The sequence below is a fragment of the Apodemus sylvaticus genome, chromosome 19 (genome assembly GCF_947179515.1).
Source record: "Apodemus sylvaticus chromosome 19, mApoSyl1.1, whole genome shotgun sequence".
Lineage (NCBI taxonomy): Eukaryota > Metazoa > Chordata > Mammalia > Rodentia > Muridae > Apodemus > Apodemus sylvaticus.
The window spans coordinates 59362734-59434822 of NC_067490.1; the positions used below are offsets into that span (position 1 = coordinate 59362734).

The 72089-nt window shown below is 38.3% G+C and overlaps 3 protein-coding genes across 5 annotated transcripts; 1 reads left to right on the forward strand and 2 right to left on the reverse strand.

Moving 5' to 3' along the window:
- The first annotated feature begins 989 nt into the window (after positions 1-989).
- On the forward strand, positions 990-1943 carry LOC127669364 (olfactory receptor 2G3-like). The gene has a single exon (XM_052163173.1). The coding sequence runs from the start codon at positions 990-992 to the stop codon at positions 1941-1943; it is 954 nt and encodes a 317-aa protein (XP_052019133.1).
- A 12420-nt stretch (positions 1944-14363) lies between these two features.
- On the reverse strand, positions 14364-15356 carry LOC127669356 (olfactory receptor 10C1-like). 2 transcript variants are annotated; one of them, XM_052163165.1, is made up of 2 exons: positions 14990-15329; positions 14364-14569 (listed from the first exon to the last, which is right to left on the reverse strand). In XM_052163165.1, the coding sequence occupies exons 1-2, from the start codon at positions 15327-15329 to the stop codon at positions 14364-14366; spliced, it is 546 nt and encodes a 181-aa protein (XP_052019125.1). The 2 variants fall into 2 exon arrangements, with proteins under 2 accessions (XP_052019125.1, XP_052019124.1); XM_052163164.1 differs by having other exon boundaries at positions 14364-15356.
- An 11238-nt stretch (positions 15357-26594) lies between these two features.
- LOC127669360 (olfactory receptor 10C1-like) lies at positions 26595-27560 on the reverse strand. 2 transcript variants are annotated; one of them, XM_052163170.1, is made up of 2 exons: positions 27229-27560; positions 26595-26796 (listed from the first exon to the last, which is right to left on the reverse strand). In XM_052163170.1, exons 1-2 carry the CDS (start codon positions 27558-27560, stop codon positions 26595-26597), a joined length of 534 nt encoding a protein of 177 aa, XP_052019130.1. The 2 variants fall into 2 exon arrangements, with proteins under 2 accessions (XP_052019130.1, XP_052019129.1); XM_052163169.1 differs by having other exon boundaries at positions 26595-27560.
- Between the last annotated feature and the right edge of the window lie 44529 nt (positions 27561-72089).

Here is a 72089-nt window from a genome sequence, read left to right on the forward strand (position 1 = left end):
CATGGTGTTTTTAAATATACATTAAAAGTAAAGAAATCGAATAGCTTACAAATACTCATTTAAGGTAGAGAAGGATAGTGTCATGTCTTTTATTTATTTATTTTCTCCCAAATGCATCTTTGTTACTTTTCCTAGGGACACAATTGAATACCTACCAAGACCTTGTTTATATCTTTGCAATCTCTCTTTTTACCTTTTGCTGATAGTCTTAGAAGTTAAGGAAGAAAAAGGCAAGTTTCCTGAAAGAACAATTGAGACAATTTAGAAGAACTGGGCAATCATTGATTGTTGAGTGTTTTCTAAATGATCTGTTTTATAGCTCTGAGCCTTTCTGGAACATTTTTTTTCTTTATTTTTTTAGATTGTAATATAATTACATCATTTCCCCATTCCCTTTCCTTCCTCCATATCCTACAATATACTTCTCTTGCTCTCTTTCCAAACCATGGCCTTTCTTCATTATTTGTTACATATATACATACATTTAAGAATGTGTGTGTGTGTGTGTGTGTGTGTGTGTGTGTGTGTGTGTGTGTGTGGTGTATCCTGTTAAGTCTGTATAATGTTACTCCTATGTGTTTTTAGGACTGACCATTTGGAATTGCTTAACCAATTGGTGTTCACTTCCCTGGGTAAGACAATTTCTCTCACTCTCATTCTTTTGTCGTTTGTAGTTCTATGTGTAGCTCTGTACCTTTAATAGTTCTCAGTGTACTCTGTATTCTTTGACTTTCCTCCTGGAAATCTCTCTCTCTCTCTCTCTCTCTCTCTCTCTCTCTCTCTCTCTCTCTCCCTCTCCCTCTCCTTCTCCTTCTCCCTCTCCCTCTCCCTCTTTTCTGCCCCACTCCTGCTTCTCTCCTCTATAGAATATATCCCATCTTGCACTTTTAGAGGCCATGTCTCTCATGAGGTTTTCTGATCCCATTTACATTCCTCTTTATCTAACAGATATTTCTGCACCTTTCACGCTCCTTTTTGTGAGTAGAGTGATGACAATTAACAAGAGCTCAGGTGGTGATTTCATCCTGGTGGGCTTCTCTGATCAGCCACAACTTGAGAAGATTCTCTTCGTGGTGGTGCTGATCTCCTACCTCCTGACACTGGTAGGCAACACTGTGATCATCCTCGTTTCCTGTTTGGATTCTGCGCTCCAAACGCCCATGTACTATTTCCTTACCAACCTCTCTTTCGTTGATATCTGCTTTTCAACCAGCATTGTTCCTCAGCTGCTGTGGAACCTCCATGGCCCAGCCAAGACAATTACTGCCACAGGCTGCGCTATTCAGCTTTATGTGTCTCTGGCTCTGGGGTCCACTGAATGTGTCCTCCTCGCAGTTATGGCATTTGATCGCTATGCTGCTGTTTGCCGACCACTTCACTATGCTACAGTTATGCACCCACGGCTCTGCCAGTCTCTTGCAGGTGTGGCATGGCTGAGTGGAGTGGGCAACACGCTGATTCAGGGCACCATCACCCTCCGCCTGCCTCGCTGTGGGAACCACAGGATTTATCACTTCATCTGTGAAGTTCCTGCCATGATCAAGTTGGCCTGTGTAGACATTCATGCCAATGAAGTGCAGCTATTCATGGCTTCCTTGGTGTTACTCCTCCTTCCCCTGACACTCATCTTGGTGTCATATGGATACATTGCCCAAGCATTGATGAGGTTAAGGGCAGCTCTAACCTGGGGTAAAGCTCTTGGAACCTGTGGATCCCATCTGCTGGTAGTAGTACTATTTTATGGCACAAGCACTGCTGTCTATATTCATCCTAATAGTTCCTATGCACAGAATCAGGGGAAGTTTATCACCCTTTTGTATACTGTGGTTATTCCTACTCTAAACCCCCTCATTTACACTTTGAGAAACAAAGATGTAAAGGGAGCATTGAAGAGGCTTGTAAGCAAAGATTTCAGCACTGGAAAGAAAATTCTTTCAAGGTAGACATATAGTTCTCTCTGTCCTCACAATGATGAAGGTACTCATCCAGATCAATTATCCAGGGTCTCCATGAGACACATGCTCCAGATCTAAACTCACAGGCCTCTCTGGAATGCTACAGCAAGAAAACCACTCCCCTAATTATCACAGTCAGAGATGTCCCATATAGACTTGATAATCAGATTATTTAATAAACTGAACACATTTGCTGTTGTCAAAGACTCCTGCAATTCTTTCCTTTTAAGTGGTCACTCTTTTATTAGGAATCCTGGTTCTTATTAGATGAAGTATGTCTACTGGTTTATTTCTTTTGTATAAAGATAAGTGTGTTCACAGCTAGCTAGAAGTCTTTGTTATTCTTTACTGGTATGTTTCTGTGAAACCAGCGAAATATGGCATCCTATATCCTTGGACCAATATCCTCTGGAAATGCTCTAGTCAAAAATACATGCCTGGGTTCTCCCTCACTGGTCTACTCCAGTGGGTCTCATAATGGAGTTTTATTGATTTTTACACCTGGTGCTTTTGCTAAGTATGCTTTTCACTAAAATTTCAAGTTTCTTTAAGTATTTTATTGGATAATAATTTCTGAGCTTTGATTTCTGTATTCAGAATATTTGGTAATTTTTATCATATGATCTTAGAAATCCAATTAATTCCAGGCAAAATCAGACATGATATTTGAGCCTAATCCATTTGTAGTGTTTATATGTGTGTGTGTGTGTGTGTGTGTGTGTGTGTGTGTGTGTGTGTACAGTCATGTATAACCTAACCATCTTTATACAGACTGGCTGGATTGCTTTTCATTTTGGGAGGTTGGCAATTCCTTTTTATGTTCTAAGAAGAGTAAAAGGACGTTTGTTTAAAAGCTGAAGAAATCCAGACCTGGCTTCTCTTTATAATGAACATAATATTTTTTTAAACACATAACACAGTGCTTTGTTATTAGTTGTATAAAATTGATTACTTTCTTTGTTTAGCAGATCTTTGTCTATTGTTAAAGTTTAACAAAAAAACGTTAAAATCTGTAGAATTTAGAACTTTTGCTAGGCAAAATAACTTGCATATTGAGAACTCTGAATTGGACCTTTCTGGAGAGAAATATTTATGAAACAAACCTGTGACTCACAGAAAAAAAAAACATTCAAATACCCTCAATGTTATTATTCCATGTACCTTCCATAATTAATTATACAATAAAAACAATATGAAGAGTCATATATACCTGTTCCTATTTACAGTTATGAGTCATATCTGTAAATATCTGTATCCTATACTTGGTTCTAAATTCATTTTGTTAGATCTGCCTCAAAATCTTTCTATTTTGTATATATTTTGTTGTATGTTTATATCATATGTATTTCACATAATCTATGTCTGTACTCATCAATTTTTCAGGTCATGTGATCACACAAATGATGTATATTTGACATTATTTGTCATAGACAGCTTGACACATGTTTTATATATGTTTTTGATACATAATTTTATTCATTCTTTCATACATTATATTTTGATCACATTCAGCTTCCTTCAGTGCTTACCATATCTACTTCCAAGTCCATACTTGCGTAAGTTTGCATCGTCATGTTTTTTAAACCCACCCAGTCTAATTTGTGCTGCTGTAGACTCTGGGGTATGATATAATCCACTGAAGTATGTTTGAATTACAAGGGGCCACATTCTTTTTTTTCTTTCTTTTTCTTTTTTTATTAGATATATTCTTTACTTACATTTCAAATGTTGTCCCCTTTCCTGGTCCCCCCCACACACCCATGAAAATCCCAGAAGCCATTTCCCCTACCCCTGCTCCCCAATCAACCCTCTTCTGCTTCCCTGACATGGTATTCCTCTACAATGTGGCATCCAACCTTTCCAGGACCAAGGGCCTCTCCTCCCTTTGGTGTCTAACAAGGCCATCCTCTGCTGCCTATACGTATGGACCTACGGGTAACTCCATGTGTACTCTTTCGTTGATGGTTTTGTCCCTGGGAACTCTGGGAGTACTGGGTGGCTCATATAGCTTTTCTTCCTATGGTGCTGCAAACCCATTCAGCAACTTGGGTACTTTCTCTAGTTCCTCCATTGGGGATCCAGTGCTCAGTTCAATGGCTCACTGAGAGTGTCCCCCTCTGTATTTGTCATACTCTAGCAGAGCCTTGCAAGTGACAGCTATATCAGGCCCTGGTCAGCAAGTACTTGTGGGCTTTTTCAGCATCTAATGAAATGACCATGTGATTTTCTTCTTTGAGTTTGTTTATGTAGTGGATTACATTGGTGGATTTTCATATATTGAACCATCCCTGCATCCCTGGTATGAAGTTTACTTAATTGTGTTGAATTATCATTTCGATGTGTTCTTGGATTTGGTTTGCAAGAATTTTATTGAGTATTTTTGCATAAATATTCATAAGGGAAATTGGTCTGAAGTTTTCTTTCTTTGTTGGATATTTGTGTGGTTTTGGTATCAGCATAATTGTGGTTTCACAGAACAAGTTGGGTACTGTTCCTTTTCTTTATATTTAGTGAAATAGTTTGAAGAGTATTGGTGTTAGGTCTTCTTTGAAGGTCTGATAGAATTCTGAACTAAAAGCGTCTGGTACTGTGCTTTTTTTGGTTGGTGTTGGATTCCATAGCTGCATGCAGCTATTATGAAGTGGGTAGCTGGAACAGAAGCTGAGGGATGGATAGGGAAGGGGCAAAAAGAAAAATGGCCAAGACAATATTCACTGATCAAAGCCGGAAACTTTAATGGCATCAGACCTTTTAATAGTTTGGGCAAACCCTTCCTCCCAGACTCCAGGCTGAGTTCCGGTGGAAGTTGTCTAACTTCTCTTGGAGGTCCTCCTCTTGACTGCTCCGGCAGCTGGGTGGGTCACCTGCTTAATTCAGGAATTCCTAGACTTGGAGGAACAATGAACTTAACCTTTACTTCGAGAACTCCACCCTAGGTGGAGCAGGATCCTGGCTATCTGGGAGAAGTTAACCTTGACCATAGTCTAGTACACTCTTAGCACTCCACCCAAGGATAAAAATTCCTGCTTTAACCTACTTCCCTATTATGTCCTAATGGCAGATTCCTGCCTGAAGCCAGGGATTATCCTTGACCAAAGTCAAACTCCAACCAAGTGCATGACTGCTCCAATATGGCTCTGTACAGGTTGGGGGACTTTCAATGACCACTTCTATTTCTTTAGGGGTTATGGGACTGTTTAGATGGTCTATCTGATCCTGATTTAACTTTGGTAGTTGGTATCTTTCTAGGAAATTGTCCATTTCATCCAGATTTCCCAGTTGTGTTGAGTATAGACTTTTGTAGTACGATCTGATGATTTTTTTTTTTTTTTACATTTTCTCAGTTTCTGTTGTTATATCTCCCTTTTCATTTCTGATTTTGTTAATTTGGAAACTGTCTCTGTGCTCTCTGCTTAGTCTGGCTAAGGACTTATCTATCATTGATTTTCTCAAAGAACCTGCTCCTGGTTTTGTTGATTCTTTGTATGATACTTTTTGTTTCTTCTTGGTTGATTTCAGCCCTGAATTTTATGCCTTCTGCTCCTCTTGGGTATATTAGCGACTTTCTGTTCTAGAGCTTTCAAGTGTACTGTTAAGTTGCTAGTGTATGCTCTCTCCAGCTTCTGTTTGGAGGCACTTAAAGCTATGAGTTTTCCTCTTAGCACTGTTTTCATTGTGTCCCATAAATTTGTGTATATTGCCTTTATTTTCATTAAATTCTAAAAAGGTTTTGATTTCTTTCCTTATTTCTTCCTTGACCAAGTTATCATTGAGTAGAGCATTGCTTAGCTTCCATGTGTATGTGGGCTTTCTGTTGTTTTTGTTGCTATTCAAGACCACTCTTTCTCCATAGTGATCTGATATGAGGCATGGGATGAGTTATATCTTCTTATATCTTTTGAGGTCTGTTTCGTGACCAACTATATGGTCAATTTTTGAGAAGGTACCATGAGGTGCTGAGAAGAAGGTATGTTCTTTTGATTTAGGATGTAATGTTCTATTTATATATCTGTTAGATCCATTTGGTCCAAAACTTGAATTAGTATCCCTGTGTCTCTGTTTAGTTTATGTTTCCCTGATTGGTCCATTGAGGAGAGTGGGGTATTGATGTCACCCACAATTATTGTGTGAGGTGCAATGTGTGCTTTGAGATTTAGTAAAGTTTCTTTTACAAATGAGAGTACCCTTGTATTTAGAGCATAGATCTTCACAATTGAGAGTTCTTGGTAGATTTTTCCTGTGATGAGTATAAAGTGTCCTTCCTTGTCTTTTTTGATGACTTTTGGTTGAAAGTCAATTTTATCTGATATTAGAATGGCTACTCCAACTTGGTTCCTGGGACCATTTGCTTGGAAAATTGTTTTCCAGCCTTTTACTCTGAGGTAGTATTTGTCTTTGACACGGAGGTCCTGCATGCAGCAAATTGCTGGGAACTGTTTATGTATCCAGTCTGTTAGTCTATGCCTTTTTATTGGGGAATTGAGTCCATTATGTTAAGAGATATTAAGGAATAGTGATTGTTGCTTCCCAGTTTTTTTGATGTTATTTTTATATTTGTGTGGTTATCTTCTTTTGTGTTTGTTGAAAGAAGATTACTATCATGTTTTTTCTAGGATGTAGTTGCCCTCCTTATATTGGCATTTTCTGTCTATTGTCCTTTGTAGTGCTTTATTTGTGGAAAGATATTGTGCAAATTTGGTTTTATCGTGGAATATCTTGATTTCTCCATCTATGGTGATTGAGAGTTTTGTTGAGTATAGCAGTCTGGGCTGAAATTTGTGTTCTCTTAGGGTCTGTAGGAGATCTGCCCAGGATCTTTGTGCTTTCATTGTCTCTGGTGATAAATCTGGTGTAATTCTCATAGGTCCTCCTTTATATGTTACTTGGCCTTTTTCTCTTACTGTTTTTAATATTCTTTCTTTGTTTAGTACATTTGGTATTTTGAACATTATATGATGGCAGGAATTTCTGTTCTGGTCCAGTCTGTTTGGAGTTTTATAGGTTTCTTGTTTGTTCATGGGCATCTCTGTCTTTAGTTAGGGAAGTTTTCTTCTATAATTTTGTTGAAGATATTTACTGCCCCTTTAAGTTGTAAATCTTCGCTCTCTTCTATACCTATACTTCTTAGGTTTGGTTTTCTCATTGTGTCCTGGATTTCCTGTATGTCTTGGGTCAGGAGCTTTTTGCATTTTGCATTTTTTTTTGACTCTTGAGTCAATGGTGTCTATGGTATCTTCAGCATCTGAGATTCTTTCTTCCATCTCTTGTATTCTGTTGTTGATGTTTGCATCAATGACTCCTGATTTCTTTCCAAGGTTTTCTATCTCCAGAGTTGTCTACCTTTGTGATTTCTTAGTTGTTTCTCTATCCGTTTTTAGATTCTGAATGGTTTTGTTCAGTTCCTTCACTTGTTTGTTTGCATTTCCTTGTAATTCTTTAAGGGATGCTTGTGTTTTCTCTTTATGGGATTCTGCCTGTTGACTCATGTTCTCCTGTATTTCTTTAAGTGATTTTTGTGTTTCTTTATGGGCTTCTACTTGTCGACCCTCATTCTCCTGTATTTCTGTAAGTGATTTTTGTGTTTCCTTTTTAAGGGCATCTACCTGTTGACTAATGTTCTCCTGTACTTCTTTAAGGGAGTTATTTATGTATTTCTTGAAATCCTCTATCAGCATCATGAGATGTGATTTTAAATCCAGATCTTGCTTTTCTGGTGTGTCAGAATATCTAGGACTTGCTTTTGGGGGAGAACTTGGTTCAGATGGTGCTATGTTACTTTGATTTTTGTTGGTAATGTTCTTGCATTTGCCTTCTGCCATTTGGTTATCTCTGGTGTTAGCTGGTATTGCTGTCTGTGACTGAGGCTTATCTGTCATGCAAGCCTCTGTACCTATGCTCCTGGGAGACCCATTCTCTCTGTGTATATAGGTATGTAGGTACTCCTGCAAGACCTGCTCTCTTGTGGTTGTATTTGGGTATGTAGCTCTGTGGCTCGATCAACTCAGAAGATTCCTGTCCCAGGCTACTCCTAGACTCTTGTGTCCTCAGGGTTTCTGGATGTTTCCTTTGAGCAGCAGGGGTGGTCCTACCTGTGCTGTCTGGCTTCTCTGCACTCCTGAGTGGTTAGCTACCTTTTTGTGTCACTTGCATATGGTGCATGGTGGCAGAGAGTGGTCCCAAGCCAGAGACAGAAACTGGAGGGCTTCCACCAGAGGGTTCTGGGAGTTTTCCTCTGAGCTGATGGGGTAGTTCTACCTGTGCAGAAAGGCCTCTTCACACTCCTGGGTGGTTAAGCTGCCTCTCTTCACCATTTGGGTATGGTGCGCTGTGCCAGAGGAGGGACCCAAGCCAGAGTCAGAAACCAGAGGGCTTCTGCCAGAGGATTCTTGGAGTGAGCCTCTGAGTTGTGGAAGTGGTTCTACCTATGCAGGCAGGCCTCTCTGCACTCCTGGGTGTTTAAACTTGCCCCCGGCGCCACTTGGGTTTAAGGAGCCACATTCCTAAAGGCAACTACATTTCCCATTCCAAGAAACTATCAATTACCAATAGTCTTTCATATTCGACATAATGCTAAACAGAAGAAAACCTCAAATCCTTTCTTCTCAAATCAGGAATAAGTATATCCACTCTCTCAATTTCTGTTCAAAATAGGGCTTGAAATCTGATCAAGATCAACAGAACAAATGAAGGTCATCAAGGCTATATATCTGTAAGACAGGAAGAGTTCAAAATATTTTTATTTATAGATGTTATTATTTGAGATATAGAACATTCTAAAAACTCCACCCGAAAATTTCTACAGCTGATAAATATTCATCCAAGGAGCATGATGCAAAATTAACACACAAAAATTATTATCATTCCTCTATACAGATAGCAAATATACTGAGGAAGAAATAAAGAAAAATACCATTCACAATAGCCTTAAAAAATGTCCTGGAATAAATCTAAGAAAGGGAAATATTTCTACAATGAAAATTTAAGACACTGAAGAAAGAGATTGGTAAAAGACTAATTGGTGAAAGACCATAAGATGAAAAGATGCTCATGGATTGGTGGGATTAGTATTCTGAAAAAGCCATTCTATCAAAAACAATCTCCAGATTTAATGCAATTTATATCAATTGTGTCTTTATATGACTCTATCATATACATTTTGTGTTCTCTGTTTTACAATGTACATATACCTTAATTCATGTTATTATTTTACATCTGTATTTTGCTTTTCTCTTCTGCAGAAATAGTTTATTCAGTTAGTTCTTTTGATTTGTTATATTACCTAAATTTCTTCTTATTGGAATAAAGTCAGAATTACCAAGAAAGATAACTCAAAGAAACAATGATAGAGTAAAATTTTAGCAGCTCAACATATTTCAGCTTACCAGGCTTCTCTGGTCAGCTTCAGCTGCACTCAGCTCTTCTGGACACCTCGATCATTGACATTGTGACACTGACAGAAAGCACAATGATCATACTTGTATCATTTTTTAAACTCCAAACTGCATACACCTATGTACTTCTTCCTCTCCATTTTCTCCTTCCTAGACATATGTTTCATGACACGTGTTGTTCCTCAGATAGTCTAGAATTTCAAAAGCCCATAGCAGACCATCAACTATTCTGTACAATCCATGTCTACATTTTTTTGTGACTGGACTTCAAAGTGTGTACTTCTGTCACTGTTATCTGCTGATCCCTGTAGTAGAGAGTTGTCACACACCCAAACTTTCTCTGGAAACTCATTGTCTTGGCCTGGATCTGTAGTTTTATGGTGTTGTCAATTCAGACCACTCTAGTTTTTCAATTATTTACATGCAGCCACCACAGGGGATGGCCTCCACCCCAGTTATTCAGGACCCACATGAAGACAAAGTTTTACATCTGCTACATAGGTGCTAGGAGGCCCAGGTACAACCTCTGTATATTCTTTGATTTGTGGTTCAGTCTCTGAGAGCCCCAAGGATCCAGGTTAGTTTATTCAGTGGTCTTCCTGTGGAGCTCTTATCCCTTTAGAGACCTCAATTCTTTTTCCTTCTGTTCTTCCATAAGAGGCCACAAGCTCCATTCATGCTTTGGCTATGGGTGTCTGCATCTGTCTGAATCAGCTGCTGAGTAGAGCCTCTCAGAGGGAAGCCATGTTACACTCCTGTCTGCAAGCTTAACAGAGTGTCATTAATAGTGTCAGGGATTGGTGGTTGTCCATGGGTTGGGTCTCAAGTTGGGCTGATTACAAGTTGGCCATTCCTTCAGTCTCAACACCATCCCCTGTCCCTGCATTTCTTGTGGACAGTTTAAATTTTGGGTTGAAAAGTAGTGTTCCTATAGTTCTATTAGGGTTTCTGTCTGGCTACAGGAGGTGGCTCTTCAGGATCCATATCACCAACGCTGTGAGTCACAGCTAAGGAATACCCCATTGATTCTTGTGTATCTCCCTTATCCCAGGTCTCTGTCTCTTCCTGGATAAGTCCTTACCTCCCCACCCCAGTCTGTCTAGGCTGCTTTGTTTGGCCTCAGTAGCAGAGGATGTAATTAGCATCACAGAGACTTGATATTGCCAGGTGAGGGAACTGACTGGAGGGGGGCAGTGTGCAGGATGTAAAGTGAATAAATAAATAAATAAATAAATAAATAAATAAATAAATAAATAAATATCAAAATAGCTAAATCTTCATATAGGAAAGAAGCAGTTGTGCGTGTATTTAAAATTAAATTATCACAATAGAGAAAACAGTGGTCTATGCAGAAGACAGATCAGTCTAAGCACTGTATTTATAAAAATGGCACTTCCTGGAGAAGAAGAAATGGCTCAGTGATTAAGAGAACTGTCTGTTCTTCCAGAGAACCTGGGACCAATTCCCAACTCCCATGTGATAGCTTACAACTGTTTGTAATTTCAGTCTCAAGGTATCGGACACACTCATTCTTCAGCCTCCTGGACACTAAGTATACATTTGGTACACAGATATACATACAGGTAAAACATTCTCACATCTAAAACCAAAAAGTATAAAAACAGAATAGCAGTTTTTGGGTGATATAATTTTATTTGCTTTAATATTCAGAGATAATCAAGTTCAAATAAACATTTTATTAATCAATAATGCAATCAAATACATGAAAAGTGATTTGGTCACCTGATTCACTTAAAATCTATTTATTTCAAAAAGCAATAAATATACAAATTAATAAACATTTGAATACTCACAACTCAAATATAGCTGAAAAATAATACTTTCCACGTATTTGTTAAGCTTTTATAAATATTGTCGCTTGTGGTTAGCTTGTTGTTGATTTTTGCAGGCGTCCATTTCCAGGTAGTAACCCATAAAGTCGATAAACTCATACAGAAAACACTATAAAAGCTCAGGCTCTGTCTCATTGGCTCTCCTCAGTTGAATCCAGGCAGCTTCCTGTTTGGTTTGTTTTTGTCTGATCATTTTTCTCTATGTATGTTACAAGGGCAGTTTTGCTCTTACAGTGCTTTATATTTTTCATATGCACCTGAGTTCTCTTGGGAAGAATTTTACCCTAACTTTCTTGTTTATAACATGCAATGAATGGTATGTTGGGTAAGAAGGGATTCTTTAGTTTTGACAAGCTGGTAGCTAGAGGATATTTCATTTTTGAAGATCATTTTTGAAGCTATTTCCTGATGTCTGTACCATCAGTGTTGTAGATTTTCAAATACATGGCTAAATGAACATCTATAGGGGGTATTAGGCATCTATTCAGGGACTAATCATGCCTTATAATTACCTGAGGATGCCATTTCACTAAATTGTTTTTGTCTTTTTGAACAGAAGAAATCAGGAGAAGGGATGGGGATATGTGGGAGAATTCTCTATATTGGGGAATAGGGATGGGGAACAACATTTGGGATATAAATAAATTAAGAACAAAAATAAATGAATAAAACTAATAAAAAAGCAGAAATCAAACTGAACAGGAAAGCCAGATTTAACTTATATGAAGCAGTACTAATCTTTTACATCTCACCCCAATTCCTGAATTTTATATTCTATAATCTAATGACTAATTATCAAAATCAGAAAATTGGAAAAAGGACAATATTACAAGTCCCATGATATGTTGGCCTAATCTTTACAGAAATGTTTTTAGTATTGTACATCTTATATGTCAGTATCCAATCCAGAAATCCAGTTGACATTTAGTTATTATATATCTTCATTTATTTTAGTTTATGATTGTTCATTAGTATTTTTATCTTCTGTGACTATACCTTTGAAGATAAATAATTATTTGTTTTGATGGAATGTCTCTGAATTTGCAATTGTCTAGTGATTTCTCTCTTTTAGGTTGAGATTGTATGTACTTGGCACAAATACCAAAAAGTGTTTCCTGCTTTGCTTATCTCAGTTCAGAATTAGGGGAATGCATGGCATCTTAACCACATGGTTAAGGAGCAATGAAATTATTTTAAACTATTTTAGTTTTGTAATTAAAAATATTTTTTAAAGCTAAAAAGATATTTATAATGTTTCTCATCTTTAAGTATCAAAGGTTATATCAATGAATTACCTATTCTGGAGCCCTTTGTACCTTTGTCTCCTGAGTCTTTTTTTTAATTAGACACTTTCTTTATTCACATTTCAAATGTTATCCTCTTTTCCCCCATCCTATATCCCCTGCCCCTGCTCACTAACCCACCCACTCCCACTTTCCTGTCTCTGCATTCTTCTACACTGGGACAACAAGCCTTCACAGTTTCAAGGGCCTCTCCTCTCATTGATGTCTGACAAGGCTGTCCTCTGCTACACATGTACCTGGAGCCATGGGTCCCTCCATGTGTATACTTTAGTTGGTGATTAAGTCCCTGGGAGCTCTGGGGCTAATTAAAAATATTTTAATGTATTTTCCTTTTGTATTTCCTTTTAAAGTAGTAGAAGTCATAGAAGAAATACTTATAGACTATGAAAATATTCTGTGTCTCTTCAAAACATTAGGCACTGTTTTCACCATGTCAGTGAATTTTCCCTAACACTTTAGCTGTAATGGTCCTTACTGCATGTAAGTAGGCACAGAACAATGAGTCTAAGGAGTATATAAATATTGTCCTTCTGTTTGGATAAATCAGTACTGCAGTTTTACTGTAATGGTATTTTTTTTTATTTCTTTCAAGCGTTCTGCACATTTAATTGGAATTTTATTTTTGTTTCATTATATGCATAGAGACTCAAGATAATTATTTTATTTTGTGTATTATTATAACTTCTACCATTAATTGTTTTAGTGTCCTAATTGCTTCAACTTTGGCCATTGAAAGCTCTTCCATGTTGGCTCCTGTGTCTTTTCAGCATTTTGCATGTGCTTCATGATTTAGATGGTTTGTTGTTTCATCTTTGAAATGACTCTTCTCCTAGGAACTCTGGTTTCTTTTCTTATAGAATGACATCCAGAATCCAATTGTCTGACACTAGCTGAACTTTTATATTAGTCTTTCATCACTTGTAATCCCACTTAAATTCCTAGAGGGGAGGAGAAACTACTTCTGTTTCAAAAACCTGGTACCCAACCCCTGGAGTGTGGACTGGCCTAAGGATACACAGAGCAGAGGCTAACAATTCACTGCCCTGAGAACTACTTAGCTGTTCTAGTCCAATGCAATGGGTTTATATGCGCTGAGGAATATGGAATTGTAGCATAACAAGCTGAGATCACTTAGAAGAAATTTGTCAGACTATCTCCAAATGTATGTCAATTCATCTGCACATGCATACATTTTAGAAAATCTTGAAAATATACCAATTAAATTTTGTATACTTTATTTCTTCTCCTGTAATACAACTATTAATTGCTTTAAATTAATTTACATCTTAAAATGCTGACAATTATTTCTCATAGTTTTTCTTTAATGGTTTGTAGCATATAGGTTCAAAGTTGACAGTTTGCATTGTTGGAATGTTTCCATGTTCTGTAAACAGAACACACAAAAGAACTATTTAATTCTATATTACATATTTATATAATTAGGTCTGAAGTATCTAAAGACTTTTATGAGAGGAAATACCCTGCTTCACAAAGCTATTATTGCATTAAGTACCATGTTTTGAGAACTTTTGTAGAGTTCAGGGGTAACAGGTATATTAGGGACATATGGACAATGACTGAGAGCGTGTACAGAGGATTTTCAAGGTTCTTGAGATAGTAGCACATACTTTAAACACTTCCCAGACAAATATATTTAAGTAACGGACTAACTTACTAAAGTTATTTAGTAGCAAGTATACTTTTCCATTATTTACAATTAAAAATAGTGTTAAGTAAAGAGAATACTCTAAAATCAAAGTGATGGTTATTAAAGATTCTTATAATACAGCCAGGAAGAGCACTTGTTTGCTTACTTTGACAGACTGTGCACCATTTCCAATGAGGTTTCAGGATCCTCAGTTACTTACTTATTGTCAGAACTTTCTTCAGTCCCAGAGTTCTTCTCAGTGCTCCCTTAACTTCCTTGTTCCTTAAGCTATAGATGATGGGGTTCACCATGGATGTCACTGCTGTGTAGAAGAGGGCCAAGAGTTTATCAATTTCTGGTGAGTGGCTAGATTTGGGCCTCAAATAGGTAGCAGATGTTGAGCCATAGAAGAGTGTGACTACAAGTAGGTGGGAGGAACAAGTGGAGAGAGCTTTATGGCGCCCCTCAGGTGAAGGCATCAGCAGCACTGCAACCAGAATTCTGACATAGGAAGATATGATCAGCAAAAATGGACTAAATATGCAGAGGACTGCTGCCACAAAGATTGCAGCTTCATTTTGGGATGTATCTCCACAAGCAAGTGCCAGGAGAGGTGGAAGGTCACAGAAGAAGTGGTCTATCTCGCAGGGTCCACAGAAGTTCAAGGAGAAAATAAAATTGGTCTGTCCCAACCCTACAATACATCCCATTCCCCAGGAAACTATAGCCAAATGGGCACATACACCACGATTCATTCGAGTTGCATAGTGTAGTGGGGCACATATGGCCATGTAACGGTCAAAGGCCATAGCTGCCAATAGGCTGCACTCAGTTATACCAAAGAATATGAAGAAAAACATCTGTGTGGCACATCCCTCCCGAGAGATCTCTCGGGCCTCACTCACAAGGCTCTGCAGCATCTTGGGTATGACAGAGCAAGTGTAGCCAATTTCCAGGAGAGACAAGTTGGCCAGAAAGAAGTACATGGGGGTGTGCAGGGCTGAACTGGTACAGATGGCAAGGGCTATGAGTGTATTTCCTGTCAGTGATACTAAGAACATGAGGAGGATGAGGGTGAACAGAAGGAAGCATTCTCCAGGGACCTCAGAGAACTTGGCAAATGCAAAGCGTTTGACAGACAAACTGTTCTCTTGCCACAGAGAGCAGTTGATACTCATCTCCTGAAAGAAAGGACAGCATACCATTACAAGCATTCTTGTAGTTGAGAGAATTTATTCAGCCTCTATCTCTCTCTCCCCCAGTCTCCCTCCCTCTTGTGTGTGTGTGTGTGTGTGTAATAGATATATGGGCGTACATGTCATGTGTCTGTAATGTTCAGATACCAAAGATACCAATTTCAAGTATTTTTCTTTGTTAGTCTCCACCTTAATTTTTGAAACAGGGTCCACAGAAGTTCACAGAGCTATGAAGAAGTTCTGTGGGTTCACAGAACCCACAGAAGTATGAAAGTTTTGCCTTTCATACTCTTAGTGTTGGAATTATATCTAAATGTTAGATTGCCCAGTCTTTCACGGGTATTGTGGGTCCAAACTTTACTCCTTGCACCTGAACAAGTACACTAATCACTGAACCATTTATATAGCATATAATTTTATTAATTCTAGAGCCTCTTGCAAATTAGAAATTTGTTAGCTGAAAAATTAATTTTTTAAAATTCAGAAATCAACACTTACCCTCAAAGTTTTTTTAAAATCAAATCTTTTCCCTATTCATACTATTAGTTGATTTTTTTTTTTTTTTACAATTTATACTTAGTTGTCAGCTATTACATGACAAAATATTAGCAGGGAAAGGTGGTATATCCTTTACTCTCAAGAGTTGTTTGGCTGAGGGAGAAAGTCATTGTGAGTTAAATGATAGCCTAGATTGCAGAGTGATATTGTGCTAACAAAAAAAAAAAAAAAGGTAAATGGGTGCTCAGTTGTCCATTTAGTTTCCCTTTAGTCAATTGTCAATGCTAATATGAAAAGGTCCTTTCAAATTTATTTTTGTTTCTTTATTTCTGTTATCACTTGCTCTCTTTAACCATGTTCTCTCTTCTCTTCTCTTCTCTTCTCTTCTCTTCTCTTCTCTTCTCTTCTCTTCTCTTCTCTTCTCTTCTCTTCTCTTCTCTTCTCTTCTCTTCTCTTCCCTTCCCTTCCCTTCCCTTCCCTTCCCTTCCCTTCCCTTCCCTTCCCTTCCCTTCCCTTCCCTTCCCTTCCCTCCTCTCCCCTTCCCTCCTCTCCCCTTCCCTTCCCTTTCCTACCCTCCCCTTCTCTCCCCTCCCCTTCTCTTTCCTACCCTCCCCTTCTCTCTTCTCCTCTCCTCTTCTCTCCTCTCCTCTCCTCTCTTCTCTTCTCCTCTCCTCCTCTCCTCTCTCCTCCTCTGTTCTCCCTTCCTCTCGCTAATCCCCTCCCCTCCCATCCCCTGCCCTCCTTCCTCCTCTTTCTCTTTCTTTCTTGAGACAGGGTCTTACTTTGTACTTACCATTTTTTTAACTCAATATTTTAACTCAATAATATTACTTAGGAGTCAGGACCCAATAAGGTCCTGACTCCTAAGTAATATATTTTTTTTTGGAGTTTATAGACTCTCATTTGTCACTTAAATTTTCAGGTATATTTATACCTGTTGTATATTTTCACATCTTCAAGGAACCACAGTTTCCTCAGTGACATAGATTTAGAAGCCAAGAGAGAAATGTACCCACAGGTATGTCTGACTGGGCTTAACTGGTAACTTAGACTGCAGCAGCCCAATGCAAACATGTGCATAGGGATGAGGTCCCATGAGTCTGAGGAAATGGAGGCATTCCTTGTGGAAGAATGATGACAGTGAATACTGGCAACCTACAGTCTGTCTATGCTTGTTCATTTTATACTTTTAATACTTATAGGACAAGTAAAAAAATACAGCCTGTCATAAGTATATTTCATACCTTCCAAAGTTCAGAGTCAAATAAAAAATTGGAGCATCAGAAGGTCTCAAAATACTTTAAAACTATTATCTAATACAAATGCTATTCTGTTGAGATATTAGAAATACTAAATCACACAAAATGGAGTCAAAAATTACAAATCAGTAAAAATTTCTCTCCTTGTTATTTGAAATTATATTGAAAGTGCCAAAATTTGACTACATTTTCAATTGCTTTTAGGTCTCCATCAGCTGTTGAGGTCATCCTCAGGATGCAGAGATTAATGTAGTAGAAATCTGTTTGAAATTCATGCTAGAAAGTTCTATTTTCATAATGACCAATGAAAGGAGAATGCAGTCTCATGTACTGTATATACATACACACAAGTCCACATACAGATCTCAAGGCTCTTCAGAAAGATGGAAGTATCAGAATAGGCTGCAACAGATAAGCCTCTGTCTCTAATTTTAAAGTAATCTTCAAATAAAACTTTAGATTAGTCAATTTGAGCTGTTTCAGCTTAAAACTGTAAATACTTTGAAGCCCAATGTGAATACATAGTAATATGTTCATTAAAGTGCAAAAGTGCTTGCCCTGAGAAGCATCTTGTGCAGACAGTTAGGAACATTATGTGACTATCCTCTGGAGTGACCAATCTAGTAACAGAATGAAACCATTCACATACAGTTGTAACATAATATTTTCTGCCCCGGCCTGTGGGGGGTTTCGGCAGGGGACCCTAGAAGAGAGGGCAGAGAAATAGAGACAGGAGACGTGAAGAAGAAGGCCAAGACCAACTTGTTCAAGGACCCCCAAAACTGTATTTTCTCAGGCAACTTATACAAGCAGGGAAGAAGTAAGGCAAGTGGGATTTTCCATGTAACCCAGGCATTCTGCCAAGGGGAATCTCTGACAGCTGTAAGATGTTTTCTTCTTCTGGGAGGGCACAGTGACCATTGACCACCCGATCTCTCCAAGGTCTGTAGCTGAGGAGAAGTCAAAACCTAAGCCTATCTTTAAAATGGACTCTAAACATAAAGTAAGATCAGTTTGGCTCCTGGCAATTTTCTTTATCATTTATGAGTTTTGTTTAATATATAGATCTTCAGTGTTATAAAGATCCCATAAACTCTGGTAGTCTTTAAAAAATTAGGAATATTCGTTGGTGGACTTGATTCCTTCTCTCTCTCTCTCTCTCTCTCTCTCTCTCTCTCTCTCTCTCTCTCTCTCTCTCTCTCTCTGTCTCTCTCTCTCTCTCTCCCCAAATTTTTTTCTTCAGTGAGCTAAGGAAAGTATGATACACTGTTAATTCTGTTTCTGAAACACAGCAGTGTTTGTGTGCAAAAATTCTCAGGAAATACTCATCATCACCACCATGTAGTCACTATTTCTAAAATTCTATAATAGTATACATGGTTTGTGTAGATTGTTAGGAAAAGATTATCAGGAGGCTCACCTCTACCTTTCCAGTTTTCCCACAATTACTCATCACAGAACCATTTGTCACCAAGTAAATAACATGTTAGCTCAACACAATAGAAATTGTTGGATTACTTAAGTAGATTGAGGTGCACTGTGTAATGAGGGTTTCCACATATCAGCATTGTGATGTGCTGATTTCCCATGGACTTAGGCTCTTTTCTGACAAAGAAGCTATGATTCTGAGTTGACCATTACATTCCTCTGAGATGGAGATGTTAAATAAAATAACAGCAAGAATTCAAAAGTGTTTTGAGTATCAATTGTTCATTTTTACACTTTAGTTCACTTTCTCTAAGTCCAGTATTGACAACCTAGCTGTGGCACATACCTTCAATCTCGCACAAGATGTGAGAAGAATTACTGCTTTTGCTTCTGGTTAGCCAACTTCGGGCTTTCTCTGTGCCCTCTCCTTACCACGTTCTCATTATCATTTTTAAGTCTGTGCATTAAAAAAACCTTTGTTATAGTAAAGAATCACATCTGAGGTCAGGAGGTTTGTGTATCCCAGGAGAGAACACTATGTCCTTTGAGGCAATAATTCAGCATCATACACACACACACACACACACACACACACACACACACACACTCACAGGAGATGAAAGATGATAGATACAGGAAAGTAAATAAATAGATAGATGATAGGTAGGTAAATAGATGATGATGATAGTTGATAGATGACAGATAGATGATAGATAGAAGATAGATAGATAGATAGATAGATAGAGATAGACATATACAAGTTATAGTATTCACACAATGATATATTTGAGATTTCCACATTCTTGAAAACAATGTTTATAAATATATTTTACTGCTATCCGCTGTGTTCAGAGATCTGATTCTCTCACTCTCCCCAGGAGACTTTGCAGTTTTTTCTTACTGAAGAGTGTCAGAAGGCAGCCTGAATCTCCTCTTGAGAGTCAAACTGGACATCCCTGTTGGAGTTTGCAGACAAATGCTAAATTGGATGGAAAAGAAGTAAATCTAATTGGTGAACAAATCAGAAATAAATGTAATGAATGATGTCATTTAATAATAAGTGCTCCTGTATGCTCTGCTCATCCTGTGTTATGAAATGAAATGTGGTATTATAATTTATTATTTGGCCATTGGAAAATATTAATATAAATTATTAAAGTTTTCAATTTTCCAAGCGTTATCTAAAATGGTCAGGAAAACTAAATAATTAGCCTTCATGCCATATTCTTTTGATGAAACTAATATTTGTTCTGCTTATTATAAATTATTTAGGTTAATAAATTTGACACCTTCCTAGTCATATGTGATATTGACTATGTCTCTAATTATTTTTATCAAAAGTAGGTCCAATAAAAAAAGAGATAAAAGTTGTGTTAATGTAGAAGATATGAGTAAGGCACTGAATGCTTATTACAAAGAAAGACCAATAGCTGAATATCTAAGGTTTTAATTATGTAAAATAGGAATGATAGGGAGAATAATTGAGTCTCTTGAGTGGGATATGCTCTTTGTCATCAGGCTCTGCAGTGACTAAGCACAGTACCATCTACAACAGCCCACATACATGCTATCTCAGCATTAGAGAGAGTTTATATATTTTTGTATAAAGTTTTCTGAAATAAAACATAATTGCTTTAAATTAATTTTAACTTAGATATTAGCAGTTATTATTCTGAGAATGAGATATGTAGCCAAGGAGATTTCCATTAGTTTTACAGGGGAGGTTAAACAATAAAGTTATTTTTTTCTCCTTCATAGATCCTTGCTTCTTACAATGACAGAATAAGAACTAACACATAAAGTGTAATAACTCCATTTAGTTTGAGAACATATTTTGGCGTCTCTTGTATCGAGGTGCATCCATAACTAATTCTGGCCAATAGGATGAAAAGTACAATTAGTTAAATTTGTTGATTGATTGTCTGTCTCATTTCCTATACTACTGGAGTTTTTTGTTTTGTAAAACCTTATTTATGGTGAACAATCCTACAAATCTATTCATACAAAATCATAAGCTAGGGAGCTTGAGAAAAGGCTCAGGAGGGCAAGCTGCAGAAGGTCTGCATTCTTCTCTAGTACCCATATTCACCTCTAGGAAATCTGTTGCTTCTGGACTCTAGGCACCCATATTTAGTTGCAAATAATTCGTATTCTCTCTCTCTGTCTCTCTGTCTCTGTCTCTCTGTCTGTCCCTCTCCCTCTCCCTCTCCCCACCCCCCTCTCTCTCTGTCTGTCTGTCTCTCTGTCTCTGTCTCTCTGTCTCTCTGTCTCTCTGTCTTTATCCCTGCCCCACCACCCAATTTCATTAACTTAAAAGCAAGATCATAAGCCAACTCAGAGGTGGTTGTGCACACCTTTAATCTTAGAATTTGGAGAGCCAAAGATAAAACATTAAATCAGGAGTTCAAGGCCAGCCTCACCTATGTAAGATGTTATACTAATCATATTATGATGAACATGGTAATGGACACCTTTAATTCCAGCAATGGGCAGACAGAAGGAGGTGGACTTCTGTGAGGTAAAGGCAGGCCTAATCTACAGATCGAGTTCCAGGACAGCCAAGACTACACAGAGAAACTCTTATCTCCAAAAATCAAAAAAGAACAAAAAGTCTGTGGAGATTTTGATGGGAATTGCATGGACCCTATAATTTAATTTAAAGATTCCTGTGCAACCTTGTCAATGTGTATTTGTTAATGGAGTCCACTCAGCTTCCCTTGAATCCATGGATAAAAGACACACACAGAAATTCATTTTCAACTTACCTTTTTGGTATAATTGCTGGACACTACTATCTCCCACCTGGAAAAACATGTCCTTGTTATTACTCTTAGCTCTACACCTCCCACCTGCCCTAAAATTTAGTGGCCAGTACCATTTGGCCCCTGACCACCATCTATAGGAGTAGCCTATGTGATCATTCCATTTTGACATCTCACATGACTCCTTAACCCTTCCTCATCAGAAGCCTGGTGAAAATCTGTCTCTCTTTCCTTGCATCTTCATTTTACTCCAGGGACCACCTTCTGCCCAGCAATTGTCCTTAGCATTTGTCTCCTGGCTTTCTTTACTGACAGATCAAGAACCAACTGGAGAACAGGATGTTACCATCAGCAATGGCCCTACAGAGTCTTATTCAGAAAGTCTTCATCTGTACCATATGCCCTACTTTCTCTTCTAGTAGTATCAGGGTATCTGGTTGAGGTCTTTGCCCTTCTGAAACTATGTTTTGTGCAGCATAAAAGATAAGGATTGAATTCCACTTTTTTTTTGCAGTATAAAGTTCAGTTTCTCCAATACCATTTGTTAAAGATGCTGTCTTTTCAGTGCACATATACTTTGCATCTTTGTAAATTAATCAAGTGGCTATAACCATGGGCTTATAGCTGAGTCTTCAGTTCTATTCCATTTTTATCTGTCTGGTTTTGTGCCAGTATCATGTTGCTTTTATTACTATAGCTCTGTAGTGTAATATGAAATGGGTTACGATGATATTTTGGTTTTTTAAAGGGATTGCTTTGGCTAAACTCAGTCTTTTGTATCTCTATAAAACCTTTTGGATTTTTTTCTGTCTATGAGCAATGACATTGGGATTTTGATTATAGTTGCATTGGATTTATAGATTGCTTTTGTAAGGTGGCTATTTTCACAATATTGGTTCTTTGATTCCACGAGCATTGAAAGCCTTCCACCTTCTACTGTCTTCTTTAATTTAATTTAATTTCTTACTTTAGAGCCTTAAATGTTTTTATTGTACAGGATTTTTATTTTGTTGATTAGGTTTATTTCCACATTTTTTTAGGGGTGATTGTGCGTGGGATTGTTTTCCTGGCTTCTCTTTCACTCTATTTTTCATTAGTATATAAATAGGCTATTGTTTTTTTTTTTGATGTTATTTTTGTGTTCTGAAATTTTGCTGAAAGCATTGAAATTCTTCTGTGATCCTGATATATGTGGCTACTACATGTTCCAGGTAAAATATGTTTCTTGCTTTTTGGAGCTGACTCTTAGGAATGGAGATGGGCTGGGTGGGTGGGGGGAGGGCCCACAAGAAGGAAAGAAGCATGCTATTCCCCTAGGATAAACTCAGTCCCCTAGGAAAAGGGACAGAGTATGACAAGATGTTGCATTATGTTGCTGCCTGCAGCTACTGTGAACTGGTTCCTGGAAGAGAAGCTGAGGAATGGATGGGGAAGGGGCAAAAAGAATGAGGGCCAGGATGATAGTTTACCAATTGAGTCCAAAACTTTAATAAATGTCAGTCAATATATAGCTTGGAAAAAAAGCCTCCCTCCAGACTCTGGGCTGAGTTTCAGGGAAGTTCTTGGCTCCACTGCTCAGGCAGCTGGGTGGGTCGCATGCTTAATTCAGGAATTCATAGACCTGGAGGAACAATGAACTTCACCTTCACTCTGAGCACTTCACCCTGAATAGCACAGAAATCTCTGCTCAACAAAGACTGGGAGAAGAAGTTCACCTTGACCAATGTCAAGTTCACTCTGAGCATTCTACCCTAGGATAAAAATTCCTGCTGTAACCTACTTCCCTATTATGCCCTAATGTAAGATTCCTGCCCGAAGCCCTTGTCCTTGCAAATGTCAAGTTCCTACCATGTGGCATGATACCCCATTATGGCTCTGTACAAAGGCCAAAACAGGTAGTCTGCTACAGAGCTGGGAATGAGATAGGTGATTGGCTATGGAGAAGAGGAGGGAGTGTGAACATCTGAACCTCACCTACTTGCTTCACTGGCCTATTTGCTTCACAGCCAGTATAGGTTGGCATATTTTCCAGAAAAATCCAGATGAAGTTGGGTCTGGGATAAGAGAGTGAGTATGGAGGAAGGTTAAGAAGATCATCTGTATGGTGTGCTGGAGATGGGAGGTGATCTGCTACAGAGATAGGAGTGAGACAGGGGAATTGGATTTCATGGAAAGGAAGGAGCCTTGAAGATCCACAATTAAAGTATCTTCTTCCCAGGCAGGAGTAACCTACAGGATCCCAGAGAATTCCTGATGATGTTGGAGGCTGGGTGGAATGAGTTGGGAAAGGGAAGATTGGAGGTCTACATGATCTTTTTGAGTTAGGTGTCCCCCAATGAAATCCCTGCCTGATGAGGTCACCCAGAAAAATCAGAGTAATAAAGGGGAGTTGGAGGAACATCATCGCCTGTTAAGACTTTCATGAAGACAAGAGGAACAGCCACTACTCAGGCCTTGGTTCCTTTCTACTTTCTCACTGGTATTCCAGGGGCCATATTAGATCTAATGCTCTGTACATCAGATCAGGCCTCTGAGGAATTGTAGGAGCCTGTGGTGCTCCTCTCTCCAATCCATTTTTTCTTTACAAGGTTGGCTTCTACATCCCTGACAATAATCTGCATCTAACCTACCTGTTTCCCTGGCCTGAGTTGCCCATGGGTTCTTGAATATTAATATTTTAAACACTATTTTCAAAACTAATAGAGGCTATATGAGTCCTCCATATCAAGCTGAGCTGTCCTGAGCAGCTTCTATTGTAAGACCAGAAAAAAAAAAAAAAAAAACCCGAGGGTGCCCCAGCACCCCATGCCTCACCCATATCACTCACAAGAAATGGTCTCCATGCAATAAGCAAGAGGATTTTTATTCCAGAGGCTCTGGGGTCCACAGTCATACACGCGCAGAGGTAGAGGACTGTGAGACCCCATGCAACTGAAGTCAGAGGTATTTAAAACGGAAAAATCACAAGGCAAGGGGTGGAGGACAAATCATACAAGGAACTGGGGAAACTACAGAATGAGGAAGTCAGGCAATAGTTTATGCCTTAAGGAAGGTTAGAGATTATCTGGAGCAAATATCCTTGGGGCATTGTATAGTTAAACATTGGGCCTGTCACAGGGTCGGCTATCTTTCCCAAGCTGAAAGCAGTAAAACAAGTTACTCTGTGCTGGGTTAGTTGCTTAGGGGTCTAAAAACATTGAATTGGCATCTCTCACTATCCCAGGAGGACCTCCATTCTTTTGCCACCTCCCCCACTACCTTCATCAGACCCACTGAAGAATAGAAGTTAGCTTCCTTTCCCCACCCATCTTCCCTGCTTGTTGAGTCCTCTGAGCATGCCAAGCTGCCTTCAGCAGACAGATAACCCAGGTAGACCTCCTTTCTCTTGCCAATTCTCTGCATAATTTCATCAGATCTGCAGCTCCTGAACCATACAAACCTACAGATACTGAATCATACAGACCTGTAGATCTGGAATGATAAAGTCCAAGGATACCCATCAGAGGCATGCTATACCAGGACCATCGAGGTTAATCCCCCCCCTCCTAGTACCTACTACAACAGGAACATCCAGGACCCAAGGCATCCAGATGGCTAAAGGTCCATGAAAGAACACAAGCAACAAAGCCAGGTACAGAAGGTAAACAAGAAGAAAGGCACAGGAAAGGATGCTTGACACTCACTTAGAAGGGGGAATAAAAAGGTCATAAGAGGAAGATTGAGGAAAAAACTCGGTGAGAGAGGGATACAGTGGTGAATTGGGGAATCAGGTGTAGGGAGAGAGAGGAGGGATGACCAGATATCTGGGAGAATGAATGGAAATCTGCAACTGACAGGAGTGGAAAGGTAGGAGGTCTCTCCAGGAATAGACAAGACCTGGGATAAGGAAGGTACTCCCAGAATTGAGGGGGATGTCCTGAACTATGATTCACCATATTGAAGATATGGGACACCTCCTGTAGCCAGGCAGAAACCCCAGTGGAGCCATAGGGACAGCAACACACCCATATTAATTGTGACCAAAATTTATCCTGTCTTCAAGAAATGCTAACATGGGGGATATAGCAGAGACTGAGTGAATGGCCAACCAATAACTAGACCAATTGGAGACTCATCACATTGGCAAACACCAATCCCTGACACTATTCATGATACTCTGCTATGCTTGCAGACAGAAGTCTAGCATGGCTGTCTTCTGAGAGGTTCTACCCAGCACCTGACTCAGACACATACAGACACCCACAGACAAACAGTGGATGGAGCTTGGAGACTCTTATGGAAAAACAGGAACAAGGATTGCAGTATGCAAGGGCATAGGAACTCCACAGGAAGACCAACAGTGTCATCTAACCTGGACTCTTGATACTCTCAGAGACTGAACCACCAACCAACGAACATTGATGGGCTGGACCTAGGCCTCCCTGCACATAAGGAACTGATGTGTTGCTTGGTATTCATGTGGATCCTGAGCAACAGGAGCAGGGACTATCCCAAAAGCTGTTGCCTGCAGGTGGGATGTATTTTTATAGCTCTGCTGCCTTTTCTGACCTCAGTGGGAGATTTGCCTAGCCTCACAGAGACTTGAAGTGCCAGGGCTGGGGATTCCCTGGGAGGACCTAACCAACTTAGAGAAGAAGGGAGGTGGGATTGGGGGAAGAATTGTGGGAGGGGGTCAATGAGTGGGATGTAAAGTGAATATGTAAAATAATAATAAGAAGAAAGATTAAAAGTCTGAAAAACTGCCATAGAAACTCTTGAAAATATTTCTTATGCTATATTTAATATTTTAAAGCAAATCATATCAAATCTCAGTAGTTCAGGGTATTGTAGTATTTGTATATTTTTGATATATATATATATATATATATATCACAAAAGAATTCAGAGAGTTGGGTATGTGGCATTATTTAATAAAAATACAAATATTACTAAAATAAGACCCTTTATACAGTTACTATGGAATAAAGAGTGATATGCGATATGTCTTAATAAAGGTCCATAATCATAGGGACACCAGGCCTTGAATTTGCATGACATCTGAAAAATAACGTGGCTGTTTAGATTGATATCCTAGACTTAAACATAATGGAAAATCACTCTACAGTATTGTATTCTTTACTTGAATTCCTTAGTATTTGATTTCATTTCAGAATTAGCATTAGAAGATAGAGCTTAGTTGAGAGATACCTTCAAAATTACAAAGAGACTTGACATAAGGAAGATAGAAGAATGTACCAGTTTTTACTTGTTTAATCTGGCTCGTTGCATGTTCTTATTAGCTGCAGCTTTGCAAGCTTTTGTTACCTATTTATTGCCAGAGCTATCTTCAGGCCCAGAGCTCTTTTCAAGGCTGCCTTTATTTCCTTGTTCCTTAAGCTATAGATGATAGGGTTCAGCATGGATGTCACTGCTGTGTAGAAGAGGGCCAAGAGTTTATCCAGTACTGGTAAGTAGCTAGACTTGGGCCTCAAGTAAGTAATAGATCCTGATCCATAGAAGAGTGTGACTACAAGTAGGTGGGAGGAACAAGTGGAGAGAGCTTTATGGCGCCCCTCAGGTGAAGGCATCAGCAGCACTGCAACCAGAATTCTGACATAGGAATAAATGATCAGCAAAAATGGGCTAGATATGCAGAGGACTGCTGCCACAAAGATTGCAGCTTCATTTTGGGATGTATCTCCACAAGCAAGTGCCAGGAGAGGTGGAAGGTCACAGAAGAAGTGGTCTATCTCGCAGGGTCCACAGAAGTTCAAGGAGAAAATAAAATTGGTCTGTCCCAACCCTACAATACATCCCATTCCCCATGAAACTATTGCCAAATGGGCACATACACCAGGACTCATTTGGGTTGCATAGTGTAGTGGGGCACATATGGCCATGCAGCGGTCAAAGGCCATGGCTGCCAATAGGCAGCACTCAGTTATACCAAAGAATGTGAAGAAAAACATCTGTGTGGCACAACCCTCCCGAGAAATTTCTCGGGCCTCACTCACAAGGCTCTGCAGCATCTTGGGCATGACAGAGCAAGTGTAGCCAATTTCCAGGAGAGACAAGTTGGCCAGAAAGAAGTACATGGGGGTGTGTAGGGCTGGACTGGTACAGATGGCAAGGGCTATGAGTGCATTTCCTGTCAGTGATACTGAGAACATGAGGAGGATGAGGGTGAACAGGAGGAAACATTCTCCAGGAACCTCAGAGAACTTGGCAAATGCAAAGCGTTTGACAGACAAGCTGTTGTCTTGCCACAGAGAGCAGTTGACACTCATCTCCTGTAAGACAGAGCAGAAAGTCATTAGAACCATTCTTGCCTATGAGGGAAATTAAACCTTTTAAGATTTTAAGAGCTTCGGTTACATCAGAGACAGAATCTTTCTTGGCAGTCAGAAAATCAAAGCTTAGTACCTCAATGATTCATCCTCTCAGGTTTTCATTGCTCATACTTTGTTTATATCAGGTGATTTTCTGATGTGTACAAAAATTAACAGAGAATGATGTACACTGTAGTCCCAGCACTAGTGAAGCCAAGGCAGAAGGCTTACCATGAGTCTGAGTTCAGCTACACATTTGGAGTAAGCTATCAATCAAATAAGAATAGCAACATTAATTGTAGCTCTATATTTTACCCATTCTCATTAATTATCAGTGTTACCGAGAAGAGCTGTTCTCTGTGCTTTCCTGCTCCCATAGATACAGTGTCTTCAACCATTTTCTGTGTATATTGGCCCCAGATAATCTGTGATTGCTCTTGCTAGTATTCAGATTCAGGAATTAAAGGTATCATTTCCTCAAGTAAGACTCTTATTTTTGAACGGTGAGTAAAATCAAATGACAATTCAATAAATACATGGTTACTATAATGCATAGAATTAAGGGCAAGTCACATCCTGATGTCTGGGCATTAATGAGGTCATCAGAGATGTTTCTTATGATACACTAGCTGAGATAAGAGAGAGAAGTAGGGTCTACCAAACACATTTGTAGCTCTTCATGTAACAAACCTCAACATGGAAGCTGATTTTTGTTACTTAACAGTTCCAGTCTCTTTATAGAATGTTTTCTTAGTGAGGGTATCACTGTTTACACATTAAATTTCTGTTTTCTTAATATTGTTAATGATATTCTATGAATCAGACCACTGAGTTAAGTAAAGGAAAAAAATAGAAGAGGCGGTGTTTTGCTATGTAGTCCAGGCTAAACTCCAATTCATAAATTCCCCACCTCAGTCTCTTGAATGCCAGAATTCTAAGAACAAGTCATGGTGCCTGGCTTGATAGAAACTTCTTCCTAAGTTTCCATCTCAACAGACCTTACATGTACACATAGTATCTATATACTTCATTCCTCTTTGCTCATTTTTTCACAGGGGAGCTATTGTGTGCTTGCTTGATTGCATACATGGAAAACTCTTCAGTTCCAGCACAGTCTTGTCTGATTTGTGAATATCATTCATCTCTTCTGCCTACAGTTGCACTCTATGCTTTTCACTCTATAACTGCTAAACTAGCCTTCAGCACTCTGATCGTGACTACTTCTCATTTCTTTCACAGTGTAGCCTTATACAGAGACTGAGTATGGACTTCAGTGTTCTTATCACTATGTTTGCCATCTTTACCAGTCCATAAGTTTTCTTGTAATGAGAAGTTTAGCTTTTTCTGTCCCCTTAGGTATTCTAAGGTATGTTCTTGCCCATAGAGAAGCACAATAGAGTAGAGGAAGTGATCATTCTTTGGAGATTGTGTATGAGTTTAAATGTTAGTATTAACAACAGTGCAGGGTAACAGCATTTGTTCACACTCTACTTCTCCATTTGGTCACTTATAAAAGGGGCTGAGAAGAAAACCTGTTCCCCATGAGGTTGCTACAGTGAGAATGAAGTTAATTTCCCAAATCACTTAAATTGATCAGGTGCTGAAGGTGTATCAGCTACATAAGGCATGAACATATTTCTATGTCTACCCATAGCAACTTTAGGTTTACTTTTGTTTACACTCTAATTTGGGGAGTTTCACACCATAATCTATAATCTTTGTTCCTATTCATTGATTGATCACAAGATTATTTTTTAATTGGAGATAATCGAAAACAAACAATCAAAAATATACATAATTTTCTATCCTAGTGGGATATAATTGTGTATAATAGCTTATTGGATTTATTAGATTAGATATTTACCCATTCAGGAAGAAGTTCTAAAGATATAAGTATAGAAAACACAGGACTAATTTAAAGCTCTGACAACTATGATTTCTAAATGGAATCTGATCTTGTAATAAATTGCTGAAATGCTGACAATTCTGTTGTGATGCATTTTATTCTTATATAGTTCACTGTAATATATTAAATCAAAATAAAACAAAGCCCAAAATAAACAATGCCCACCAAAAAGCCAACACAGAAATAGCTATTTTTAATGTAAAATATTTTTAACCACCTTGTCTTTCATTAGTAGTTTCTGTATTTTTATAGGTAGTTCTCTAGTTTGAGAGTGTGGTCTTGCCTCTCTCAGTTAAATTTCCAGAAACTCAGCTTGAGACACAGAATGTTATCTTTTCATTTCAATTTGTGTAATAATAATGATTTGCTCAGAAAGAGTATCAAGATTCGTGAGAAACAAGTGCCAGAACACTGTGATGTATGGATACCTTCTGCTTCTCGTCTCTTGCATTTTCTTGATGTAATTTTGGGTTCATTATTTGTTTGTAAATCTTGCATGTCCTCCCCATCTTTCTAGTTGAATTGTTTGAACTGGTTTACTACCAATAGTCAGCTCTATTTCATACATACACCTTCAGCTAAGTGTGCACAAAGCACTGGTAAGATTCTGAAGGTTCATATCTCAAGCTGTGTTTTTTGTTTTTTGTTTTTTTTTTTTTTTTTTGGCAACTGTATATATGCAAGAGATGATCCATGACGTGAGAGGACCTTGAAATCTTACTGCCTTGGCTTTGCATGATACCTCACACAGCCTAGACCCCACTGTATATAGCTCTCTGTTTTGTGAATGGTACGGTGGAAAAAACCCTCAGTTTTCTCCTGGTGTCAAAAGGTTGGAAAGGTTCTTTGGTGGGCTCAGTGCCTTATCTGATCTTTTAAGGCCACCACACACTGTTAGAAATGTTTCTGAAACACTGCAGTGTCTGTATATACAAACTCCCTGGAACTATTCATCTTTACTATTATATTGTGACTACTTCTAAAATTCTATAACAGCATATACAGCTTGTGCAGATTACTTAGGAAAACGTTACTCAGAGGCTCACCCCTGACTTCCCAGTTTCCTTTCATTCACTCACCTAGTAACATTTATGTGGTATAGTGACACTTTTGTTCAACACAATAGAATCTGTGGGGGAACTTGACTAGATTACAATGTACCACTGTATACCATGAGTATTACATTAATAAGTGAATTCTAATTTACCATGAAATAAGTGATTAAAACAACACACAGCAGTTTTCTTAACTGCTGAGCCACCTCTCCAGTCCTTACATAGCAGTTTTCTGAGAGGGGTGCTAGAGTCTGTTTAAACTATAATAGCCAACAAAGAATTAATTAATTACAATATTAAGAATGGAAAAATGTTTTGAGTATCTGATGTCCTTTTATATATGTCAATTCACTTTTTCTAGGCCTATTCTTGATTAATTAACTGTGGTACCTACCTCAAATAACAGTATGTGAAGAAATAATAAGGTGGTTTTTACTTCTGAGTAGCCACTCCTGGGTTTCCGGTCATCCTTTCCTTACAACAAATAGGAGACACAGACCATCTCCATCTTCTTTTCTACATTGCACTGAAAAGCTTTGGTTACAGGCAGAAACCATGCCTGATCTCAAGAAGATTGTGTATCTCAGGAGAGAGCAGCATGTTCTTTAAGGAAGTGTCCAATAACCCCCCTCTCTCTTTCTCTCTCTCTCTCTCTCTCTCTCTCTCTCTCTCTCACACACACACACACACACACACACACACACACACACACACACATACACACACACACACACATACAGACACACACACACACTTACTTACTTACTTTACTATTGCCATTATATGCACTGTTTCCTTTCCTGGAAAACAATGAGCTATATACATATTATACTAAAATTCTTGTGTCTTCTGAGTCCTTTTTCTCTTACTCTCTCCCCAGGAGACTCACAATCTCTTCTCACTGGTGAGTTTCAGGAGGCTTCTCATTGCCCTCCTGAGAGTTCTTATGGATAGGACAATAGCTCTGTGCAGAGGAGCTGAATTTTGCCACAACTCTTTCTCCTGAGAGTTTTATCATAGAACATCTGAATCATTCTATCTACAAGGGAGTATCACAATAATCTAATCATCTTTCTACTGAGTCAAAATTGCCACACTGATGACAAGGATCCAACATACAGTCTCCTAGAGAATAGGTCATATAAACCACAACCCTTGTTTATGCATAGGTACTCTGAGTTTTGAGATAAGGTGATGAATTTCAGTCACATAACAATGTGTTTCATCAAATTGTGGGTTTGTTGTAGATGCTGGTTATTTCTATTACTAAATTATCATTTGTTTTTTTTAAAAAATCATGAAAATATTTTGGATTTTATGAAATGAATTTTTTGGGGGGGTTTTTTGGTTTTTCAAGACAGGGTTTCTCTGTGTGGTCCTGGCTGTTCTGGAACTCACTTTGTAGATCAGGCTGGCCTTGAACTCAGAAATCCGCCTGCCTCTGCCTCCCAAGTGCTGGGATTACAGGCATGCGCCACCATGCCCGGTTGAAATGAATTTTTCATCATTTATAATAATTGTTACTGATATTATACACCTATTGCCTTCTAAGAAAAATCACGCAGTGTTTAAATTGTCCTACTATTCTGCTGTACTCAGTCCCTACTATTATGTGGTAGGTGATTTTTTGTTGTTGTTGTTGTTGCTTATCTTTGCTACAATGATATTTGGTTTGAGTTTTATTCTCATGAGAGGTCTGTTTGGCTTCAGTAAAAGAGGTACTATTGAGCTGATTTGAGCAACAGAGAGGGGGTGGTCCGTGTTCTAGTATCTTTTGGAAACATTTGTGTTTTTTTTATTCATTATATTCTTTATTTACATTTCAAATAATTTCCCCTTTTCTGAATCTCCCCTCCCCCAAAGTCTCATAAGCCCTCTTTTCTCCCCCTGTTCCCCAATCAACCCCTTCCTGCTTCCCTGATCTGGTATTCCCCTACACTGCTGCACTGATTCTTTCCAGGACCAGGGGCCTCTCCTTCCTTCTTCTTGGGCATCATTTGATATGTGATTTGTTTTTTGGGTATTCCGAGTTTCTGGGCTAATATCCACTTATCAGTGAGTGCATACCATGTTTGTTCTTTTGTGATTGGGTCACCTCACTCAGGATGATATTCTCCAGTTCCAATCACTTGCCTAAGCATTTCATGAACTCATTGTTTTTAGTAGCTGAGTAGTAGTATTCCATAGTGTAAATATACCACACTTTCTGTATCCACTCCTCTGTTGAGGGACATTTGTGTTCTTTCCAGCTTCTGGCTATTATAAATGGGGCTGCTATGAACATAGTGGATCATGCGTCCTTATTACATGGTGGGGAATTCTCTGAGTATATGCCCAGGAGTGGTATAGTGGGGTCCTCTGGTAGTATCATGCCCAGTTTTCTGAGGAACTGCCAGACTGATTTCCAGAGCAGTTATACCACCTTGCAACCCTACCAGCAGTGGAGGAGTGTTCCTCTTTCTCCACATCCTCACCAGCACCTATTTTCTCCTGAGTTTTTAATCTTAGCCATTATGACTTGTGTGAGGTGAAATCTCAGGGTTGTTTTGATTTGCATTTTCCTGATTACTAAGGATGTTGAACATTTCTTTAGGGGCTTCTCAGCCCCTAAAGGTGAAAATTCTGTGTTTAGCTCTGTAGTCCATTTTTAATAGGGTTATTTGGCTCTCTGGAATCTAACTTCTTTAGTTCTTTGTATATATTGAATATTCGCCCTCTGTTGGATGTAGGGTTGGTAAAGATCTTTTCCCAATTTGGTTGCCATTTTGTCCTATTGATAGTGTCCTTTGTCTTACAGAAACTTTGTAACTTTATGAGGTCCCATTTGTCAATTCTTGATCTTAGAATATAAGCTTTTGGTATTCTGTTCATGAAATTTTTCCCTGTGCCTATATGCTCAAGGCTCTTCCCTTGTTTCTTTTCTGTTAGTTCCAGTGTGTCTGGTTTTATGTGGAGGTCCTTCATCTACATGGACTTGAGGTTAGTACAAGGAGATAAGAATGGATATATTAGCATTCTTCTGCATGCTAACAGCCAATTGAACCAGCACCATTTGTTGAAAAGGCATTTTTTCCACTGCATGGTTTTAGCTCCTTTGTCAAAGATCAAGTGACCATAGGTGTGTGGGTTCATTTCTCGGACTTCAATTCTATTCCATTGATCTATCTGCCTGTCGCTGTTTCAATACCATGTAGTTTTGAACACTATTGCTCTGTAGTACTGCTTGAGGTCTGGGATACTGATTCCCCCAGAAGTTCTTTTACTGTTGAGAATAGTTTTCATTATGCTGGGTGTTTTGCTATTCCAGACGAATTTGAGAATTCCTCTTTCTAACTCTATTAAGAATTGGGTTGGAATTTTGATGGGGATTGCATTGAATCTGTTTATTGCTTTTGGCAAGATGGCCATTTTTACTATATTAATCTTGCGAATGCATGAGCATGGGAGATCTTTCCGTATTCTGAGATCTTCTTCGATTTCTTTCTTCAGATACTTGAAGTTCTTGTCATACAGATCTTTCACTTGTTTGGCTAGAGTCACACCAAGATACTTTATATTGTTTCTTTCTCAGCCTGTTTATCCTTTAAGCATAGGAAGGCTACTGATTTCTTTGTGTTAATTTTAGCACTGTCTTGTTTATAGTGAGATTGCTAATGTGCTGGTATTTTCACATACATTTACAATAGAGTTTACCTAATATTGAGTATTTCCTTCTGATCCCAAGATGCCCGATATTGTTACAAAATCAACACTGTTAACAGTTCCAAGATTCTAATACATAAGCACATATCAAACAAAATTAAAGCATTTTTCACTTCTGATTTAAAATTTCTACAAAGATCTAGGAATTGAGATACTGTGAAGTATTCAGTATTCAGAAAGCAAGATAAATAAATCAGCAGATCAAAATTGAGGGCTCACCCATGAATATTTGACATTCATAGTGTCTTTGTGATTGTTTCTCCAGTTTTTGATGTATTCATTTAAAGTATTTATTTTACTTTACTAATGCATTTTTGTGTCTATGTGCACATGTGTACAGAAGCCAGAAGAGCTATTGGTCTCCCTAGAACTGGAATTGTCCAGTCTGTGCACTGAGAACAATGGGAATAAAACTCAGGTTGTGTGCGAAAGCAATATGCACACTTAAGTGCTAAGGCAGCATCTGCAGTCCCTTGACGGCATTTGGTATAATCAATTTCTAAGATCTATTTTTTGATGGAACCCTAAGGTTTTGCAACATTCTGATTTTCTCTTTATTGTTGTTATTTTGGACAATAAGGATTGTTTTTATTAATTAAATTTTTTAGACTATTTTGCACATGTATTAATATATATTAACTCTCCTCATTCATTGTAGTTTTTTTTCATTGACCAATGGGTAGTTGGAGGAATATGCTGCTTGAATTCTGTGTGTTAGTTAATATTACAAAGATTCTCCTGTTATTGTTTCCTAGTGCTATGGCATGGTGATCAGAATAAACATTAAAATAATTTTGACATACTTTTCATTAGTTAAGACATAATTTCTGTCCTAAATTTTATTAGTTCTATTTAGTTTTTGTCAGTTTTAAGCAAACTAGAGAAACTTGAGAAGAAGGAACCCAAATAGAGAAATTGCCTCCGTCATATTGACCCATGGGCAGATTTGTGGGAAATTTTCTTGGTTTTAATTTATGGAGGAGAACCAAGAGCACATACTTGGTACCATTCTAGGCAGATGAGCCTGTGTTTTATAAGAAATATACCTGAATATGAGCCTAGAAGGAAGCCATCAAGCAACATGCTTCTGGGGTCTGTTTCAGTTCCTGTCTATAGGTTTTACCTCTGAGTTCCTGCTATAGCTTCCCTTTATGATTGACTCTTAGCTTGAAGTGTAAAATAAAATAAAAGATACAAATTATACTTTTATTTCCTCAGAAAATGAGCTAAGATGAGTGATGCACCCGAGCTGTCTGAAACATTGCTTAGGCTGAGGCCAGAGCATTTCATTTTCTGTTCTCACTATCCCTATGGCTAGGCCTGAAAGCCTCTTGCCTCCATAGAATCTAATCTTCCAAGGTGACTGATTCAATCCAGATTCTCTCACCTTCTGATTACATTGCTGTGCTTGGCTTCATACTAACTTTATCATTATGTTCTAATCTTCTGTCTCATTTTCATTCTCTGGCTCATTCTGTGTCTAGTTTATTCTCTCTGCAACCTGTCTCTGTGAAACTCTCCCAGTAGTACCGCCAAACACACATACACCACACCACTACTACCTTTCTCTCTCTCACACTGCTCTTAAGTAGCCACTTTCCTGTCTGTTCTCAGAGTTGGATGGATCCTATTTTTGACTTATTCTGTCAAAATATTCTATAGGTTATCACTTTGGCTGTCTGTTAATTAGACATCATTGTCTGAGAGTAAAGATGTGTACTAATGATGTGTCTGTATTCCAACTGGATCACACAGACATAGGTCTTTGGATGTGATCTCTAGCCAGAGTAGTCATGTTGATGGACTAAAATTCCTCTACATGCCCACATGGTAGCATTAGCAGGCCAGATCCCAGAGAGATTAGAGACAAATGGTTAGAAAGCAAGTTGAGTGGAAAGGCAGCTGAAGAATCAGATTCTAGAATTTGAAATCAAATCTTGTGGGTGGCAGAAGCCAGTTCATAGCACTAGGTACCTGCATAAAACAGACAAACAAATAAAATAACCAAAAAACCCTGGAGAAATTGCTTGTTGATAGGTTTATGACATGCTTTAAATCTCTAGAAAAATATTAATACCCAAAAAGTAAACATCAGTAAACAAGGAAACGCAGGGATGGAATCTCTGAAATAAAAACAAAACAGAAATCAATATAAGGATTGAATGAAACAAGAATTAGTTCTTTGAGAAAACCAACAAGACTGATAAACTTTTAGCCAAATTAACAAAAAATGTAGAGTGAATATCCTAATTAATACAATTAGATACAAAAATGGAAACATTACAAAAAACATCAAGGAAATTCAAAGAATCATAAAAACATATGTTAAAAATTTGCATTCCACCAAACTTGAAAACCTAAAATAAATGGACAGGTGTTTTTAGATGATCTACCAATGTTAAATAAAGATAATCTGCATTCCACCAAACTTGATAATCTAAAATAAATGGATGGATTTTTTGATATATGTGATCTATCAAAGTTAAATCAAGATAAAGTAAACAATTTTAAAAGACATATAACTCCTACTGTAATAGAAACAGTAATTAACAACCTCCTGTGGGTGTTCATGTGTGTGTGTTTGTGTCAGGGCAAATTAATTCAGAACAGAATTTTATCAGACCTTCCAAAAACTAATGCCAATATTCCTTAAATTATTGCACAAAAAATGGAAATGGAAGAAACATTTCCTAATTCTTTTTTTAACTCACTATTACACTACTGCTAAATCTACACAGACACCTCAAAATGAGGACATTACAGACCAATATCTATTCCTTATGAATGGATGCAAAAGTTCTCAATAAAATAGTTATAAACTCAATTAAAAAACACATTAGAATTATTCACTGTGATCAAGATGTCTTTATACCAGAGATGCAGACATGGTTCAACATATATAATATGAATTAGTTCTCAAGTGATTCTTTGAATTTCCTTGATGTTTTTTGTAATGTTTCCATTTTTGTATCTAATTGTATTAATTAGGATCTTCACTCTACATTTTTTTGTTAATTTGGCTAAAAGTTTATCAGTCTTGTTGGTTTTCTCAAAGAACTAATTCTTGAGAAATAATTCAAGATGTCTTTATCCCAGAGATGCAGAGATGGTTCAACATATATAAAATCCAGTATATAAACAGATAAAATATAAAACCCATAGAATCATCACATTAGATGAAGAAAAGCTCTTTGACAAAAATCCAGTATCCTTTCATAATAAAAGTCCTTGATACATTAGGGATACAAAGGACATACTTCAACATAATAAAGGCAATATGTCCCAAGCTCATAGCTGACACCAATGTAAATCTCAAAACAGTTCTACTGAAGTCAGAATCAAGACAAGTACATCCACTATTTCCATACCTGTTCAGTATAGTACTTGAAGTTATAGCTAGAACAACTAGACAGCTGTGGGAGATGAAGGGACAAGCTTATGAATAACAAGTGGCCACAATCAGGCTCTGTTTTTCTGGTGGGAGGAAAGAGGGCTGTAGGTAATACTGCTATGGAACCAAGGACTGGAATGTGGTAAGATCTGCTTTCACCTAAACCAAGTTCCACCCTTGCTCTTGTTCTGTTACAAGAACCTTCTTCACTGCTGCCTTGACTTCCTGGTTCTTCAAGGTATAAATACGAGGGTTTTTCATTGGGGTTATGAGACCACAGAAGAGCTTGCCCTTCAGTACGGCTGTGCTGCTCTTGGGTGCCATGCATGCATATCCACTGATGGCAGAGCCATAGAACATGATGACCACCAGAAGATGAGACCCACTTGTGTTAAATGCCTTCTTTTAACCGTCAAATGATTATATCCTTGTGACTGCTCTGACAATGTTGATGTAAGAGAAAGGAATTAGCCCAAGGGGGATAATTTTTATGATAACCACTGCAGCATATATCTCTATGCCATTGGCCCAGATGTCAAAGCATGATAACTGAAGCAAGGCAGGTACCTCACAGAAGAAATCCTCTACCTGGTATTGGCCACAACGAGATAAGAAAGAACACTGTCTGCATCAAGGAGTTGCTTAAACCTATTATCTAGGCTACTGCTACCAGCTATTGGCACAGCTGAGAATGCCTGACAACTGTGTAGGCAGGGGCTGGCAGATGGCCACAGAGCAAAGGCCATCTTGGAGATGGAGATGGAGAGAAGCACACATTCTCTATCTATGGTAAGTTTTTGGCTGAGTTCATAATAATCATAGTTACTGTGGTTTTACAAGTACAGTGGCCATATCATGTCTAGAAGACAGCATGTCATGGCATCCTTCCCTGTCTTCTGATTCTTATGGTTCTTCTGTTTCCTATCCCCTAATGTTCCTCTAAGCCTGAGGTGGGGTCAATATATATGTCCTATTTATGACTCAGTCTCTTCTCAGCACTTTCAAAAGTTATACATTTCTCTCCACCTCCTGCTGCCCACTGCAAAAAATACAAACAATAACAAAACAAAAAAACCTCCTTAGAACAAAGTTTAGAGCAGCCCAGGTTTATAGGTATGAACAAAATATGTTTAGAAAGCAATTTAACATCGTGGCCATTTATTAAAAACAATAGCAGGTTATCTATGACCTCCAAAACGATGGGCATAGTTTGACTATAGTACCTGGCATGAAATTCCTTCCTATGCTATAGGACTCAACCTCAATCAGAAGGTTGTCAGTTACCCCATGTATTAGTTCATTTTTTGTTGGTTTTTTTGTTTTGTTTTTCTTATCTTGATGAAATAATACTAAAACCAACTTATGGATTTTGGTGAAACATTTATTTAGCTTACAAGTTCTAGCCAATCAATGACAGAAGCCTAAGGAGGGACTCAAGGCAGGAACTAGAAAGGATATAATAGAGAAATGTTGTTTATTGGCTTGCTTTCCACAGTTTGCTAAGCTGGACTTTTTATACAATCCAAGACTACTTGTCCAGGGATGGTATGGCCCACCCTAGTTAGGCAGAGTCATATCAATCATTAATCAACAAATGTCCCAAGTGCTTTCCTACAGAAAAATCTGATAAAAACAATTCTTCAGTTGAGATACCATCTTCCCAGATGATTCTAGTCTGTGTCAAGTGGACAAAAATTAACCAGGCCTTAGCAGTCATGACTTTACTGCACAGTTGGCACAGCATGTCTGGTATTGCAGCACACAGATGTGGTTTTTCCATCAGCACATTCCCCAAGGAGAAGGGCCTGTAGCCATCTGGGAGTCTGCAAATCTAGTTCCCTGCCCTCAGGATCCTTAGTCTCTTTTGGCCCTGAGAAGTTAAGGGACAAGAAGGATTATTCATAGTTCCCCCTAGCACAAACTACGAAAGTAACTCAGAGCGGTCTTTTTTTAAAAAAAAAAAATATTTGTTTTATTTTTGGGTTTTCAAGACACGGTTTCTCTGTGTGGCCCTGGCTGACCTGGAACTCACTCTGTAGACCAGGTTGGCCTCAAACTCAGAAATCTGCCTGCCTCTACCTCCCAAGTGCTGGGATTAAAGGAGTGGGCAACCACTGACTGGCTAGAGTGGTCTTAACAAGAAACCTTCTATGGAAGCCCAATTTGGATAGGTAGATCCTTAGAATAACATAGGATTTTCTATCATTACTTAAGGTTTTACATTAAATAAATTCACATAGATTATTAAGGGAAATAAATCCTGCCAAGGGAGGTACCAGCAAAATTCAGAAGGAAAACTGTTCAGTAAATGAATGAATGAATGAGCATCTAACAAACAGTAGTGCTGGAGAACGCTGAGGACTGATGAGACAGTGAATAGGTGGTGGAGTAGTATTTCCGGTCCTCTCCTCCCCTCTTCTGACCAAAGGGAAGAAGTGCAGGTCCCTGTAGTCAAGGTAAATTTTCAGCAAATTCAGCAAGGGTCTTTCTATCTCTGCCACCAAATTCTTAGTTTTTGAAATACTGAATCACTTCAATCACTTTCTTGTCAGTAAGAGAGAGAAACACAGAGATGGGTAAGTGTTTGATGTAATCATGTGATCATGGCCTTTTCCTTCATGACTATTGTAAATATTTATGGGCTATAGATATAACTGGTGTGAATAATAAAGGCTACAAGTTGGATCTCAAATCTCAGGTCTTACTTATGGTTCTGAGTTGTAATTTCCTATTAAAATAGAGATTGAATTGATTAACTACAAGATGATAGAACTTTCCTTGAGAGCTCTTGCAGAGCTCTGTGTGACAAAAATATATGTAGAGTTAATTATTCAAATTTTAGGCAGTTAGTATATTGAAAACGATTTAATTTGATAAAGTACGATAAAATTTTAAAACAATCAATGTAAAAAACTTACTACAAATAATCATTCGGCTTATCATTTTATCAACTTCAAGGACAAAAGAAACTAAAAGCAAAATAGACACATTATGTGGCAAACTTGATTGAAGGCTCTGATTTCTGCTTTCTTTCACATGGCATAAGCTTTTAAAGGAACCAATAAATTTAAAGTATTTTAGAAAGATCAAATTATTATTCCAACACAAAGAATACGAGACAAGGTCACTTTCAAATGTGCCCATGAAAACAGAAGGTCAAAACAGCTTATTCATTAATAGGCTTTTCCCCATTAGACAGTGGGTTTGCTGCCCATTACAATGTTAACTGACAGTTCTCTTGCTACAGCCTCCTGAGCAATGGAATTGCTTGGTCTTGAAAGCAAATTTTCTTGTAAAAAAAAAAAAATCCCTAAAACCTGTCAGGAGATAGGATTTAGTTTTTTTTTTGCAAAAGAGATATGAGAGAGTGACATAGGAGAGGGACAGGGCACTGACCTAAATGTTGGAGACTCTCACAGAAATCATTTCTAAAAAAATGATTTACTCTCTCTCTCTCTCTCTCTCTCTCTCTCTCTCTCTCTCTCTCTCTCTCTCTCTCTCATTCACACACACACACACACACTAATAATTTTGTGGGTTTTCAGAGCCCCAGCCCCCTGTGCTATGTCATGCACATTGATGAATGCTTGCTTATTTTCCTTCAGTGAAAATCAAACCCTAAACTTTGAAGTCACTCTTATCTGGGATATAGTTGGAGTCTCTTCTCAAACTCTGTACTAGACAAGTGAATATTTCCTCCATATTAAATCTTCCTCTGTGTAAACACTGTCTCTCTACCCAAAAGAGTCTTTCCCGGGGGTAAGTAAACAGTAGCTATCTGGTGGCTTCAGTTGAAAACAAATGACAGGAACATTTAGAAAAAAGAAGTTAAAATGCTAGTTGATAAATACCAAAGACACACCCTAATACAAAATTAGGCAAAGATTTTTTAATATTTTTATTTTCTATATTCTTTGTTTACATTCCAAATGATTTCCCCTTTCCCAGATCCCCCCTCCCCATATGTCCCATAAACCTTCTTCTCTCCACCCATTCTCTAATCACCTCCCTCTTCTTTCTCTGTCCTTATATTCCGCTCCAACCCTAGATAAATCCTTTCCAGGATCAGGACCCTCTCCATACTTCTTCATGGAAGTCATTTGTTATGCTATTTGTGCCTTGGGTATTCAGGGCTTCTGGGCTAATTAATATCCACTTATCAGAGATTGCATTCCATGTGTGTTCTTTTGTGACTGGGTTACCTCACTTAGGAGGATATTTTCCAGATCAAACCACTCGCCTAAAAATTTTGTGAATTCATTGTTTCTAATTTCTGAGTAGTATTCCATTGTGTAAATATACCACATTTTCTGTATCCATTCCTCTTTTGAGGGACTTCTGGGTTCTTTCCATCTTCTGGCTATTATAAATAAGGCTGCTATGAACATAATGGAGCATGTGTCTTTATTGCATGCCGCGGAATCCTTTGGGTATATGCCTAGGAGAGGTATAGCAGGGTCCTCCAGAAGTGTCATGTCCAGTTTTCTGAGGAACTGCCAGACTGATTTCCAAAGTGGTTATACCATCTTACAGCCCTGCCAGCAGTGGAGGAGTGCTCCTCTTTCTCCACATCCTCGCCAACACCTGCTGTTTCCTGAGTTTTGGACCTTACCATTCTGACTGGTGTAAGGTGAAATCTCAGGGTTGTTTTGATTTGCATTTCCCTAATGACTAATGATGTTGAGCACTTCTTATTTTTCTTTTATTGTCTGTTTATTTATCATTTTTTTAAATATTTTTATTTTTTATATTCTTTGTTTACATTCCAAATGATTTCCCCTTTCCCGGATTCCCCCCTCCCTATATGTCCCATAAACCTTCTTCTCTCCATCCATTCTCCAATCACCTCCCTCCTTTTTCTCTGTCTTTATATTCCCTTCCCATGCTACATCAATCCTTTCCAGGATCAGGACCCTCTCCATACTTCTTCATGGGAGTCATTTGTTATGCAATTTGTACCTTGGGTATTCAGGGCTTCTGGGCTAATTAATATCCACTTATCAGAGATTGCATTCCATGTGTATTCTATTGTGATTGGGTTACCTCACTTACGATGATATTGTCCAGATCAAAGCATTTGCCTAAAAATTTTGTGAATTCATTGTTTCTAATTGCTGAGTGGTATTTCATTGTGTAAATATACCACATTTTCTGTATCCACTCCTCCTTTGAGGGGCATCTGGGTTCTTTCCAGCTTCTGGCTATTATAAATAAGGCTGCTATGAATATAATGGAGCATTTGTCTTTATTGCATGCTGCGGAATCCTTTGGGTATATGCCCAGGAGAGGTATAGCAGGGTCCTCCGGAAGTGTCATGTCCAGTTTTCTGAGGAACCACCAGACTGATTTCCACAGTGGTTGTACCATCTTACAGCCCCACCAGCAGTGGAGGAGTGTTCCTCTTTCTCAGCATCCTCACCAACACCTGCTGTCTCCTGAGTTTTTGACCTTAGCCATTCTGACTGGTGTAAGGTGAAATCTCAGGGTTGTTTTGATCTGCATTGCCCTAATGATTAAGGATGTCGAGCACTTCTTAAGGTGCCTCTCCGCCATCCAAATTTCTTCAGGTGAAAATTCTTTGTTAAGATCTGTACCCCATTTGTAATAGGGTTATTTGGATCCCTGGGGTCTAACTTCTTGAGTTCTTTGTATAAATTGGATATTAGCCCTCTATCAGATGTGGGGTTGGTGAATATCCTTTCCCAATTTGATGGTTGCCATTTTGTCCTTTTAACAGTGTCCTTTGCCTTACGGAAACTTTGTAATTTTATGAGGTCCCATTTGTCAATTCTTGATCTTAAAGCATAAGCTATAGGTGATCTGTTCAGGAACTTTTCCCTGTGCCCATGTCCTCAAGGGTCTTCCCCAGTTTCTTTTCTATTAGTTTCAGTATGTCTTGTTTTACATGGAGGTCCTTGATCCACTTGGAGTGAAGTTTAGTACATGGAGATAAGAATAGATCAATTCGCATTCTTCTGCATGCTGACCTCCAATTGATCCAGCACCATTTGTTGAAAAGGCTATCTTTTTTCCACTGGATGTTTTTTGCTCCTTTGTCGAAGATCAAGTGACCAAAAGTGTGTGGATTCATTTCTGGATCTTCAATTCTATTCCATTGATCCACTTGTCTGTCACTTTGCCAATACCATGCAGTTTTTAATACTATTGCTCTGTAGTATTGCTTGAAGTCAGGGATACTGATTCCCCCAGAATTTCTTTTGTTGTTGAGAGTAGTTTTAGCTATCCTGGGTTTCTTGTTATTCCAGATGAATATGAGAATTGCTTTTTCTAACTCTGTGAAGAACTGAGTTGGGATTTTGATGGGGATTGCATTGAATCTGTAGATCGCTTTGGGCAAGATGGCCATTTTAGCTATATTAATCCTGCCAATCCACGAGCATGGCAGATTTTTCTATTTTCTGAGGTCTTCTTCTATTTCCTTCTTCAGAGACCTGAAGTTCTTGTCATATAGTTCTTTCACTTGTTTGGTTAGAGTCACACCAAGATACTTTATATTGTTTGTGGCTATTTTGAAGGGTGTCATTCCCCTAACTTCTTTCTCAGCTTGGTTATTCTTTGAGTATAGGAAGGCAACTGATTTGCTTGAGTTGCTTTTATAACCAGTCACTTTGCTGAAGTTGTTTATCAGCTGTAGGTGTTCTCTGGTGGAGGTTTTCGGGTCACTTAAGTAGACTATCATGTCATCTGCAAATAGTGATAATTTGACTTCTTCCTTTCCAATTTGTATCCCCTTGACCTCCTTGTGTTGTCTAATTGCTCTAGCTAGAACTTCAAGTACTATATTGAAAAGATATGGAGAGAGAGGACAGCCTTGTCTAGTCCCTGATTTTAGTGGGATTGCTTCAAGTTTCTCTCCATTTAGTTTGATGTTGGCTACCGGTTTGCTGTATATTGCTTTAATTATGTTTAGGTATGGTCCTTGAGTTCCTGTTCTTTCCAATACTTTTAGCATGAAAGGATGCTGGATTTTGTCGCAATGCTTTTTCTGCATCTAATGAGATGATCATATGGTTTTTTTTCTTTGAGTTTGTTTATGTAGTGGATAGCATTGATGGATTTCCTTATATTGAACCATCCCTGCATCCCTGGGATGAAGCCTACTTGATCATGGTGGATGATCGTTTTGATGTGTTCTTGCATTCGGTTGGCAAGAATTTTATTAAGTATATTTGCATCAATATTCCTAAGAGAAATTGGCCTAAAGTTCTCTTTCTTTGTTGGATCTTTGTGTGGTTTTGGTATCAGCGTAATTGTGGCTTCATAAAATGAGTTGGGTAGAGTTCCTTCTGTTTCTATTTTGTGGAATAGTTTGAAGAGTATTGGTGTTAGGTCTTCTATAATGGTCTGATAGAACTCTGCACTGAAACCATCTGGTCCAGTGCTTTTTTTGGTTGGGAGACTTTCTATGACCCTTTTTATTTCTTCAGGTGTTATGGGACTGTTTAGTTGATCTATTTGATCCTGATTTAGTTTTGGTGTCAGATATCTGTCTAGGAAACTGTCCATTTCCTCCAGATTCTCCAGTTGTGTTGAGTATAGGCTTTTGTAGTAGGATATAATGATTTTTTTTTAATTTCCTCAGTTTCTGTTGTTATATCTCCCTTTTCATTTCTAAGTTTGTTAATTTGGATACTGTCTCTGTGCCCTTTGGTTAGTCTGGCTAAGGGTTTATCTATCTTGTTGATTTTCTCAAAGAACCAGCTCCTGGTTTTGTTGATTCTTTGTATGGTTCTCTTTGTTTCTACTTGATTGATTTCAGCCCTGAGGTTGATGATTTCCTGCCTTCTACAACTCCTGGGTGAATTCTCTTCTTTTTGTTCCAGGGCTTTCAGGTGTGTCATTAAGCTGGTAATGTATGCTCTCTCCATTTTCTTTTTGGAGGCACTCAGGGCTATGAGTTTTCCTCTTAGCACTGCTTTCATTGTGTCCCATAGATTTGGGTATGTTGTGACTTCATTTTCATTGTGTTCTAAAAAGTCTTTAATTTCTTTCTTTATTTCTTCCTTGACCAAGGTATCATTGAGTAGAATATTGTTCCGTTTCCACATGTATGTGGGTTTTCTATTGTTTTTGTTGCTATTGAAGACCACTTTTACTCCATAATGATCTGATAGGAAGCATGGGATTAGTTCGATCTTCTTATATTTGATGAGGTCTGTCTTGTGACCAATTATATGGTCGATTTTGGAGAAGGTACCATGAGGTGCTGAGAAAAAGGTATATTCTTTTGCTTTAGTATAGAATGCTCTATATTTATCTGTTAAATCTAATTCGTCCAAAGCTTCAATTAGTTTCATTGTGTCCCTGTTTAGTTTCCGTTTTCCTGATCAGTCCATTGAGGAAAGTGCAGTGTTGAAGTCACCAACAATTATTGTGTTAGGTGCAATGTGTGCTTTGAGCTTTAATAAAGTTTCTTTTACAAATGAGGGTGCCCTTGCATTTGGAGCGTAGATGTTCAGGATTGAGAGTTCTTCTTGTTGTATTTTTCCTTTGACCAGCAAGAAGTGTCCCTCAGAGTCTCTTTTGATGACTTCGGGTTGAAAGTAAATTTTATCTGATATTAAAAAGGCTACTCCAGCTTGTTTCCTGAGACCATTTGCTTGTAAAATTGTCTTCCAGCCTTTTACTCTAAGGTATAGTTTGTCTTTGACCCTGAGGTGTGTTTCCTGTATGCAGCAATATGTAGAGTCCTGTTTACATATCCAGTCGGTTAGTCTATGTCTTTTTATTGGGTCATTGAGTCCATTGATGTTAAGAGATATTAGGAATAGTGATGGTTACTTCCTGTCATTTTTGACGTTATTTTTTAAATGTGATTGGTTAACTTCTTTTGGGTTTGATGAAAGGTTACTATCTTGCTTTTTCCAGGGTGAATTTTCCCTCCTTGTATTGGTGTTTTCCTCCTATTATCCTTTGTAGGGCTGGGTTTGTGGATAGTTATTGGGTAAACTTGGTTTTGTCATGGAATATCTTAGTTTCGATGTTGAGCACTTCTTAAGGTGCCTCTCCTGAGTTTTTGACCTTAGCCATTCTGACTGGTGTAAGGTGAAATCTCAGGGTTGTTTTGATCTGCATTGCCCTAATGATTAAGGATATTGAGCACTTCTTAAGGTGCCTCTCCGCCATCCGGATTTCTTCAGGTGAAAATTCTTTGTTTAGTTCTGTACCCCATTTTTAATAGGGTTTTTGGTTCCCTGGGGTCTACTTCTTGAGTTCTTTGTATGTATTGGATATTAGCCCTCTATCAGATGTAGGGTTGGTGAATATTCTTTCCCAATTTGATGGTTGCCGTTTTGTCCTTTTAACAGTGTCCTTTGCCTTACAGAAACTTTGTAATTTTATGAGGTCCCATTTGTCAATTCTTGATCTTAGAGCATAAGCTATGGGTGTTCTGTTCAGGAACTTTTCCCCTGTGCCCATGTCCTCAAGGGTTTTCCCCAGTTTCTTTTCTATTAGTTTCAGGGTGTCTGGTTTTACATGGAGGTCCTTGATCCACTTGGAGTGAAGTTTAGTACATGGAGATAAGAATGGATCAATTCACATTCTTCTGCATGCTGACCTCCAATTGATCCAGCACCATTTGTTGAAAAGGCTATCTTTTCTCCACTGGATGTTTTCGGGGCCTTTGTCGAAGATCAAGTGACCATAGGTGTATGGATTCATTTCTGGGTCTTCAATTCTATTCCACTGGTCCACTTGTCTGTCACTGTGCCAATACCATGCAGTTTTTAACACTATTGCTCTGTAGTATTGCTTGAAGTCAGGGATACTGATTCCCCCAGAATTTCTTTTGTTGTTGAGAATAGTTTTAGCTATCCTGGGTTTTTTGTTATTCCAGAAGAATTTGAGAATTCCTTTTTCTAACTATGTGAAGAACTGAATTGGGATTTTGATGGGGATTATATTGAATCTGTAGATTGCTTTTGGCAAGATGGCCATTTTAAATATATTAATCCTGCCAATCCACGAGCATGGCAGATTTTTCCATTTTCTGAGGTTTTCTTCGATTTCCTTCTTCAGAGACCTGAAGTTCTTGTCATATAGATCTTTCACTTGTTTGGTTAGAGTCACACCAAGATACTTTATATTGTTTGTGGCTATTGTGAAGGGTGTCATTTCCCTAACTTCTTTCTCAGCCTGCTTATCCTTTGAGTATAGGAAGGCAGCTGATTTGCTTGAATTGATTTTATAACCAGTCACGTTGCTGAAGTTGTTTATCAACTGTAGGTGTTCTCTGGTGGAGGTTTTCGGGTCACTTAAGTAGACTATCATGTCATCTGCAAATAGTGATAATTTGACTTCTTCCTTTCCAATTTGTATCCCCTTGACCTCCTTATGTTGTCTAATTGCTCTACCTAGAACTTCAAGTACTATATTGAAAAGATATGGAGAGAGAGGACAGCATTGTCTGGTCCCTGATTTTAGTGGGATTGCTTCAAGTTTCTCTCTGTTTAGTTTGATGTTGGCTAACGGTTTGCTGTATATTGCTTTAAAGATGTTTAGGTATGGTCCTTGAGTTCCTGTTCTTTCCAATACTTTTAGCATGAAAGGATGCTGAATTTTGTCAAATGGTTTTAATGCATCCAATGAGATGATCATATGGTTTTTTTCTTTGAGTTTGTTTATGTAGTGGATTGCATTGATGGATTTCGTTATATTTAACCATCCCTGCATCACTGGGATGAAGCCTACTTGATCATGGTGGATGATTGTTTTGATGTGTTCTTGGATTCGGTTGGCAAGAATTTTTTTTTAATTCATTTATATATTTATTTACATTTCAAATGATTTCCCCTTTTCTGGACCCCCACTCCCTGAAAGTCCCATCAGTCCCCTTCCCTCCCCCTGTTTTCCCACCCAACCCTTCCCACTTCCCTGTTCTGATTTTGTTCTATACTGCTTCACTGAGTCTTTCCAGAACAAGGGGCCACTCCTCCGTTCTTCTTGTACCTCATTTGATGTGTAGATTATATTTTGGGTATTCCAGTTTTCTAGGTTAATATCCACTTATTAGTGAGGGCATACGATGATTCATCTTTTGAGTCTGGGTTACCTCACTTAGTATGATGTTCTCCAGCTCCATCCATTTGCCTAAGAATTTCATGAATTCATTGTTTCTAATGGCTGAATAGTACTCCATTGTGTATATATACCACATTTTTTGCATCCACTCTTCTGTTGAGGGATACCTGGGTTCTTTCCAACTTCTGGCAATTATAAATAGGGCTGCTATGAACATAGTACAACATGTATCCTTATTACATGCTGGGGAATCTTTTGGGCATATGCCCAGGAGTGGTATAGCAGGATCTTCTGCAAGTGAGGTGCCCAGTTTTCGGAGGAACCCCAGACTGATTTCCAGAGTGGTTGTATCAATTTGCAACCCCGCCAGCAGTGGAGGAGTGTTCCTCTATCTCCACATCCTCGCCAACACCTGCTGTACCCTGAATTTTTAATCTTAGCCATTCTGACTGGTGTAAGGTGAAATCTCAGTGTTGTTTTGATTTGAATTTTCCTAATGACTAATGAAGTTGAGCATTTTTTAAGATGTTTCTCCGCCATCCGAAGTTCTTCAGGTGAGAATTCTTTGTTCAACTCTGTACCCCATTTTTTAATAGGGTTGTTTGGTTTTCTGGAATCTAACTTCTTGAGATCTTTATATATATTGGATATTAGCCCTCTATCTGATGTAGGATTGGTGAAGATCTTTTCCCAGTTTGTTGGTTGCCGATTTGTCCTTTTGATGGTGTCCTTTGCCTTAGAGAAACTTTGTAATTTTATGAGGTCCCATTTGTCAATTCTTGATCTTAGAGCATATGCTATTGGTGTTCTGTTCAGAAACTTTCTCCCTGTACCGATGTCCTCAAGGGTCTTCCCCAGTTTCTTTTCTATTAGCTTCAGAGTATCTGGCTTTATGTGGAGGTCCTTGATCCATTTGGATTTGAGCTTAGTACAAGGAGACAAGGATGGATCAATTCGCATTCTTCTGTATGCTGACCTCCAGTTGAACCAGCACCATTTGTTGAAAAGGCTATCTTTTTTCCATTGGATGTTTCCAGCCCCTTGGTTGAGGATCAAGTGGCCATAGGTGTGTGGATTCATTTCTGGATCTTCAATCCTGTTCCATTGATCTGCCTACCTGTCACTGTACCAATACCATGCAGTTTTTAACACTATTGCTCTGTAGTATTTCTTGAGGTCAGGAATATTGATTCCCCCAGAATTTCTTTTGTTGCTGAGAATAGTTTTAGCTATCCTGGGGTTTTGTTATTCCAGATGAATTTGATAATTGCTCTTTCTAACTCTGTGAAGAATTGAGTTGGGGTTTTGATGGGTATTGCATTGAATCTGTATATTGCTTTTGGCAAAATGGCCTTTTTAACTATATTGATCCTGCTGATCCATGAGCATGAGAGGTTTTCCCATATTTTTGAGGTCTTCTTCCATTTCCTTCTTCAGGGTCTTGAAGTTCTTGTCATATAGATCTTTCACATGTTTGGTAAGAGTCACCCCAAGATACTTTATACCGTTTGTGGCTATTGTGAAGGGGGTCGTTTCCCTAATTTCTTTCTCAGCCTGCTTATCCTTTGAGTATAGGAAGGCCACTGATTTGCTTGAGTTGATTTTATAACCTGCCACTTTGCTGAAGTTGTTTATCAGCTGTAGGAGTTTTCTAGTGGAGTTTTTTGGATCACCTAGGTAGACTATCATGTCATCTGCAAATAATGATAGTTTGACTTCTTCCTTTCCAATTTGTATCCCTTTGACCTCCTTATGTTGTCGAATTGCCTGAGCTAGTACCTCAAGTACAATATTGAAAAGATAAGGAGAAAGGGGGCAGCCCTGTCTAGTCCCTGATTTTAGTGGGATTGCTTCAACTTTCTCTCCATTTAGTATGATGCTGGCTACCGGTTTGCTGTATATTGCTTTAACGATGTTTAGGTATGGGCCTTGAATTCCTGTTCTTTCCAAGACTTTAAGCATGAAAGGATGCTGAATTTTGTCAAATGCCTTTTCAGCATCCAATGAAATGACCATGTGTTTTTTTTCTTTGAGTTTATGTAGTAGATTGCATTGATGGATATCCGTATATTGAATCAACCCTGCATCCCTGGGATAAAGCCTACTTGATTATGGTGGATGATCGTTTTGATGTGTTCTTGGATTCGGTTGGCAAGAATTTTATTGAGTATATTTGCATCGATGTTCCTAAGGGAGGTTGGTCTGAACTTTTCTTTCTTTGTTGGATCTTTGTGTGGTTTTGGTATCAGCGGAATTGTGGCTTCATAGAAGGAATTGGGTAGGGTTCCTTCTATTTCTATTTTGGGAATAGTTTGAAGAGTATTGGTGTTAGGTCTTCTTTGAAGGTCTGATAGAAATCTGCACTGAAACCATCTGGTCCTGTGCTTTTTTTGGTTGGAAGACTTTCTATGACCCCTTCTATTTCTTTAGGGGTTATGGGACTGTTTAGATGATCTATTTGGTCCTGATTTAATTTTGGTATTTGGTATCTGTCTACGAAAATGTTCATTTCCTCCAGATTCGCCAATTGTGTTGAGTATAGGCTTTTGTAGTAGATTCTGATCCTTTTTTGGATTTCCTCAGTTTCTGTTGTAATATCTCACTTTTCATTTCTAAGTTTGTTAATTTGGATACTTTCTCTGTGCCCTTTGGTCAGTCTGGCTAAGGGTTTATCTATCTTGTTGATTTTCTCAAAGAACCAGCTCCTGGACTCGTTGATTCTTTGTATAGTTCTCTTTGTTTCCACTTGATTGATTTCAGCCCTGAGTTTGATGATTTCCTGTCTTCTACTCCTCCTGGGTGAAATAACGTCTTTTTGTTCCAGGGCTTTCAGGTGTGTCATTAAGCTGCTAGTATATGCTCTCTCCATTTTCTTTTTGGAGGCACTCAGGGATATGAGTTTTCCTCTTAGCACTGCTTTCATTGTGTCCCAAAGTTTTGGGTATGTTGTGCCTTCATTTTCATTAAATTCTAAAAAGTCTCTGATTTCTTTCTTTGGCCATGGTGTCATTGAGTAGAGTATTGTTCAGCCTCCATGTGTATGTGGGCTCTCTGTTGTTTTTGTTGCTATTGAAAATCACTCTTACACCATAGTGATCTGATAGGAGGCATGGGATTAGTTCGATCTTCTTGTATTCATTGAGGTCTGTCTTGTGACCAATTATATGGTCGATTTTGGAGAAGGTACCATGAGGTGCTGAGAAAAAGATATATTCTTTTGCTTTAGGGTGAAATGTTCTATAAATATCAGTCAAATCCAATTGTTCCAAAGCTTCAATTAGTTTTACTGTGCCCCTGTTTCATTTCTGTTTTCCTGATCGATCCATTGAGGAGAGTGGAGTGTTGAAGTCCCCCACAATTATTGTGTTAGGTGCAATGTGTGCTTTGAGCTTTAGTAAAGTTTCTTTTACAAATGAGGGTGCCCTTGTATTTGGAGCATAAATGTTCAGATTTGAAAGTTCTTCTTGGTGGATTTTGCCTTTGACCAGCAGGAAGTGTCCCTCAGAGTCTCTTTTGATGACTTTAGGTTGAAAGTCAATTTTATCTGATATTAGAATGGCTACTCTGGCTCATTTCCCGAGACCATTGGCATGTAAAATTTTCTTCCAGCCTTTTACTCTAAGGTAGTTTTTGTCTTTGACATTAAGATATGTTTCCTGTATGTAACAAAATGTAGGGTCCTGTTTCCTTATCCAATCTGTTAGTCTATGTCTTTTTATTGGGGAATTGAGTCCATTGATGTTAAGAGATATTAAGAAATAGAGATTATTACTTCCTGTTATTTTTGATGTTATTTTTATATTTGAGTGATTATCTTCTTTTGGGTTTGATGAAGGAAGGTTACTAACTTACTTTTTCCAGGGTGTAGTTTCCCTCCTTTTATTGGAGTTTTCCTCCTATTATTCTTTGTAGAGCTGGGTTTGTGGAAAGATATTGTGTAAATTTGGTTTTGTCATGGAATGTCTTGGTTTCTCCATCTATTGTGATTGAGAGTTTTGCTGGGTATAGTAGTCTTGGCTGACATTTGTGTTCTCTTAGAGTCTGCATGAGATCTGCCCAGGATCTTCTACCTTTCATGGTCTCTGGTGAGAAGGCTGGTGTGATTCTGATAGGTCTTCCTTTATATGTTACTTGGCCTTTTTCTCTTACTGCCTTTAATATTCTTTCTTTGTTTAGTGCATTTGGGGTTTTAATTATTATGTGGCAAGAGGTATTTCTGCTCAGGTCCAGTCTGTTTGGAGTTCTGTAGGCTTCTTGTATATTCATAGGTATCTCTCTCTTTAAGTTGGGAAAGTTTTCTTCCATAATTTTGTTAAAGATATTTGCTGGCCCTTTCAGTTGTAAATCTTCACTCTCATCTATATCTATAATCCTTAGGTTTGGTCTTCTCATTGTATCCTGGACTTCCTGGATGTTCTGGGATACAAGCTTTTTGCATTTTGCATTTTCTTTGACTGTTGAGTCAATGGTTTCTATGGTATCTTCGGCGTCTGAAATTCTTTCTTCCATCTCTTGTATTCTGTTGTTTATATTTGCATCTATGGCCCCTGATTTCTTTTCAAGGTTTTCTATCTCCAAAGTTGTCTCCCTTTGTGATTTCTTAGTTGTTTCTACTTCTGTTTTTAGATCCAGGATGGTTTTGCTCAATTCCATCATTTGTTTGTTTGTGTTTTCTTGTAATTCTTTAAGAGATTTTTGTGTTTCCTATTTCATGACTTCTGCCTCCTGACTCAAGTTCTCCTGTATTTCTTTAAGGTTTTTTTTGTGTTTCTTCTTTATTGGCTTCTATCTCTTGAGCCTTATTCTCTTGCATTTCTTTAAGTGATTTTTCTGTTTCCATTATATGGGTTTCTAGCTTATTCATGTTCCCCTGTACTTCTTTAAGAGATTCATTTATGTCCTTTTTGTGTTCTTCTAGCAGTATCATGATCAGTGATTTTAAATCCAAATCTTGTTTCTCTGGTGTGTTGGCATAACCAGGACTTGCTGATGTTGGAGAGTTTGGTTCAAATGCTGCCATATTGCCTAGATTTCTGTTAGTAGTGTTCCTGCGTTTGCCCTTTCCCATCTTGTTCTCTGGAGTTAGTTGGTCTTGTCCCTGGCTGGTGTTTGGGCCTCCTGAAGGGCTCTGGGGCTATTACTGCAACACTGTATGGCTGGGTTTCCCCTGTAGCTGATTGCTGATTTGCTGTCTTCCTCTTGGGTGCCCTTGCAGCTCTAGTGTGCTTTGCCACAGATTGTGTCTGTGAACCAGATGGAGCCCATTTGCACCTTCAGGGAGTGCTGATGGTGTATGCTGCCGGGACCTTTTCCGCATGCTGATCACTCTGCTGGGCAGCCGATCTCCCAACCGGGTTGGTGCACACAAGGCTAGCCTGGCTGCTCAGGCCCTGGGTCCAGGTAAAAGCCTGGGAGGCCAAGGTCTGAGCAAAGTTCCTCTCGGGCTATGACTGTTAATTGGGTCTGTCAGGTGGCCAGGATGGCGGGCATGTGCGCTCGCGCTCCCTGAAAGTGCCGGGAGAGTCTGCTGGGCTAACAACCTCCTGGGCGGGTTGACACAGAGATGGTTCACTAAGCCGCCCAGTTCCTGGGGTCAGTCCAGGGCCTCTTGGGGCCTAGACCCCCGCTTTGTTAGCCTCAGGCTATGCCTGTTACCGGCTTTGCCTGCTAGAGCTCTCTGGCGTCCTGTAGGCAAAATGGCGGCGCGCACACCTGCGTGGGAAAAAAAACCTCCTGGCTGGGTTGGCACCCCGATGGCCCCCCGAACAGCCCAGGGCCTGGGTACAGGCCAACGCCTGTTGGGCTCAGACCCCCGCAATGTTGGCCTCGGGTTATGTTTGTGAATCTCAGTCTGTCCGATCTCTCTGGAGCCTAAAACCAAGATGGAGGCGAGTCTCTCGTGACTGGCGGGAAGCACAGTTCTGATGTGGCTTCTGTGGCGGTGAAAGGCACTGTAAATCCGCAACTGCTTGCAGCCCGGCTGGCCAGCGAAGGTCAGTGGTCGTGGGTGCAGGGCCTAACTGGACCCTGTGTCGCCTTGGTTCCACTGCTGATGGCCCTTCGGCTGGAACAGCCACTGCTGCACTGCTGCCACCGCGCCACCGCCGCTTCCCAAGAATTTTATTAAGTATTTTTGCATCAATATTCATAAGAAAAATTGGCCTGAAATTCTCTTTCTTTGTTGGATCTTTGTGTGGTTTTGGTATCAGCGTAATTGTGGCTTCATAAAACGAGTTGGGTAGAGTTCCTTCTGTTTCTATTTTGTGGAAGAGTTTGAAGAGTATTGGTGTTAGGTCTTCTATGAAGGTCTGATAGAATTCTGCACTGAAACCATCTGGTCCAGTGCTTTTTTTGGTTGGGAGACTTTCTATGACCCTTTTTATTTCTTCAGGTGTTATGGGACTGTTTAGTTGATCTATTTGATCCTGATTTAGTTTTGGTGTCAGATATCTGTCTAGGAAACTGTCCATTTCCTCTAGATTCTCCAGTTGTGTTGAGTATAGGCTTTTGTAGTAGGATATAATGATTTTTTTTTAATTTCCTCAGTTTCTGTTGTTATATCTTCCTTTTCCTTTCTAAGTTTGTTAATCTGGATACTGTCTCTGTGCCTTTTGGTTAGTCTGGCTCAGGGTTTATCTGTCTTGTTGATTTTCTCAAAGAACCAGCTCCTATTTTTGTTGATTCTTTGTATGGTTCTCTTTGTTTCTACTTGATTGATTTCAGCTCTGAGTTTGATGATTTCCTGCCTTCAACTTCTCCTGGGTGAAATAGCTTCTTTTTGTTCCAGGGCTTTCAGGTGTGTTGTTAAGCTGTTAGTGTATGCTCTCTCCATTTTCTTTTTGGTGGCACTTAGGGCTATGAGTTTTCCTCTTAGCACTGCTTTCATTGTATTCTATAGATTTCGTTGGGTCTTCATTTTCATTAAATTCTAAAAAGTCTTTAATTTCTTTCTTTATTTCTTCCTTGACCAAGGTATCATTGAGTAGAGTATTGTTCAGTTTCCACGTGTATGTGGGATTTCTGTTTTTGTTGCTATTGAAGACCACTTTTACTCCATAGTGATCTGATAGGAGGCATGGGATTAGTTCGATCTTCTTATATTTGTTGAGGTCTGTCTTGTGACCAATTATATGGTCGATTTTGGAGAAGGTACCATGAGGTGCTAAGAAAAAGGTATATTCTTTTTCTTTAGGGTGAAATGTTCTATATATATCTGTTAACTCTAATTGGTCCAAAGCTTCAATTAGTTTCACTGTGTCCCTGTTCAGTTTCTGTTTTCCTGATTGGTCCATTGAGGAAAGTGCAGTGTTGAAGTCACCCACAATTATTGTGTTAGGTGCAATGTGTGCTTTGAGCTTTAGTAAAGTTTCTTTTATGAATGAGGGCGCCCTTGCATTTGGAGCATAGATGTTCAGGATTGAGAGTTCTTCATGTTGTATTTTTCCTTTGACCAGCAAGAAGTGTCCCTCAGAGTCTCTTTTGATGACGTTGTGTTGAGAGTCAATTTTATCTGATATTAGAATGGCTACTCCAGCTTGTTTCCTGAGACCATTTGCCTGTAAAATCGTCTTCCAGCCTTTTACTCTAAGGTAGTGTTTGTCTTTCACACTGAGGTGTGTTTCCTGTATGCAGAAAAATGTAGGGTCCTGTTTACGTACCTGGTCGGTTAGTCTATGTCTTTTTATTGGGGCATTGAGCACATTGATGTTAAGAGATATTAAGGAATAGTAATTATTACTTCCTGTCATTTTTTATGTTATTTTTAAAATTTGATTGGTTATCTTCATTTGGGTTTGAAGAAAGAACGTTACTATCTTGCTATTTCCAGGGTGAAGTTTCCCTCCTTGTATTGGTGTTTTCCTCCTATTAGCCTTTGTAGGACTGGGTTTGTGGAAAGATTTTGAGTAAACTTGGTTTTGTCATGGAATATCTTAGTTTCTCCATCTATTGTGATTGAGAGTTTTGCTGCTTATAATAGTTTTGGCTGGCATTTGTGTTCTCTTAGAGTCTGCATGAGCTCTGCCCAGGATCTTCTAGCTTTCGTTGTCTCAGGTAAGAAGTCTGGTGTGATTCTGATAGGTCTTCCTTTATATGTTACTTGGCCTTTTTCTCTTACTGTCTTTAATATTCTTTCTTTGTTTAGTACATTTGGGGTTTTGAATATTATGTGACTGGAGGTATTTCGGTTCTGGTCCAGTCTGTTTGGAGTTCTGTAGGCTTCTTGTATATTCATGGACATCTCTCTCTTTAGGTTAGGAAAGTATTCTTCCATAATTTTATTGAAGATATTTGCTGGTCCTTTACGATGTAAATCCTCACTCTCACCAATGCCTATAATCCTTTGGTTTGGTCTTCTCATTCTGTCCTGGATTTCCTGGATGTTTTTGGTTACAAGCTTTTTGCATTTTGCATTTTCTTTAACTGTTGAGTCCATGGTTTCTATGGTATCTTCAGCATCTGAGATTCTTTCTTCTATCTCTTGTATTCTGTTGTTGATATTTGCATCTATGTGCCTTGATTTCTTCCCAAGGTTTTCTATCTTCAAAGTTGTCTCCCTTTGAGTTTTCTTAGTTGTTTCTACTTCTGATTTTAGATCCTGAATGGTTTTGCTTAGCTCCTTCAGTTGTTTGTTTGTGTTTTCTTGTAATTCTTTAAGAGATTTTTGTGTTTCCTCTTTCATGACCTCAGCCTGTTGACCAAATTTCTCCTGTATTTCTTTAAGTGATTTTTGTGTTTCCTCCTTATTGGCTTTTGTATTCTCTTGAATTTCTTTCAATGATTTTTGTGTTTCCCTTGTAAGGGCTTCTAACTTTTGATCCATTTTCTCCTGAATTTCTTTAAGTATGTCCTTCATGTGTTCCTGTACCATCATCATGACCAGTGATTTTTAAATCCAAGTATTGTTTTTCTGGTGTGATGGGGTATCCAGGACATGCTGTTAAAGGAGAATTGGGTTCAGATGCTGCCATATTGCCTTGATTTCTGTTAGTGATGTTCCTGTGTATGCCTTTTGCCGTTTAGTTCTCACTGGTGTTAGTTGGTCTTGTTGTCAATGCTGGACTCACCAGTGCATGCTGCCTCTTCCCAGCTGGCCTCTGGTGCACAGCTGACCTCCTGCACTGCCTGGAGACAGGGTGCTGTGGCCCAAGCTGTTCAGATCCCAAAGCAGAGACCTGAAGGCTCCTGCCCAGTGCCTGCTGGACTCACCAGAGCACACTGACTCCTCCCACCTGGCCTCCCGGCTGCCTCTCTGGCCTCTTGAAGGGCCTGGAGACATGGTGTTGTAGCCCAGGCTGTTCTGGATCCCGAAGCAGAGATCTGAATGCTCCTGCCAGAGGCCTCAGGACTGGAACCTAAGCTCTTTGGGGCGGGACCCTCCAGAGCATGCTGTGTCCTCCCAGCCTGCCTCTGGGTGCACACCAGGCTTCTTGCACTTCCTGGAGACCGAGTGCTGTGGCCCAGGCTGTTCAGATCCCAAAGCAGACACCTGAAGGCTCCTGCCCGGGGCCTGCTGGACTCACCAGAGCACCCTGACTCCTCCCAACCGGCCTCCTGGGTACCCCTCTGGCCTCTTGCAGGGCATGGAGATGTGGTGTTGTAGCCCACGCTGTTCTGGATCCCAAAGCAGAGATCTTAAGGCTCCTGCCAGAGGTCTCAGGACTTGAACCTAAGCTCTGTGGGGCTGGACCCACAGGAGCATGCTGTGTCCTCCCAGCCTGCCTCAGGATGCACATCAGGCTTTTTGCACTTCCTGGAGACTGAGTGCAGAGGCCCAGGCTGTTCAGATCCTGAGGCAGACCGATTAAAGTAGGCAACACATTTAAAAGTTAGACCTATTTTTTTTATAAAGGTACTTTGGTTCCTGATTACAGTCAAGTGTTTGTTTAAAATATTAATAGCAGGGACTGGGTATCTGTTTGATGTTTAAGAGCATTGTATTTCCAGAAGACTCAATTTGGATTTCCATCACCCACATGATGCCTCCCAAGTATCTAAAACTCTAGTTCCTGGATATCTGATACACTTTCTGGGCTCCATGGATGTCAAGCACAGATATAGAGCACAGCTATACATACATGCTGACAAAACATCTGCATATTACACATAAAACAAGTAAATGAAATTTAAATATTGATAGTTGTAGAGATAGAGCTTGGTAGTAGAGAAATGAAAAATTTGTAATAGAAAGCAATATCATAATCCATTTTGTTCTTCAACTCCATTTTTTTCAGGAAAGGATTTGGGTATCACCCATCTACAACTAACTGATGCTTCAAACTAGGCAAAGCTCTACACAATGCAACCCATCAAATATGCAGTAAGGTTTTGCAAAACCCTATAATTGCATTTCTCCCAATAACTTTCAAGAAACCATGAGGATTGTTTTTGGGAGCAAAACAGATGAATGCTTCATTTTCTGTGAAAAAGAAAGTGATTTTTATGGAGTGAACCAATTTTTCTATAGCAGCACCTGTGCCCTGGTTATACTCAATATTCATCTGTATCTGGTGATTCCTTAACACAAACACAAAATTTCATGTAGAAGAAATATTTCTGTATATATATATTTCCACCATTAGTCTAACTGATAAATTATAAATCATTTGATATTAACTATTATAATAAACAATGACGGACAAGTGTATAAATTCCTACATTATTTTTCTACTATAAATTGTGTATTATTTTGGCCTGTCAGAAATGCACAGTTTTGCTACATAGTAGCCCTTTATCTATGGTACTCAGACTAGCAGCTGTCCCTTCTCAAATGGCTAAATTAGAAACACAGTGTGGTGCCCAGGATTCTGAGCTGTAATCGGATCTCTGGAAGATACACAGGTCTAATAAGGACTAAAAACAACTGATCTGGGACAACCAAACTTCAAGCTCACAAAATCCTTCAACAGCTGTTTGGAAATTTTAGTGACTCTATGTCCCAGGTGACATGGAGTCAAAGTAAATGAACTAGCTTGGTCTAAGTCCAAACTTCCATTTCAAAGGAAAGTACACCTCTAAGTCCACCCCATTTCCTCAAGAAGACAGCTCACCACAATTGTTCTCTAGGGATATAATAAGGTTTAAAAATTTGCAATTGCAAACAAGAACTGTCAGAAACTGCAGATCAGCTTGAAGAGCTACACACACAAGACATCCTGGAGTAAGTTTGGCCAATTTGGATGAGGAAACAAGTATTTTATGGAAATTCTATCACAACCTTGCAATAGTTTGGAAAATCAAGATTATCATTATAACAAGGAAGCAAGGACGCCTTACTGAAAATAAACAGGTTTCTAAAATTCATGTAAACATAATAAGAGATCATGTGAGAAGACTAGTGAATGAGAAAAGTTAACATGTTACATTTCTGCATATGTGACATTTCTGTAAACAGTTAAAGCACTTCTTCAAAGCTCTCAGATGTCAAAAACAGACAGCACAAGGTAGACTAGCTCAATGTGATTGTTACTCTGTACCTGTGTCTGTTTTGAGATGTGTACATTTTTACAACTCAACCTCAATATTGCTATTTAAGTTACTAACCCTTAAAATTTTACTATTAAAATATTTAGCTCCAAGCTGATAAAACTACCTGTATAAATCAAGGGAGTCCTGTTTTAGGAAGGAGTCAAACATGCCTCCTGTCTCATATGTAGGAATGATCAGCATTACTCAGATTTCTTAGCTCTTAGTGCTGGATTCACATAACAGATTAAAAGATTAATATTAAATGAACCAGTTGTGTTTGTCAGATTAAAATGTTAATTTAAGTGAACCAATGTAAAATAAATTATGAACAATAATTATAAATATGTTTATCATTTGACCAACCTCAAAGAAAGACGCTATCAAAGCAAAGAATCCGAAAAGATGAAAACTGTGAGAAACATAAGGGAGATTTGTTCTGATTTCTTTTGTGTATATGAGGTGTTAAAGAAATCAAACAGTAAGAGGATATTCTAGAAAGATTCAAGTTATTACTGAGATACATAGAGTAGGAGACAAAAGACTTTCAAACACAAAAGTTGTACCAGATGATACAAAAGTTATTTAGTTTATTTAACAGTGATTTTTCCCCCTATAGATGGAGGATCTTCCCATGGAGATCACAGTGGTTTAAATTATCATGTCATGATTGGCTCTAGGACCACTTTAATTACAATCAAATTACAATGTCCTATCAAATAATTGAATGTATGTTTGGGATTATTTGGATCAAGTTCATTCTTACAAAAGAGGTGTGAGGGAGGTGGAGTGAGTTTGTTCTGTCACAAGAGAGATGTCACTTAATGTAAAATGCCTCAAGACTGAAAAAGATGACCTCAAATTTTATTCTGTAATTACATTTGTAAGCACACAATTTTTAGGTATATAAAAAATGTATCTGATGATATTTCACAGCACTAAAACTTCAAAAGACCAACAGAGCATATTTTCATTCATTGCACAAAACTCACTAGTGGAAAAAAAAAACATGTGGGAAGCTGACACACCATTAAATTCTCATCTGTCATCAAACACCAACATTCATCTTGCAAGGGAAGAATGATGGATTATTTTTAATCCCTCAAATATCAAAACAAATTACAATTAACTAAAACACAACTTCTATCTGAAACATAAATGACTTTAAATTTACAGTCTTTTATTGGATACTGGCCATTTTCTTCCACATCTTAAACTACCTCAAATCACCATCTGTCTTTGCAATTGTCTTTGCTTATGATAATTGCTAATAACTGTTTGATGGCTACACCTGAGGTTAGTAGTACAGGCTGGAGTGAAATAAAAACAGAATTCAAAGGGAAACAATTTGAGCTCTAAAACACTCCTTAAAATGAAGTAGGGTATGCAAATTGAGAGTGGGATGTGAATATTAGCCTTGTACAAGTGTTTTTGTTCTTGATTTCAATAATACCCACATGGTAATTTAAGAGCAGTAAAACTATCATTTTTACACTTGATATGACCAATAACCTCTTGCAGTAACAGTTTTGTTCACTAAGAGAGAATAGCTGTTTCTAGTGGACACCCAAACATATTTTAATTTCTGGTATATTTCTTATAAATGCCCATTTCATTTGCCACAATGGTATTTAATTCTATGTTCAAAAACTTCTCATCCATAGTCTATCACTGTGTGTTTATTGATGACTTAAAGAAAATCAATGGGTTTCAACTGTGGGCGTGCAACAGTGCTTTTTCATGGAGCAAACACAACCACATTCCTTGAGAGAACCAGTGATGGACCACATGTACATGTACCTGTAACTACTGCTTTATGAGTGGATAGTGTGAGATCTATGGAGATGAGAAAAATGAGCTCTCACTTATGTTTATCAGCAAGTACAGTATAGATAGATGATAGATAAATACAGAGATAATAGATCTAGATAGAATATAATATAGTATATACAGCAATTATTAAAATAAATTTTAATAAATAATGCCTAAGGGTCCTTCTACTGCATTTAATATATTATTCTATTCTCCAGCTCCTAAGACAACTTCTGTAACCAAAATAATTATGGAAAATATAACCACAATGAATAGATTTCTCCTCCTGGGTTTCTCTGACAACCATGACCTGCAGATCTTGCATGCTTTGTTCTTCTTGGTGACATACCTATTCGGCTCAGCAGGTAACTTCATAATTATCACCATCACATCACTGCATCCACAGCTCCACTCTCCAATGTATTACTTTCTGAAGCACCTTTCCATTCTGGACCTCTCATCCCTCTCTGTCCCAGTTCTCTAGTATGTTGACAGTTTTCTGGCAGGAAGTGGCTATATTTCATATGGACAGTGCATGCTGCAGATTTTTTTCTTTGAAGCTTTTGCCTGGGGTGAGATGGCCATTCTCACAGTGATGTCATATGATTGTTATGTGGCTGTTTGCTTTCCACTCCACTATGAGGTCATCATGTGTCCCAAAAAGTGTACATGGGCTGTGACAGGAGTATGGCTAAGCACTGGCATTCTAGGAACCCTGTATATAGCAACCATATCCGTTATCAGATTCTGTAGGGCCAAAATAATTCACCAATTATTCTGTGATGTCCCCCAGTTGCTCAAGCTCTCCTGCTCTAATGATCAACTTGTAACAATGGGAGTGGTCAATTTTTTGTCTGTAATGGCCTTTGTCTGCTTTATTGGGATTGTCATCTCCTATGTCCACATACTTTCCACAATTCTCAGGATGCCCTCTACTGAAAGCAGGTCTAAGGTCTCCTTTACTTGCCTGCCACATCTTTTGGTTGTTTCATTGTTTCTTTCTACAGGAACCTTTGCATATCTAAACCCAACCTCAGACTCTCCAACTGCTTTGGAGTCCTTATTATCTATCTTTTACACAGTACTACTTCCAACAATCAACCCTGTTATTTATAGTCTGAGAAATGAGACCATAAAGAGTGTTGTAGGGAAGTTACTGTTGAGTACAAAATTCACTGTTAGAATCATTTTGCCTTGTTGCTACTGACTGTTCGTTTATATAAAGGATAGGATTTCTTTAAACTGTAATGTTAATGAAGGATGATGTTTGGGTTTTTTTTCTATAGATAAACTACATTATATAACACTCATCCTTAAGGAAGTACAATGTCTTATTTCTTTGCATTTTAATACAAAAACTGTTCTTTCTTCAAATTAATAAAGATATTAAAAGCCTTGTAATAGATTCACCACTTACCTGCTAATGCATCCACACAGAAACACACACAAACACACACTGACATTCTCAGTATATTTCATAATGCTTTAAAGAGACAATATTACAATAATAAAAAGAATGAAAGTAATACTCTTAACCCCATTTTCACTCACCAACTAATAATTTTTAAGTCAACCATTTATTTTGGAATTTTTATTTTAAACTCATTTTAACTATCCATATAGATATTGGTATAAATGTATATGATATCACTAGGTAAACATGCATGATATTACAGTTGTACTTTTCCTAAAGTAGTTTTCAATGCATATTAAAATTTATCTATATATACTGCCTCTTGCATTTATAAATATCTCCAATATTATTATAAAGAATAATAACAAGTTTATTCTTTATAACTTTAAAGAATAGATTGATTGAGTCAAAGTATGCCAGGAACCTCCCAGGCTGTAGTGTATTGAAAGGAGATACAGAGACAGACTCAAGTGTAGCTTTAAAGACTGATGGTCTCCAGATGTTCTAGCTCACTAACTATGCTCAATGTTTGTTGATAGCTTCTAAAAAGTCTTAAAAACTTTTTAGTTCTTTCTGAGAGTTAAAAGCTACTGGCTTAGGTGATTAATGCCTGTAGCCTAACAGTGGGGATTAAGTAATGAATTAATTGCTAGAGCCTTTTCCCTTGTATCCGAATACCTCTTGCTTGTCAGGCTAGAGGGAAGTTTGGAACAGTTAAACTTCTATTGAACCAGGTGAAAAGAATCACTCTTGCAGAAGGAAAAGAACTTTTACACAAGCAAATATGAATTAAATGCACATAAATTCATATACAGATTCATGCATACAAATTTCTTAAATCTACATTCTAGGCCCAGCTTACATTCATTCTCATAATTACATTCTTAACAGACACATACTTACATATGCATTTGGAGCAAAAGACAAAGCATCAATGCAGAAATAACTCACTCATTCTGGATGAAAAATGAGCATATTATTGCATAGAGAGGACAAAGCTTCTACCATTTTACTTACAAATGAATTAAACACAAGTCTGTAAGAAGGATTCGTACACTTTCATAAGACTAAATCTGCATTAGTATTAAGAAAGGACCTGTTCTGTCCCATGGTAAGGAGAAGTCTGCCTGTGCCTTCTGCTCTCTCTGCAGCTGCTCTTTTCCTCTTTCCCTATGCATTCTGTATCTTGCCTTCTTGGTTGTAAAAGTTGCCTTATAATTTCTAATTGTATGTTTTTTGTGTTATTCATTGATTGCTTTGAGGATACCTCTCTTCTTAATTTTTTCCTACTTGAAGCTTTGCTTTTGAGTGGTTATCCTTCAGAGAACATGAACATGCACAAACACTGCCTTGGGCAAACACTTGGGCAGGATCCTTTTATGACAGTCTGAGCTCAGGAGAATTAGTGTGCACAGTACTTTTTCTTACATAAATATCACAAGACTTAGGCTGTACCCTTTTGTGAGAGATGAAATTATGCATACTGACCAAAGATTAAATTGAATATCAGTAACATATAAAGTACTTTTATGTCAATCATCTGGCAATCTTATTATTGTACCCATTATAGCATTTCTGCTATACTTGTTTCCAGTACACTTTATTTTCTTTAACAGTGTCTACAAATACAAGCATGTGGTACTTATAACTTAATTCCCTGTGATTTACTGTTTCATCATTAGTTGTTAATCTGTTGCTGTGCCTAAGTAGGATATATTCAAAGGCAAAATATGCACAGGGAACAGACCTGAAATCTCATGCCGCCTAGGATTTACAGTAAAGGGGATATCCATCCCCTTTATAGGAGTAAAAATTTACAGCTACTACAAAAATCACTGTGGGTGTTCCTTGGGAAGTTGGAACTAGATATTTCTCAGGATCCCACTATACAACTCATGGGCATACACAAAGGAATTTAATCCTACTACAGAGATTGTTGCACACACATGTTCACTGAAACTCTATTCATAACACCTAGAAATTTGAAATGGCCTTGATAATTGTAAGTGGATGAATGGATGAAGACAATGTGGTACATTTACACAATAGAATATTTCTCAGTCAATAAAATGAAAATATTTAGGAAAAATCATTCTGAGTAATGTAACCCAGACCCCCCAAATATAAGTTTGGTATGCTATATATTCACTTGTATTTAGATGCTACCTGTTAAATCATTGATATTCCAGCTACAGTCTACATAGGCATAGAAGTTAGGCATATACAGTTAGGGACTAGGGAGTTTATCTACCTAAGAATGGAAAATACAATAGATAGTTATAGATGTATATGGCAGGCACTGGGACAAGAGTATCAAACACAAGAGGAAGAAATAAATTTGGTATGGTATATATTCACTTGTATTTGGATGCTGCCGGTTAAGTCATTGATAATCTAGCTACAGTCTTCATAGCCATAGAAGTTAGGTATAGAGTAAGCAAATAAGACTTGTATCTACCTAAGAATGGAAAACACAATACATAGTTATGGGTATATATGGTAAGAACTATGACAGGCATATCAAACACACAGAAAAAGAGAAAAGGAAGTTGAGTCAGGAAATGCAAGAAAGTACAGATAAACCTCTGCATCATCTGAGGGGTGGGATGGAAACTTAATACAGTACAAGCTTCCTGAAATATATACATATATGAAGGCAACCAATAAAACTGACAACAGTGGAGACAGAATTTATCTCTCATCCCCTAATGGGTCTTCCAGTAACAGGAACGGGTTAATTTAATGGTTTTGATGTTTGTGGTACTAAAAAGTACACCGAAGAGTTTCCAGAGAAGTTAGGTAAATGGTAACCCAGACACAAGCCTTTCTATCTACAATACTGCAATATATGTAAGATACATTAATAAAATGGTGGCACATAAGTTGTGAGAGTAACCAAACATTGGACAAGATGGAACCCATCTCTGACACCGTTGGACGCCCAAGAACCCGAAACTTGATGCACTAGTGATATAGATAAAAACTCAGTACTGCAAAGGGGATATAGCAATAAGATTATTTCTTGGAGTATTCTGCAGAATTTGAGGACTAGTGCCTTGCTCAGCATCTTCAGAGAAGCTTCCACATGCAATGGGAACAAAGACAGAGATTCACAACTGGACAGTATACAGAGAATGAAAACCGTAGAAGCACTCACTCCTAAATGGGGAATTTCTTATCAATTCTCTCCATCAGAGCTCAAAGAATCCTTCAAAAGAGGAGACAAAAATAAGGTAAGAGTTAGAGGGGATGAAAGAGTATAAGAGCCAGAGAGGATGAGGGCACTAAGGAAATGAGACCTTCTAAACACAGGAGTACTAAAGCACTTGTGAACACCCAGAGACTGTGGTAGGATGCACAGGGCCTGCACAGGTGCACCAGATGGGGGTCCCAGCACCGAGAAGAGAGGTAGACACAGTTCCTATCCCTAACCCAGAAATAAAAATGCAAATGTAAATTCGTTTTCCCCAGCAGAGTCTCACTCTAAAAACAAAATCAATAACAAAAACAACCAAAAAATATCAAACAAACAAGCCCATTGACACTTAATGATAATCAGCTATGCTTGCAGGTAGGAGCCTAGCATAACTGTCATCTGAGAAACTTCAAGCAGCAGCTGATGGAAACTGATGTAAACTATAGCAAAACATTTGGTAGGTCTGAAGGAGTATTGTGGAAGACTCAGGAAAAGGATTGAGTGCCCCAGAAGAGTCATGGTCACCTCAAGAAGATCTATAGAGCCTGGGCCTATTGAGGATCAAAGAGTCTCTACCACCAACCAAAGAACATCCATAGACTGGACGTAGCCCCCTACACATGTGTAGCTTGATCTTCATAGCAGTCCCATAACAACTGGAGCTGGTGCTATCTCTGTCTCAGATTCTGTTGGATGTCTTTGGATTTCATTCCCCTAGCTGGGTTGCCTTGTCTGGCCTCAACGGAAAAGGATGCACTTAATCCTGAGTTAAGCTGGTATGCTAAAGTGCTTATCATAGGAGGCTTCCACTTTTCTAAAGAAAGTGGGAGGATGGAATAAGGAAGGGAGTTGGAGCATGGGACTGGAAATAAATGAGGTAGGGGGACCATGATCAGAATGTAAAGTGAACATATTTATTGTAAAAGAGAAAAAAAAGCCCACAATGTCATCTTTGGAGGTTGTATGTCTCATGATTTGTCAGGGCATTTTTCATAACCTTACAGGACCTTTTTATATGTATTATGGCTTCTGGTTTTGATTTTTTTGTGGAATCCATGGGTGCTGTGAGTGAACCTGTGTATGCGTGCATTTACTTGCATTTCACATGATTTTCCCTTGGCTGTATTTCTCTGCTTTACTGTGTGTGTGTGTGTGTGTGTGTGTGTGTGTGTCTGTGTCTCTGTGTCTCTCTGTCTCTGTGTGTGTGTGTGTGTGAGAGAGAGAGAGAGAGAGAGAGAGAGAGAGAGAGAGAGAGAAGGAAAGAGAGGGAAAGAGAGGGAAAGAGAGGGAAAGAGAGGGAAAGAGAGGGAAAGAGAGGGAAAGAGAGAGAGAGAGTGCGTGTGTATCTGTCCTGTTCTAATTTTTTGGTTTTATTTTATTTTATATTTTATTATTATTTAGATGTCTGGCAGTATGGTCCAATGAGAGAAAATTGTGGAACTGGATTGTAGGCAAAGTAAGATGGAACTTGGAAGCATTCGGAAAGAGGATATCATAATATTATATTATATTTTGTCTTATTGCATTTTTCTTTTTTATATAGACTACTAGTCTTTATGTGATAGTTTTGCTCCTTGCTTCTTTGTGGAAAATGTTTATCAGCTGTAAGAGCTCCCTGGTGAAACTTTTAGGATCACTTGTATATGCCATTATATCATCTGAAAATAAAGAAACTTTGACTTCTTCCATTCTTTTTTCTTCTTCTTTTTATTAGATATATTCTTTATTTACATTATAAATGATTTCCCCTTTCCTGGTGCCCCCTTTCCCAAAAGTCCCATAAGCCCTGTCCCCTACTCCTGCTACCCAATCAACCCCCTCCTGCTTTCCCTGACCTGGTATTCCCCTACACTGCTGCATCAAGCCTTTCCAGGACCAGGACATCTTCCCTTACTATTTTCTCCCCTTAGTCTCCTATAATTGTCTTACTGTTCTTGATAACACTGCCAATACTATATTGAAAATATCTTGAAAGATTGATCAGTTTTGTCTTTTTAGTGAAATTTCTTCGAGTTCTTCTCCATTTAAGTTGAACTTGACTGTGGGTGTCCTGTAAATTGCCTTTATTATGATTTAACTATATTCCATTTCTCAGGACCTGTGGTGGTAGGGTTCCTGGGTTCTGGTGAGAAAATGTGGTGCTGTCTGTTTGATCATGTTTTCATTCTGTTATCTAAGAAACTAGATTTGTGGCGATTGTGATTCTAGGTGTTTATATCTTGTCTTGTTTTGGTATAGTGTGTTTTCCACTCCTTGGATCCTGCTGCCTTCACTGTATCTTAGGAGCATGTGATAGCTGTGGGTTGCCTGATACAGAGTTTTTTTGTGTCCCTGCCAGGTGGGGACACTGTGGATTGCCAGAGAGAATGTTTTTCCAGGTGTTATGAGGTGATAAAAATGAATGTGGATAGGCTAGGAGAGTGGGGGTGAAAAATCCACAGGAGTGGGGGAAAACCGGGTCTGCCCCAAGTGTCTGTGGAGTCCACAGGGGAAGGAAAGAGGGTAGACAGGTCTCTTAAGCTGACTCCTGCACAATGGAAATGAGATTGGAAAATTGGAAATGGAGGTCTGGAATGACAGTGAAGATCACATACTTGGTTCATTTATCAGTATAGAAATACCAATATAAATACCCGTAGAGATATAGCTTGGTAGTACAGCTGGACTTATTCTTTAGCAATGGAAAACAACAGTAATAGAAAAAGCAATATTAGGATCCATTTTGTCCCTCAATTCTATTGTTTTCAGGAAAGTATATAGGTATCATCTATCTAGAACTAACTGATGCTTCAAAATCTCTACACAAAGCAACCCATCCAATGTGCAGAAATGTTTTGGCAAAATTACATAATTGCATTTCTATGATAATTTTTAAGAAATCACGAAATTTTATTTGTAGCAAAACAAATTAATGCTTTGTGTTCTGTATAAAGGAATAATTAATTTTTAAGAAGTGAGCCAATTTTTCTATAGCAGCACCTGTGCACTGGCTCAGCACTCATCTGATGATTCCTTAACACATACTCAAAACCTCACATACAAAAATATTTATGTAGATTTCTATCATGGATCTAACTGATAAATTATAAATCCTTTGATATTAACTGTTAGAATAAACAGTGATGGACAAATGTATAAATTCCAACGTTATTTTCCTATTGTAATTTATATATTATTTCTGGCCTGTCAGAAATGCACAGTTTTGCTACACAGTAGCCCTCTACTATGGTATTCATACTAACCTCTGCCCCTCCTTCAATGGCTAAATCAGAAACACTCAATGTGGTGCCAAGGGTTCTGATCTCTAATCAGATCTCTGGGAGATTCACAGGTCTAATAAGGACTAAAAGCCATTGAAATGGAACAACCAAACCTCAAGCTCACAAAATCCTTTAACAGCTGTGTGGAAATTGTAGTGACTCCATGTCACCTGGGAGTAACTGAAGTAAAGTAAATGAAGTAACTTTGTCTAAATCCAAATTTCCATTTCAAAAGACAGCACACCTCCAAGTCCATCCCTTCTCTGCAAGAATACAGCTCACCACAATTGTTCTCTAGGGACGTAATATGATTTAAAAGTCTGCAATCATGCACAAAAAATATGAGAAATTTTTGATCAGCTTGGAGAGCCACATACACAAGTCATCCTGGAGAGAGTTTCTGGAACTTGGATGAAGAAAGATAAGTATTTAATGGAAATTCTAATACAACCTTAAAACTTTAGTTTGGAAAAGCAAGGTTATCACTATAACAAGGAAGCAAGGGCAATTTACTGAAAATAAACCAATTTTAAAAAATTCACATAAACATAATGAGAGAAGACTGCTGAATGAGAAAAGTTAGCATGTTATGTTCTTCACATGTTACACATCTGTAGACAGTTAAAGCACTTCTTCAACAGCTCTCAGATATCAACATTACAGACAGTCCAAATAGCCATGTTCAATGTGATTATTACCCTCTCCCTGTGTGTTTTTTGGTTTGTATAAATTATTATAACTCGATGTCAATATTGTTACTTAAGCTATTAACAGGTAATTTTTTTCTGTTTAAATGCATAACTGCAAATGATGAAACTATTGGTGTGGATCAATGAACACCTATTTTAGGAAGGACTCAAACATGTCTCCTGACTGATTTCTATGAATGGCCAATATTACTGAGCTTTCTCAACTAGCAGTGTATTGATTTGATTTGTCAGACTAAAATATTAATATTAAATGAATGAGTTTGATTTATCAGATAGAATTGTTAATTTAAATGAACCAATATAAAATTTATTATGAACAGTAATTATAGGTATGTTTATCATTTTACCAACCTCAAAGAAATATACTATCAAAGAAAAGAATTTGAAAGGATGAAAACTGAGAAATATTTGGGAGATCTTTGATTTGCACTGATCTCTATTCTATATATGAAGTATTTAAGAAATCAAACAGTATGAGGATATTCTAGAATGATTCAAGTTATGATTGAGGTACACAGGGTAGGAGACAAGAGGCTTTCAAATATAAAAGCTGAACCAGATAATACAAATTTATCTAATTTATTTAACAGTGTTTTATTTTCTCATAGGTGGTAGATCTTTCTGTGGAGCACACACTGGTTTGAATTCAGCCTCATGCTGCCACAGGTCTAGGGTCTTAGTTTCTAATATCATGTTTGGCTATAAGATCACTTTAATTACAATCAAACTCCAACATCCTGTCAGGTATTTGGATATAGGTTCATTCTTTGAGAAAGAGGTGTGAGCATGCTGGACTGAGTTTTTCTTGTTACAAGAGATGCTATTAAATGAAAAATGCCTCAAGATTGAAAATAGTGCTCTCAAATTTTCTTCTGCAATTGCTTTTGTAAGCACACAAATTTTAAGAAAATGTGAAACTATGTGATGAAATTTGATTTTATTTTGTTGCCTAGAGTTCACTAATGGAACAACAACAACAACAACATCAACAAGAAAACCATGCAGAACGGTGATAATTCATTTTATGCTCATCATCTCCCAAACACCAACGTGCAACTTGCAAGAAGAGAATGATGGGTTATTTTCAATCCCTCAAATAAGAAAAGGACCATGAACTAAAGCAAGAGTTCTATTGGAATCACCAATGACATTAAATTTGCAGTCTCTTATTGGATATTGGCCATTTTCCTCTCATCTTAAACCATTTCAAGAAATCACTATCTGTCCTTGCAATTGTCTTTTCTTTTGATAAGAGCTAAGAACTCTTTGGTAGCTACATCTGAAGGCAAGTACTAGTGATAGTAGTTAAATTCAAATGGAAGCTGCTTGTCCCCAAAATACCCCATAAATAAAATAAGTTATCTAATTTGAGTGCACCATGTGAGCATTCCCTTTACACAAACATTTTTCTTTTGATTTCAATAACTCCTGCATAGTATTCAAAAGCATTTTATACTTCATTCAACAATAACTAATATTTTCTTGCTATAATGACATTATTGTTTTCTAAGAGAGACTAGCTGTTTCCAGTGGAT

Coding starts and splice junctions, on each gene's coding strand:
- LOC127669360 (XM_052163169.1), bottom strand. CDS start 27,560: ATGAGTGTCAACTGCTCTCTGTGGCAAGACAACAGCTTGTCTGTCAAA.
- LOC127669364 (XM_052163173.1), top strand. CDS start 990: ATGACAATTAACAAGAGCTCAGGTGGTGATTTCATCCTGGTGGGCTTC.
- LOC127669356 (XM_052163164.1), bottom strand. CDS start 15,356: ATGGTATGCTGTCCTTTCTTTCAGGAGATGAGTATCAACTGCTCTCTG.